The sequence below is a fragment of the Spinacia oleracea genome, chromosome 6 (genome assembly GCF_020520425.1).
Source record: "Spinacia oleracea cultivar Varoflay chromosome 6, BTI_SOV_V1, whole genome shotgun sequence".
Classification (NCBI taxonomy): Eukaryota; Viridiplantae; Streptophyta; class Magnoliopsida; order Caryophyllales; family Amaranthaceae; genus Spinacia; species Spinacia oleracea.
This window is the reverse complement of record NC_079492.1, coordinates 39759979-39832067: the sequence shown is the minus strand read 5'-3', so window position 1 is coordinate 39832067 and position 72089 is coordinate 39759979. Positions and strand designations below refer to the sequence as shown.

The following is a 72089-nucleotide window of genomic DNA, read 5'->3' as shown; positions in this document are numbered from 1 at the left end:
ACTACTAGCGAAAGTGCCGAGTGGACAACATTCGAAGCGTATGCACCCCCCGGTTGGCGATGGGTATCCTTAGTCTCAACTCCCGAGATGAAACACCAAGGGAGCCAAGATTCGTTATGCGGTTCTGTCCGTTCACATTAATATGCTGATTTTCAGGTCGTCCCAACTTGATGGGGAAATAAACGCGGGATAGGATCGTTTCACCCATCGGCTATTTTGATTACCTACAAGCACAAGTATTTCCTTCACTATCCCCAGTGGAGTCGCCACTGTGAGGGGGTCGAAAAAGCACGAGGCTAATGCGTGACCTTGTCCCTCATGGGTGTGACGTTTCTTTTTGTCAAATCAAGTGTAATTGGATTTCCTGTGAGTTTACACCCAATTGACTAGTAATATAGGAGTCGCCATTCAGTTTTTAACGACAATGAGAAAAACTGACAAAACCCGGTTATCGTGACATAAAGGGAGTGCAATTATGTTTGACCACGACGGTCGTAGGTTCCCTTGTGATCCAAGGTGTGGGGATCTCTCAACATACACCCGCAAGGTAGAGATTGAGGGTTCGGGGGACTGTAACTACCGAGAGGAGTACTCGCTCTTCGATAACTCCAAAGGCAGGATATTCTTACTAGCTCAGCATAAATAATTGAAGGGACATGTGTTAACTATTAAACTAATCTGAGTTGATTTTAACAATATGCAACATATAGTACTAGATCGAGCGCGATTATCTGATTTGGATTGTTTTAAGGGACCTAGCATGATAATCCAATTTCCCAAAAATATCATATTTATTAGGCGTGATCGAACAATCAGATTTAGTTAGTTTAACAGTTCATAAAAGGGCGAGGAAAGCAATTAAATCATAGAAAAGGGACACATTACGACGCACCCTTGAGAGGTGCGTCACGGTTCTCAGAAAACTAACCACTTTGACTTTGCTATTTCTCCTTTTATTTAACGAATCTCAAATTATGGGACAGGATACGTTCTGTTCGATTTATGGATCGATTGCGACAGAACGCGTGATCAGTTTTGCAGCGTGAGGCTTAGGCTTAGGGGTTTAGAGGCAATACTCAGAATAATAATTGTGTGTTGTGTGTCCTTTTTTCACGTCGAACTTGGGCTATATTTATAGAAAAGAGTTCGTGGAAAGATAGAATTGAAAAATTTTATTTTCAAAATTAATGACAAATTAATAAATCATATTAATTTCATAATTTTAGGGCGAAAAATCGAAAATTTATTAATTTATTGATTTCCGATTAACATGGATTCAAGTCTAGGTCATAAAAATTTAAAATTTAACATAAATTTACAATTTTTATGGTGGTTTTTAATCATAGGTATCTAATTAAATTATAACTAATTATGAAAATCAAATTAATTCTAAATTATTCCAATTTTCAACAAATTAATCATAATTACGAATTAGATTGCATAATTAACAAGGCTAGGCATTCAAACTTGTTAAACATATACAGTAGGTCAATCAAAAATTCAAGATTTATCAACAAGAATCGCAAATATTTAATTTAACATCTTAAATTTACGAAATTTTGCGTTCGAAAAACTAAAACCTCCGAAAAGTCATAGTTAGGCTTCGAATTTGAGAATTCTGGGTTCGGCCGAAAATGAATTTTTTTGTCAAAATTTTAGAATGCCTTTTACATGCGGAATTAACACAAAAATCACTCGATTTGGATGAGTAACGAAGAAACTGCCGAAAAACTACGTACGTATAATTAAATAAACGCAATTTGCAATTAATTAACAATTACGAAAATTAATCACCCCTTTTAATTCTTGCAAATTTGTAATATTTAACCATGTTTATGCAATTTAGATGATGAAAATAATAAGAGGCTCGTGATACCACGGTTAGGTTATGATACATATGACAATTCATAAATCATGCGGAAAAACCATAAAGCCAGGAAAGCATATTATTTACACATAACCATTTAGCATAGAATAGATGCATACATGTTGTAGCGTGCCTTCCCTAGCTGCGCCCGAACCGAACAAGAACAAGTCTTTAGGACTCCAAATGTCGTCCCTCCGTAGATAGTCCACAGTACGTCCGGATCCGCCTCAAGTTAGACCAACTAGAATCGCCCTTAAGGTGCTTAGGAATTTCGGCTAGTGTTTGCAAGTGTATGGCTGATTTTTATTTTAAAAACTTACCCTTTGAATACTTGAATCGTACCCATAAATTGTGACCCTAGGCACCTATTTATAGGAGTATGGAAAAGGAATTGTAATCCTACTAGGATGTGGATTTGCTAGTTAGAACTTATTAGGACTCTAAATAACAAAACAAATCTAATAGGATTAGGATTTTAATCTTTCCACAAATCCTAATAGGATTAGGATTTCCCGCACAAGCATTGCACAAGCCGTGCACCCGCGCAAGCCTTGCGGCCCACGACAGGCGCACAGCCCACGCTGCTGTGATGCGCGCGCGCGCCCTTTGCTAGGCCTGGCCTTGCGCTGGGCCTGGTCGAGGCGTGCGTTGGTGCGTGCGGCTCGATGGGCGATGGCCTGGCTTCGTGCTGGGCCTTCGTCTAGCGGGCCTCGTCCGATGCTAATTCGTACGATACGCTTCCGATTAAATTCCCGATTCCGGAATTCATTTCCGATACGAACAATATTTAATATTTCCGATTCCGGAATTAATTTCCGTTTCAAACAAATATTTAATATTTCCGTTTCCGGAATTATTTTCCGATTCCGATAATATTTCCGATTCTGACAATATTTCCGTTTCCGGCAATATTTCCGATTCCGGCAATATTTCCATTTCCGATAATATTTTCCGATACGTACCATGTTTCCGTTTCCGGCAACATCTACGACTTGGATAATATTTATATTTCCGATACGATCCATATTTCCGTTTCCGGCAATATCATCGTTTCCTGAGTATTCATTTCTTGCTTGTGACGATCTCAGCTCCCACTGAAACCAAGATCCGTCGATCCCGAATATCCATAGATAGAGTATTTAATGCCATTAATTACTTGATCCGTTTACGTACTATTTGTGTGACCCTACGGGTTCAGTCAAGAGTAAGCTGTGGATTAATATCATTAATTCCACTTGAAATGAAGCGGCCTCTAGCTAGGCATTCAGCTCACTTGATCTCACTGAACTATTTACTTGTTAATTAATTAATACTGAACCGCATTTATTAGACTTAACATAGAATGCATACTTGGACCAAGGGCATTATTTCCTTCAGTCTCCCACTTGTCCTTAGGGACAAGTGTGCATTTCCTAATTCCTTTGTCGCTCGATGCTTGCTCTTGAACATAAGGTAAGAGTTGTCATCCTTATTATGTCCAGAGGTGTTTCTCGGTTTTAGAGTTCAACTGATCAAATAAACAGATAATCATAACCTATGATTCATCCGAGCACGGCCATGCATTTCACAGTTTCTAGCTCTCCAAGTGGCCTTGTACAACTTTTAAGCATCTCATCCCGATTTATGGGAGGACAATCCCAATCTTGCGATCTTGAGATTAGACTTCGTTTGATAGGTGATTACCTGAGCGTTGCCTTTATAGCCTCCTTTTACGGTGCGACGGTTGGTCAACGTCAAAGCAACCAGTTCTCAAACAAGTAATCTCAAATCACTCAGGTATTGAGGATTTAGTGTCTAATAATTTTAATGAAATTTACTTATGACAGATTTTCATCTCTTATAGTAAAGTTTCATAGGTCTGTCTGATACTAGTCTTCCCAAAGTAAGTATCTATGCAAATGATTATGACATTGCCATGTCCACATAGTTCAAGAAACAGAACTACTAGTCATCTTGCATTCTAGTCGTCTAACGTTTTCTATGCGTCCAATTTTATAGAGAACTCCGACTAGGGACCATTTTCAACTTTTGACATTCAAGTTCACTTGATAGACATTTCTTAGTCACATGACTGGTCCTGACAGTCTATCTTGAATATATTGTCAAACCACAAATTAAATTGAAAAATGAATTCTATTCATTTATTGTGAATGATTAACTGTTTTGGACAAATTCGACTTAGGGACGAACTTGTCTTGATGATGGTGCTAACAATCGATCGAGCTAGATAATTGAGTATGGTGAGAACAAGTTGTAAAAGCATAAGGTAATTGTAAGTTTATTGCCTGGGAATTGTGTATATAAAACAGACATGACTAAGCCATTTTATAGGCATTTACAACATGAGTGTAACGTTTATGGAATAATTGCCCATAGTTAGATAATAAATCCGTAATGAAATCCGGCTCCATCAACGGTTGTAACGTCCGTTTTGAGCCCAGCAATTGGGAAGACCGTTCGAATAGTACCACCTCACGCCTTGTTGACATCCACGCATACAATTCTTGCCACATATGCCCACGTCACCAAGAGCGTATTTTTCCCCCCTAACAATTGTCCCCAAACCCATTTTGAATTTATTCCGGGAAGTTCAAAAAGGACAAATGGGTTTCATGAAACAGGAAAAGGAAAAACTGCCTCTTAACCTCCCCAATGTTGACGGCGTTAGAGTCATGATGATCTTTGCTTTGGGGAAACCAACCGCCCAACTGCGCCAATAAATAAGGCTGCACTTCCAACCATCCGAAATCACTTCTGCAATCTCTCTCCTCTCTTTCCCAGAAAAACGATCGGCGCCCTTTCTCTCTCCTTTCCTCAGGTAACTGCTCAATTCTTCTTCTTCTTTACTTTTCCTCTTCTTCTCCGATTTTCCTCATGTCGCAGCGAATGGGAATGAAATCCACACGCGCGAAGAACAAGAAGGTGGTGGTGGAGTGCGATCTGGTTGAGGGCCCAATTTTCGCCCCTACCCATATGCTGGACAAGAAGAATGCTCTGCCGGCCACTTGGGGAAAACAGAATGTGGAGGCACTTAGGGAGGAGTGTGGCTTTCCTCCGTCGGCGGTAATTCGGTTGTCGCAGCCCGATGAACGGGCCGACTGGGTATCGGACGGTTGGGTGTGCTTCTACAAGTACCCCTTCAAAATTGGATACACTTATCCTTTCTCGCCTCTGTTGAGAGGAGTTCTGAAGGCGCTGGCGGTGCCGCCGGCGCAACTGATGCCACAGGTCTGGAGGGTAATGCGCCTGGTTGACCATTTGGCGGGCCAACTGGACATGGAGTTCCGGGTCGAGGACCTTGTGTATACCTACAAGGTCCAAAATTATGGGGCTGGTAGGTACTTGCTGCATGTCAAGGATGACAGGGAGGCCCTTCTTGGTGCGGATAAGTCGAACGACCGCGGGTGGATGGGTCGGTTCTTTTTTGTGGAGTTGGCTAGTTTAGGGCCTGACTCCGACTTTTTGACGAGAGAGTGAGTGGCTAGAGGTATTTGTTTATTTTTTTGGTGTTTTCGGGCTTGTTGATTTGACTTTGTCTCACTTTTTTGTTTTTGTAGGTGCATCCTTCGACACAGTCGGTGTCGGTGCTGAAGCTATAGAGAAGGCTGCTGTGCTGTTGGGAATTCCTCTAAAGGACAGAGCCTTTGTCGGCACCAAGTTCGAGCGCGATGAGCCTCAAGAAGAAGAGATCTCTGAACCTGTGAGCATGTCGACATCAACAGGTAAACATGGGTTAGGAATAGTTTACAACTTCGGGTTCGTTGCCCTTTTGTTTTTTTTAAAAAAATACAATCGTTGAGACGAGACTAAGTCATCAATAAATATTGTTTAACAGGAACTGGCCCCTCAACTCGTTCTGGTAAGGCTCCCTCTGCAGATGCACTGCTGAAGAAGCGGCTCGAGTCGCTAGGGAATGTGTCCCGAGCCAAACCCATCACCATGTTGTCACCTCCGAAGCCGCCAAAGACTTCAACGGACATCACGGTGACAGGGGAGACCAGCTTGCTCATGCCTGCTGAGAAGAAGCTGCCACCTCCGCCTCGGAAGAGGAAGTTTGCAGTGGAGTTCCCCGACGACTATGGGTCGACAGACGCGCCAAGGGTTCAGCTCTGGCCCGAGGTTGATCGTCTGTGGATGCCGTCAAGCCGGGAGCGTCAAGAGACCTTGTCCCCAGTTGCTGCGACTGTTGAGAGCGTCTCGGATGCTTGGAGGGTATGTCTCAACTCCCTTTGTTATTTTATTGTAGCTTCGTCCCCTGCATGCCATCTTCGTCTCGTCAGTGTAGTGACTCCTGAATTTTATTTTATTAATTTTATTTTTTGTTCGAACAGTCCCTGCAATCTGCTTTAGCCACACGTCATCATGTCATAATGTTAGAAGATCAAATAGTAAAATTGAAAAACGACATGAAGAAGGCAAAGCAGGAGGCTGGTCGTCTTGGTGACGTGGCCAAGGAGGCGACGGCAAGGGCTGAGGCACTGCAGGTGAGTCAGGAGAAGGGGGCTGCTGAGGTCGCGCAGCTGAATGCTGAAAAGGAGACGCTGGTTGTCCAAGTTGACGAACTGAAGACGTCTCTCTCCAAAGTCAAGGCGAGGATTTACGAGTGTGCTGGTTACTACACTTAGAAAATGAAGGCCGAGATGATGGAGGAGTTCAAGGCGGGGGAACATGCGAACTGGACTCCTGACGAGGTCATTGCTCAGTTCAACACTGCATTCCCCGAGGACTATATCCCCCCTGGTGCCGTTAGCGATGAAGAGGACGTCGAGGAGGGTGCAACTGCAACCAGCCCCGATGTCGAGACGATAGCGGCACCAGGCGATGGCGAACAAGGGGAGAATGCAGGCCCAGCAGACCATCAGGAGTAGTTTTGTCCCCCTTCCTTAAAAAATTAAGTATTTGAACGTTGTGTTTGTCAAACAATGGTTTCTTTTGTTTTTTTTAAACAATGTGTTTGTGTGTTCGGCCTTTGGGAAGGTCGAAAAAATATTTGTCGCTGTGTTTCGCCTTGAAGGCGGCAGTCTTTTGGATGTTTTTGGACTTGTCCAAGGGGACAAGTCATGTAAATATTTGTGTGGATTTCCAATCTTGTGTTTGCTTGTTTGTGTTTGGAGAAAATGTGTTTTGTCGTGTTATTTTTGCAGGTTGGGCACATACCTCAAGATTGACTTTGGCGACGCCTCCAGCCTGTCAGAGAAGAATCTGCAAGATGTAAACTGTAGAAAGTGTATAACTGTATTCCATTGTATGTGTATTGTACATTGTAGTGTACCAGGCGTTTTTGTAATGGCCTAAATTGTGTTTTGTAATTTGTACAGTTGTTTTCCAGGCATTTTGTATGGCCCAACTCGTAAGATGTAAATTGTAAATGTAAGCCTCGTAACATGTAATGTATACAATCAAGTTTGAATAAAACAGACGTTTATTTCTCATCACTTTGCGTCTCTGAATACACGTACGCAATTTCAATGAAGTTCTCCTGTATGTTGTACTGCATATTTTTGTTTCGTCTGTTTTCTCCTTGTTGTACCTTCACCATGTGGGCATCATACTGTCAACATAGCAGAGCGTGAGGATTGGCCGTTGGTGGAGCCAACGGCCCTCCGATGCTTAAGTCAGTATGGAGCGACATGAAGATGAAAGGAAATTACGACAAGGAGAAAAGAGAAAGAGGGAGTACGAGGAAGAATACTGGACGAGGTCGAGTCGAATCCTTATGTTTGCTGCTTCTCCCAAGTATACACTTATGATGTCGTCATGATGTTGTCTGCAAAACGAGATGGTGGCGTGAGGATTGGCCGTTAGCGGTGCCAACGGCCCTCCGATGCCTAAGTCAGTAATGGTGATATCATGTAAAAAGGAAAGGAAAAAGATAGAGGGGAAGAACTTAACTTCTGGTTGCCTATAAGTGCATACAACCCGAGATATTCTCGATTCCATAATATGCTATAGGTGACGACTGCTAGAGTACCTGTTGCGTTTAAAAAGAAACTAGAAAGAAAAAAAAAACATGTGAGTGTTCAAAAGTGGTACAGTTTTAGGTGTGTTGCGTTCCAACTTCTTGGGATGGGTGTGTCATCTTTGTCAACCAACTCATATGCTCCATGACCCGTTCGTCTTACGATCCGGTAGGGACCTTCCCATGTCGGGGCCAGTTTACCGTGTCGAGGATCCTTTTTGTTTGGGAAGACCTTGCGTAGGACCCAATCTCCCTGCTGAAATACTCGAACCCTTACATTCTTATTGTAGCTGTTTGCTACTGTTTGCTGGTAGGATGCCATCCTAACCAATGTCGCTTCTCTGAGTTCGTCAGCGGTATCGATGTCGTAAGCCAGGACTGAGTCGTTCATCCCTGGAGTCATGAGGTTACTTCTTGCTGTGGGGAGCTCGACTTCGGGAGGAATGACTGCTTCGCAACCGAAGACCAAGGAGAAAGGAGTGTGATTGGTCGCCGTCTTGGGTGTCGTCCTGTCGGCCCAGAGGATCATAGGTAACTCGTCTGCCCATCTCCCTTTGGCGTCGTCGAGACGTTTCTTGAGGTTGTTGATGATGATTTTGTTACTGGATTCGGCTTGGCCGTTTGCTTGAGGATATCTCGGTGTTGAAGTGTGCAGGGTGATGTTATACCTGCTGCAGAATTCCTTGGTTTTGTTACTGATAAACTGAGAACCATTGTCGCACACGATCTCGGAAGGGATACCGAACCGACTGAGGACGTTGCGTTTGATGAACGAGATTACTTCAGTATCTCGAACTCGCTTGAAAGCATCTGCTTCGATCCATTTGGAGAAGTAGTCGGTCATTGCCAGCATGAAGACACGCTGCCCTGACGCTTGTTGTAATGGCCCCACTATGTCCATCCCCCATTTCATGAAGGGCCAAGGTGACAGGATGGGGTGGAGTACTTCACAAGGTTGGTGAGAGATGGATGCGAACCACTGGCAGGAGTCGCACTTCTTAGCAAAGGTGATCGCGTCCTTCTTCATGGTGGGCCAGAAATATCCCATGGTAAGGGTTTTGTGGGCTAAGCTTCTTCCTCCGGCGTGGTTTCCACACTCGCCATCATGTATGTTGCGCAGTGTCGACTCGATCTCGTCATGATCTAGGTACCTCAGGTATGGTCCTGCAACTGATTTTCTGAACAACACTCCGTGGATGAGGATGAATCTGGAGGCTTTCATGCGGAAGGACTTTTCGTGGGTAACTCCAGGTGGGATGGTGTTGTGTTTGAGCCAGTGTATGTATGGGTCGCGCCATGAGGGCGTTTGAGTGGGTTGGGGCTGTTCGGTGATGGGCAGGTTATCTTTGGTGATGGCTGGGTACATTAAGTGGACTACGGGGATGGAGGTGAGTTTAGGTTTGATGTTGGAGCCGAGATTGGCTAAGGCGTCGGCCTGGGTGTTTTGATCTCTGGGTACTTGTTGTAAAATGCATGAGTCAAACTTGTTCACGAGCCTTTTTGCTATTTCCAAGTAAGCCTGCATCTTTGAATCCTTTGCTGTATACGAACCATTAATCTGACTGATAATTAACAAAGAGTCACAACGTCGTTAAGTCGGCGGATGTTCATGTCGAGCGCTAGTGATAATCCTAGGATCAGAGCTTCATATTCTGCCTCGTTGTTGGTAGCTTTGAACTCGCAACAGACAGACTGCACTATGGTGTCCCCTTGTGGTGATTTCAGCACGATGCCGAGGCCTGTTCCCCGTATATTTGAGGAGCCTTCGGTGTGTAGGGTCCATGTGGAGGTGGATCCAGCGTCGGTTAGTGTGTTTACTTCAAGATCGGCTTCGAGTTGGAGGTTCGGGCTGAAGTCGGCCACAAAATCTGCTAGAGCTTGTGACTTGATGGCTGTGCGAGGTTCATACCTGATGTCGTAACAACCTAATTGAATTGCCCATTTGGACATCCTGCCAGATAACTCAGGTTTCCTCATGATTGACTTCATGGGATAGTTAGTTCTAACAATAATAGGATGACATTCAAAGTAAGGACGTAATTTAACGGAAGCAATAACAAGTGCGAGGACAAGTTTTTCGAGATGAGAGTACCTTGTTTCGGCGCTAAGTAGAGACTTACTGATGTAATAAACAGGTAGTTGTTTCCCGTCTTCCTCTCATACTAATACTGCACTGATGGTCGACTCTGTCACCGCAAGGTACACCTGTAATTCCTCATTGTCTTTTGGTTTGGATAGCAGGGGAGGGTTCGTCAGGTACCGCTTGAGTTGTTGTAAAGCGGCTTCGTGGCGGTCGGTCCAACTGAATTTCTCATTCTTCCTAAGAATATCGTAGAACAATTTGCATTTGTCGGACGACCTGGAGATGAAGCGGTTGAGGGCGACCACTCTGCCTGCTAATTTTTGCACGTCTTTTTGGTTCCGAGGTGATTGTAGGTTGATGATTGCACGGATCTGATCAGGACTTGCTTCGATCCCTCTTTGCGTAACCATGTAGCCTAAGAACTTTTCAAAAGAGACCCCAAATGAGCACTTGGTGGGGTTGAGCTTCATGCTGTATTCTCGCAAAACGTCGAAAGCTTGTCGGAGATGTGTGATATGATCCGAGGCTTTTTTGGATTTTACGAGCATGTCGTCGATGTAGATTTCCATTGTGTCGCCTAGCTGCTTTCTGAACATTTTGTTGACTAAGCGTTGGTAGGTGGCGCCGGCATTCCTTAAGCCGAATGGCATGACCTTGTAACAATAAGTACCACGCTCCGTGATGAAGGCGGTTTTTTCTTGATCCTCTGGGTGCATCAAAATTTGGTTGTACCCACTGAACGCGTCCATGAATGAGAGCATCTCATGTCCTGCAGTAGCATCAACCATGGCGTCGATGTGGGGTAGAGGAAAAGAATCTTTGAGGCATGCTTTGTTGATGTCGGTGAAATCTATGCAGACTCGCCACTTCCCGTTCTTCTTTCTTACTACGACAACATTGGCTAGCCAGTCTGGATACTTCACTTCCCTGATCTTCCCTGTGTCTAGTAGTTGCTGAACTTCGTCATTGATAATTTGGTTGCGCTCAGGAGCGAACTTTCGTCGCTTCTGCTTGACGGGCTTATGATTGGGGTCGACACTGAGCTTGTGAGTGATGACGTCTGGGCTGATGCCGGGCATATCTTCATGGGACCATGAGAAACAATCTGCGTTGGCCTTGAGAAAAGCGACAAGTTCCGACCTGATGTTGTCAGGAACATCGCATCCAATAAGAACAACCTGGTCTGGCTTTGCGGGATCCAGGATGACCTCGTCGAGCTGTTCGGACTTGGGCTCGTTGTAGCCTACCGGTTCAGAACTGGACTGTAATTGCTATAAGAAGGATTTGTTAGTGGCCGAAGGCTTCAGGGCCGCTTTGTAGCACTCTTTGGACTCTTGTTGATCTCCCTTGATTTCCTGAACTCCCCATCGAGTTGGGAATTTAATGGTTTGGTGATACGTCAAAGGGATGGCCTTCATGTCGTGGATCCATGGCCTGCCCAAGATAGTATTGTAAGATGAAGGGTAGTCCATAACACAAAATTTTACCTGTTGGTTGATCCCTTGAGCGTAAACAGGTAAGGTGACTTCTCCGAAGGTAGTCTTTGCTTCGCCACTGAACCCTATCAACACGGTGGATTTTTTAATGACGTCTGTATCTGGGTTAAGCCCCATCTCTTTGAGTTGCCATTGTCGACAAGGACGCGCTTGATCATGCAATTCCCAACTGGAATGGAGATCACTAGGCCATCGTGATGTTTATCCGAGATGTCCCCTGCATCAGATTCGTCAAAGGATATAGGGGTTAGATGCTTGGCGGCTATGGCTCGGGCCGGTCTATCTATCTCGTTCTCTCGAGTGTGTCTCTTCGCTGCGGAATAAGTTAAACCACAAATGTCAGAACCTCCAGCAATAAAATTCACAGTTTTAGTATGAGGAGGGGGTGGAGGAGGTCTAGATGGAGAGTTAGAATTATTTTTGTTGATGACTCCACGAGCTTTGTCTGACATGACGTCCTTTAGCTGTTCGTTCTTTAACAGATAAGCCACTTCTCTCCTTAATGCGACGCAATCGTTGGTTGTATGGCCGATGTCAGCATGGAAGTCGCACCATTTTGAGGGATCCTTCTTCGACTCAGGTTTGCTAGACTTCGGCGGCCATTGCACTGCTTTGCCCATCTTTGAAAGGTGGTTCATTAGACCTACAGTGTCAACACAAAAAGAGTATTCGTTAATTTTTGGAGGTAGATCCGGGCTGTTCTTCAAGTCGGAGTCGTCATCATCTTCCACCACCGCTACGTGCTGAGGTCGGGAATAAGGAGCAGGACGATCATTGCTTCTCTTGGGGTAGGGCAATCGTCTTTCCGTCTTCGAGTAGTCGTTTCTCCCTTTCCGAGAATAAAGAGTCTCTTCCAGCCTCACTTGGGCCATTGCTTTAGCTTGAACATCTTCGAACGTCTTGCAAGGGTATTTGATTAGATCCCTCCAGAGATCGGTTTCGCCATATAACCCTTGTCTGAACGCTTCGATAGCTGTTGGGACATCACATTCAGGGACGGTCACTTTCTCCCTAATGAAACGGGCTATGTAGTCCTTCAGAGGTTCGTCGGGGCGTTGAATTATTCGGTACAAGTCGCTTGTTTGCTTCTCTAGGCACCTGCTGCTGGCGAATTGTTGATTGAACATATTGTCGAGATGAGCAAAAGAGGTGATGCATCCATTTGGTAGGCTAGTTAACCATTTCAAGGCGGGTCCAACTAGCGTCGAACCGAACCCTTTGCAGAGGCTGGCTTCTCTCATTTGTTTGGGAACTGGAATGGTCATCATCCGTTGTTTGTAGGTTAGGATATGCTCTCTTCGATCGGACGTCCCGTCATACATAGGCATATTGGGTGGACTAAACCGTTTAGGGATGTCTATTGCATCAATGGGATTGGCGTACGGCGAATCGGCATAACTGTCTAGGCTGGCTTCTTTGATTGGTGTTGGTACTCCTGGAATTTTGTTTTTCATGGTCATGATTTGTTGGAGTTGGTAATTGGTGTTCTCGCAGATGCTGTTGAGCACTGGGACAAGTGGGCTGAAGGTTTCGGGAATACTGGCGTGGAGATGCTGATAATAGGTATTTTGGGGGTATATGCCATGAGGCTGGTGGGGAGTAAACTGCGGTACCACTTGCTGCATATATTGGGATGTTCCTTGAGTCGCGTGAGTACCTGCAACATAAGGGAAAGGCGTTACAAAGCCGTGACTAACCAGAGCGACTGACCTGTTAAGAGGAGTGTATGGAGAATAGTTTCGAGAGGAGTCAGGTCGCATTAGTGCTCTTGGCAACACTGCTTGTGGCGCCTGGCTGGCTGGGGGAGCTGTCATCAACTGGGGGAGTGCTCCTGGTGCCGAAGCAACTACGTTGACAACGGGTTGGACGACTTGCTGGGAGAGGATCTGGTCCCGCTGCATCTGAGTTACCGGTGCCAATCCTGGTGTTGGGAGTGAAACGGGTAGAGGCATCGACATGGTCACCATTGGGGGAGGTAACGGTCGGGATGCTGGAGCGGAGGTAGGGATCGACATCATGGCGGATGTCGTCATGCCGGCCTGAGATGGGATGACCCGAGCAGCCGTCGTGGTGACGGTTGTCGTCGATGTTCCTGCGGAAAATGGTTGAGTTGGAGGTGGGGGAAGCCAACTCGGGTTAGAGAGAGAATGATTCGGTAGTGGATCGAACTCGCGGATCTGCTGGAGAACAGGACCTCCTGGTTCGCCAAAGGGTACGTGGAGGGGGTGATCCGGGGCAGCATCGAGATCCAAGCGGCGGTTCAGCCCGGAGGTGTCACGTTGGTATTGGAACCTGGATCCGGTGGCGATGGAGGCGGTAGACCTGACTTGGGATTGCAGCGCTTCGTTTTCCCTTTGAAGGATGCTGATGCGCTGCTCCATGGCTTCAAAGCGACGAGTGATGTCGTCGGATGAACTAGCGTTTCCGGCCATGGTAATTGGGATGGTATTATCGAGCTGCTTTTGATTGTCAGCCCCACGGTTTGCGCCAAATTGTTTTGGACAAATTCGACTTAGGGACGAACTTGTCTTGATGATGGTGCTAACAATCGATCGAGCTAGATAATTGAGTATGGTGAGAACAAGTTGTAAAAGCATAAGGTAATTATAAGTTTATTGCCTGGGAATTGTGTATATAAAACAGACATGACTAAGCCATTTTATAGGCATTTACAACATGAGTGTAATGTTTATGGAATAATTGCCCATAATTAGATAATAAATCCGTAATGAAATCCGGCTCCATCAACGGTTGTAACGTCCGTTTTGAGCCCAGCAGTTGGGAAGACCGTTCGAATAGTACCACCTCACGCCTTGTTGACATCCACGCATACAATTCTTGCCACATATGCCCACGTCACCAAGAGGGTATTTTTCCCCCCTAACATTAACCAATAATGTTTTACAAAGATTTAAACTCTAAAACTTTAAAACATTAAACAAGGATATCAAAGCCATTCTCCAATATGCTTGATTCCCATAGCTGCAGTGTGCGAGTTGTGCTTCGCCTGCGGCAGAGGTTTAGTCAATGGATCTGATATGTTGTCATCAATTCCAATCTTGCTTATCTCGACTTCTTTTCTTTCAACGAACTCTCGTAGAAGGTGAAATCTACGAAGTACATGCTTGACTCTCTGGTGGTGTCTAGGCTGCTTTGCCTGTGCAATAGCTCCGTTATTATCACAATACAGGGCTATTGGTCCTTTAATGGAGGGGACTACACCAAGTTCGCCTATGAACTTCCTTAGCCATATAGCTTCCTTTGCTGCTTCATGTGCAGCAATGTACTCCGCTTCAGTTGTAGAATCCGCAATGGTGCTTTGCTTAGCATTTTTCCAGCTTACTGCACCTCCGTTGAGGCAGAAGACAAACCCAGACTGTGATCTTAAATCATCTTTGTCGGTTTGGAAATTTGCGTTCGTATAGCCTTTAACAATTAATTCATCATCTCCACCATAGACCAGGAAGTCATCTTTGTGCCTTTTCAGGTACTTCAGAATATTCTTGGCAGCAGTCCAATGCGCCTCTCCTGGGTCTGACTGGTATCTGCTCGTAGCACTGAGTGCGTACGCAACATTCGGGCGTGTACATATCATAGCATACATTATTGAACCAATCAATGATGCATATGGAATCCCATTCATTCGTCTACGCTCATCAAGTGTTTTTGGGCACTGAGTCTTGCTTAGAGTTATTTCATGAGACATGGGTAGGTAGCCTCGCTTGGAGTCTGCCATCTTGAACCTATCAAACACCTTATTGATATAAGTGCTTTGACTAAGTCCAATCATCTTTTTAGATCTATCTCTGTAAATCTTGATGCCCAATATGTACTGTGCTTCTCCTAGATCCTTCATCGAAAAACATTCCCCAAGCCAAATCTTGACAGAGTTTAACATAAGAATGTCATTTCCGATAAGTAATATGTCGTCGACATATAATACTAGGAAAGCAATTTTGCTCCCACTGACCTTCTTGTATACACAAAATTCGTCTGCGTTTTTGATAAAACCAAAGTCACTGACTGCTTCATCAAAACGTATATTCCAGCTGTTGGATGCCTGCTTCAATCCGTAGATTGATTTCTTTCGCTTGCATACCTTTTTAGCATTCTTTGGATCCTCTAAACCTTCAGGTTGTGTCATAAACACAGTTTCTGTTAAAACGCCGTTTAAGAAAGCGGTTTTGACATCCATCTGCCATATTTCGTAATCGTAATATGCAGCGATTGCTAACATTATCCGAATAGACTTTAGCATTGCAACTGGTGAAAAGGTTTCATCGTAATCCACACCGTGGACTTGCCTGTAACCTTTTGCAACCAATCTAGCTTTGAAAACTTCAAGTTTCCCATCCTTGTCCTTTTTCAGTTTGAAAACCCATTTGCTTCCAATGGCTTGGTAGCCATCTGGCAAATCGACCAAATCCCATACTTGGTTTTCAGACATGGAGTCTAATTCATGGCTTCTTGCCATTGCTTGGAGCTAGGGCTCGTCATAGCTTGTTTGTAAGTCACAGGTTCATCACTTTCAAGTAATAGAACGTCATAGCTCTCGTTCGTCAAAAATACCTAAGTACCTTTCCGGTTGAGATCTATATCTTTGCGATCTACGCGGGGTAACATTTCTAGATTGACCATGATTCTCACCAGATACTTCTAAAGATCTCTGAGTTTCATCCTGAATGTCATCTTGAGCATTCTCTAGAGTTTGTTGTTCGACTCGAATTTCTTCGAGGTTACTTTTCTCCCACTTGTCATTTTGGAAATGTGATCTTTCTCCAAAAAGACACCATCTCGAGCAACAAACACCTTGTTCTCAGATGTATTGTAGAAGTAATACCCCTTTGTTTCCTTTGGATAGCCCACAAGGATACATTTGTCAGATTCGGATGAAGTTTGTCTGAAATTAATCGTTTGACGTATACTTCACATCCCCAAATCTTAAGAAAAGACACATTTGGAGGCTTTCCAAACCATAACTCATATGGAGTCTTTTCGACAGCTTTAGACGGAGCTCTATTTATAGTGAGTGCAGCTGTATTTAGTGCATGTCCCCAAAATTCTAATGGAAGTTCGGCCTGACCCATCATTGACCTGACCATGTCTAGCAAGCTTCTGTTCCTCCGTTCCGATACACCGTTCCATTGTGGTGTTCCAGGAGGAGTCAATTCTGATAGAATTCCACATTCTTTCAGATGGTCATCAAATTCATAGCTCAGATATTCCCCGCCTCTATCAGACCGCAGTGCCTTAATCTTCTTGCCTAATTGATTCTTTACTTCACTCTGAAATTCCTTGAATTTGTCAAAGGATTCAGACTTATGCTTCATTAGGTAGACATAACCATATCTACTGAAGTCATCAGTGAAAGTGATAAAATAGCTGAAACCACCTCTAGCATTTGTACTCATTGTTCCACATACATCTGTATGGATTAAACCCAATAGTTCAGTTGCTCTTTCTCCAAATTTAGAGAAAGGTTGCTTTGTCATTTTGCCAAGTAAACATGATTCGCATTTACCATAATCCTCTAAGTCAAATGGTTCTAGAATTCCTTCCTTTTGAAGTCTTTCTAAGCGTTTCAAGTTTATATGGCCTAATCGACAATGCCACACATAGGTGAGATCTGAATCATCCTGTTTGACTTTTTGGTATTTATGTTATAAACTTGTTTGTCGTGATCTAATAAATAAAGTCCATTGACTAATCTAGCAGATCCATAAAACATCTCTTTAAAATAAAACGAACAACTATTGTCTTTTATTAAAAAGGAAAATCCCTTAGCATCTAAGCAAGAAACTGAAATGATGTTTTTAGTAAGACTTGGAACATGGAAACATTCTTCCAGTTCCAAAACTAGCCCGGAGGGCAACGACAAATAATAAGTTCCTACAGCTAATGCAGCAATCCGTGCTCCATTTCCCACTCGTAGGTCGACTTCACCCTTGCTTAACTTTCTACTTCTTCTTAGTCCCTGTGGATTGGGACATAAGTGTGAGCCACAACCTGTATCTAATACCCAAGAAGTTGAATTAGCAAGTATACAGTCTATAACGAAAATACCTGAAGATGGAACGATTGTTCCGTTCTTCTGATCTTCCTTTAGCTTCAAGCAATCTCTCTTCCAATGCCCCTTCTTCTTGCAGTAGAAGCATTCGGATTCAGAAGTGGGTTGACTGACCTTCCTCTTTTCAGACTTGGCGCCAGTTTGCTTAGTTGGGCTGGCCTTGTTGCCACCTTTCTTAGCATTCCTCTTCTTTCCAGATTTCTTGAACTTGCTCCCACGCACCATAAGCACATCTTGCTTATCACTTTTGAGCGTCTTTTCAGCGGTTTTCAGCATACCGTGAAGCTCAGTGAGCGTTTTGTCCAGACTATTCATACTGTAGTTCAGTTTAAACTGATCATACCCGTTATGAAGAGAATGGAGGATGGTGTCTACAGCCATTTCCTGAGAGAATTGCTGATCCAGCCGACTCATATTCTCAATGAGTCCAATCATTTTGAGAACATGTGGACTTACGGGCTCGCCTTTCTTAAGCTTGGTCTCAAGAATTTTCCTATGAGTCTCGAATCTTTCGACTCGAGCCAGATCTTGGAACATGTTCTTCAACTCACTGATGATTGTGAAAGCATCTGAGTTGATGAACGTTTTCTGCAGATCTGCACTCATGGTGGCGAGCATTAGACATTTCACATCCTTGTTGGCATCAATCCAACGATTGAGGGCTGCCTGAGTGACCCCGTCGCCTGCGGCTTCGGCCATCGCCTCTTCTAGGACATACTCCTTTTCCTCTTGCATAAGAACTATTTGCAAGTTCCTTTGCCAGTCAAGGAAGTTTTTCCCGTTCAACTTCTCCTTTTCGAGAATTGACCGAATGTTGAATGAATTGTTGTTTGCCATAGTTAAAACTACAATTGAAAATAATAAACAAATAAATAACCATTCACAGTTTCTCTTAATAAACTTAAATTCTACCATGCATGCATAATTCAATGTTCATTAAGCATTTTATTCAAGTTATGTGTTCCGGCAGGTGTGAATAAAATGATTCCAAGATCCTAAAATCATTGAAGAATTAAGCACAGTTTGTCGACTTAATCCTAAAACATCTTAGGTAAGCAAAAGCCTTTTGCTAATAGTCTAGAAACTATTCCTGGTTGATAGGTACGTCTAAGAACTTATTAGGTAAACATATCGATTTTGCCACGACATAAAAGGACTCCTTACTTATATCGTTGAGTTTCACCAAAACTAACATGTACTCACAATTATTTGTGTACCTTGCCCCTTTAGGACCAATAAGTAACACCTCGCTGAGCGAAAACTATTACTAGATTGATGTAAAGGATATCCAAGCAAGTGTATATTTTGGCATGGCACCTTTTAACTCAATTTTTAAGTTTGGAACTTAAGGCTCTTACTATGTTGGTTACATTTTAAGTGAACTAAAATCCTTAATCATGCAACATAATCAAGCTTTGATCTCATGCATATTTAAGACCTATTTAAAAGAAATAAATAACTTAAAACATGCATAAGATAAATGTGATCTAGTATGGCCCGACTTCATCTTGAAGCTTCAACTTCAAAGTCCGTTTTGAAAATCTCCGTGGGAGGCACCATTTTCTTCAAATAGGATAAGCTATAATTAAAACTTATTACAACTATTTGATGGTACGCAGACCATATTTGAATTGAAAAACAATTTTGGTACTTTAGACCAATTACATTCAAATTAATGGTACGCAGACCATATTTTCTATCCTATTTGGGCCATACTAGTCACTTCATAACCTGCAAAACAGTACATATACAATATATACCATTCACCCATTCATTATCATGAATGGCCCACATAGCTGGTTAGTAAAACACATCATGCATCACATAAACATTTGCAGCAATTAATCAAGGGCACCAATAATCTATCAATTATTCAGTCCTTATTAATTCTAATCAAGTTGTTTTAACCTTAAGGATTTGTAGACCTAATCAAGAGTTTATGACTAAAAGGGCTCCCACTTAAACCAATAAATTCATATGCTTTACTAATTTTTAACATAAAAATGTATTTCTAGTCTAACCGGAAACATACAAATTTAATTAAAATTTAAAGCTCATATAAATTTATAACTGAATCCGCTTATTTAATTTATTTTTCATTCGTATTTAAATTAATTCATGATTTTAATTTTAGTAAAATAATTAGAATAAATAAAATTTATTATAATTATAATATTCAAAATTAAAATCCAAGAAAACAATTTAAATTATTAATTTTAAAATTAATTAAAATTACAAAACTGAAAATTTCAAATTAAAATTTTAAAACGATCTAATCGTAACGCAACAATCCCACGCAACGCATAGCCATGGGCCACACGCACACAGCCATTGCTGGCCATGTGCGCGCAGCCCATGCGCTGCGTCGCATCGCGGCTGCTCACCATCGCAAGGCGCGCGCCAGCGCTCGTCACAACAAGCACGCTGCTCACCATCGCTGGGCGCAGCGCTCGTCGCACGCTTGCGCGAGGCAGTGCGCGCTGTGGCGCAGCTCGCTTGCTGCCCACACGCGACTGCTCGTGCCTTGCTCTCGCCCTTGCCCATGCGCCCATCGCACACAGCCCACGACACAAGGCAGGGCTGCTGCCTTGTGCTCATGCACCATGCCCTTGCTCGCTGCATTCGTACCGCATGGGCGACGAGCTCCCTTGCTCGTCGTCGCATGCCCGCACTATACTACACCCCTTAAGGGTAACACGTAGCGTCCATTGCTTTGTGCGTGCAAGTTATATGAGCGAATCGCATAAAAATTAAAAAATTTATTTTCAAAATTAATGACAAATTAATAAATCATATTAATTTCATAATTTTAGGGCGAAAAATCAAAAATTTATTAATTTATTGATTTTCGATTAACATGGATTCAAGTCTAGGTCATAAAAATTTAAAATTTAACATAAATTTACAATTTTTATGGTGGTTTTTAATCATAGGTATCTAATTAAATTATAATTAATTATGAAAATCAAATTAATTCTAAATTATTCCAATTTTCAACAAATTAATCATAATTACGAATTAGATTGCATAATTAACAAGGCTAGGCATTCAAACTTGTTAAACATATACAGTAGGTCAATCAAAAATTCAAGATTTATCAACAAGAATCGCAAATATTTAATTTAACATCTTAAATTTACGAAATTTTGCGTTCGAAAAACTAAAACCTCTGAAAAGTCATAGTTAGGCTTCGAATTTGAGAATTCTGGGTTCGGCCGGAAGAAAAAATATTTTTGTCAAAATTTTAGAATGCCTTTTACATGCGGAATTGACACAAAAATCACTCGATTTGGATGAGTAACGAAGAAACTGCCGAAAAACTGCGTACGTATAACTAAATAAACGCAATTTGCAATTAATTAACAATTACGAAAATTAATCACCCCTTTTAATTCTTGCAAATTTGTAATATTTAACCATGTTTATGCAATTTAGATTATGAAAATAATAAGAGGCTCGTGATACCACTGTTAGGTTATGATACATATGACAATTCATAAATCATGCGGAAAAACCATAAAGCCAGGAAAGCATATTATTTACACATAATCATTTAGCATAGAATAGATGCATACATGTTGTAGCGTGCCTTCCCTAGCTGCGCCCGAACCGAACAAGAACAAGTCTTTAGGACTCCAAATGTCGTCCCTCCGTAGATAGTCCACAGTACGTCCGGATCCGCCTCAAGTTAGACCAACTAGAATCGCCCTTAAGGTGCTTAGGAATTTCGGCTAGTGTTTGCAAGTGTATGGCTGATTTTTATTTCAAAAACTTACCCTTTGAATACTTCAATCGTACCCATAAATTGTGACCCTAGGCACCTATTTATAGGAGTATGGAAAAGGAATTGTAATCCTACTAGGATGTGGATTTGCTAGTTAGAACTTTATTAGGACTCTAAATAACAAAACAAATCTAATAGGATTAGGATTTTAATCTTTGCACAAATCCTAATAGGATTTCCCGCACAAGCATTGCACAAGCCGTGCACCCGCGCAAGCCTTGCGGCCCACGACAGGCGCACAGCCCACGCTGCTGTGCTGCGCGCGCGCGCCCTTGGCTGGGCCTGGCCTTGCGCTGGGCCTGGTCGAGGCGTGCGTTGGTGCGTGCGGCTCGCTGGGCGATGGCCTGGCTTCGTGCTGGGCCTTCGTCTAGCGGGCCTCGTCCGATGCTAATTCGTACGATACGCTTCCGATTAAATTCCCGATTCCGGAATTCATTTCCGATACGAACAATATTTAATATTTCCGATTCCGGAATTAATTTCCGTTTCAAACAAATATTTAATATTTCCGTTTCCGGAATTATTTTCCGATTCCGATAATATTTCCGATTCTGACAATATTTCCGTTTCCGGCAATATTTCCGATTCCGGCAATATTTCCATTTCCAATAATATTTTCCGATACGTACCATGTTTCCGTTTCCCGCAACATCTACGACTTGGATAATATTTATATTTCCGATACGATCCATATTTCCGTTTCCGGCAATATCATCGTTTCCGGAGTATTCATTTCTTGCTTGTGACGATCTCAGCTCCCACTGAAACCAAGATCCGTCGATTCCGAATATCCATAGATAGAGTATTTAATGCCATTAAATACTTGATCCGTTTACGTACTATTTGTGTGACCCTACGGGTTCAGTCAAGAGTAAGCTGTGGATTAATGTCATTAATTCCACTTGAACTGAAGCGGCCTCTAGCTAGGCATTCAGCTCACTTGATCTCACTGAATTATTAACTTGTTAATTAATACTGAACCGCATTTATTAGACTTAACATAGAATGCATACTTGGACCAAGGGCATTATTTCCTTCAGACCTTGCTAGACATGGTTAGATCAATGATGAGTCAGGCCGAACTTCTAATAGAATTTTAGGGACATGCACTAAACACAGCTGCACTCACACTAAATAGAGCTCCGTCTAAAGCTGTCGAAAAGACTCCATATGAGTTATGGTTTGGAAAGCCTCCAAATGTGTCTTTTCTTAAGATTTGGGGTTGTGAAGTATACGTCAAACGATTAATTTCAGACACACTTCAACCAAAATCTGACAAATGTATCCTTGTGGGCTATCCAAAGGAAACAAAGGGGTATTACTTCTACAACACATCGGAGAACAAGGTGTTTGTTGCTCGAGATGGTATCTTTTTGGAAAGAGATCACATTTCCAAAATGACAAGTGGGAGAAAAGTAGACCTCGAAGAAATTCGAGTCGAACAACAAACTCTAGAGAATGCTCAAGATGACATTCAGGATGAAACTCAGAGATCTTTAGAAGAATCTGGTGAGAACCATGGTCAATCTAGAAATGTTACCCCGCGTAGATCGCAAAGATATAGATCTCAACCGGAAAGGTATTTAGGTATTTTGACGAACAAGAGCCTTGAAGTTCTATTGCTAGAAAGCGATGAACCCGCGACTTACAAACAAGCTATGACGAGCCCTAGCTCCAAGCAATGGCAAGAAGCCATGCAATTTGAATTAGACTCCATGTCTGAAAACCAAGTTTGGGATTTGGTCGATATGCCAGATGGCTACCAAGCCATAGGAAGCAAATGGGTTTTCAAACTGAAAAATGACAAGGATGGGAAACTAGAAGTTTTCAAAGCTAGATTGGTTGCAAAAGGTTACAGGCAAGTCCACGTTGTGGATTACGATGAAACCTTTTCACTAGTTGCAATGCTAAAGTCTATTCGGATAATGTTAGCAATCGCTGCATATTACGATTACGAAATATGGCAGATGGATGTCAAAACCGCTTTCTTAAACGGCATTTTAACATAAATTGTGTTTATGACACAGCCTGAGGGTTTTGAGGATCCAAAGAATGGTAAAAAGGTATGCAAGCTCAAGAAACCCATTTATGGATTCAAGCAAGCATCAAGGAGCTGGAATATACGTTTTGATGAAGCAGTCAGTGACTTTGGCTTCGTCAAGAACACCGACGAATCTTGTGTATACAAGAAGGTCAGTGGGAGCAAAACTGCTTTTCTAGTATTATATGTCGACGGCATATTACTTATCGGAAATGACATTCCTATGTTGAACTCTTTCAAGATTTGGCTTGGGAAATGTTTTTCGATGAAGGATCTAGGAGAAGCACAGTACATATTGGGCATCAAGATTTACAGAGATAGATCTAAAAGGATGATTGGACTTAGTCAAAGCACTTATATAACTAAGGTGCTTGAAAGGTTCAAAATGGCAGACTCCAAGCGAGGCTACCTACCCATGTCTCATGGAATGACTCTAAGCAAGACTCAATGCCCAAAAACACTGGATCAGCGTAGACGAATGAGTGGGATTCCATATGCATCATTGATTGGTTCAATAATGTATTCTATGATATGTACACGCCCGGATGTTGCGTACGCACTCAGTGCTACAAGCAGATACCAGTCAGACCCATGAGAGGGCTGTCGCCAAGAATATTCTGAAGTACCTGAAAAGGACAAAGATGATTTCCTGGTCTATGGTGGAGATGATGAATTAATTGTTAAAGGCTATACGGACGCAAGTTTCCAAACCGACAAGGATGATTTTAGATCACAGTCTGGGTTTGTCTTCTGCCTCAACGGAGGTGCAGTAAGCGGGAAAAGTGCTAAACAGAGCACCATTGCGGATTCTACAACTGAAGCGGAGTACATTGCTGCACATGAAGCATCAAAGGAAGCTATTTGGCTAAGGAAGTTCATAGGTGAACTTGGTGTAGTCCCCTCCATTAAAGGACCAATAGCTCTATATTGTGACAATAACGGAGCTATTGCACAGGCAAAGGAGCCTAGACACCACCAGAGAGTCAAGCATGTACTTCGAGATTTCACCTTCTACGAGAGTTCGTTGAAAGAAAAGAAGTAGAGATAAGCAAGATTGGAACTGACGGCAATATCTCAGATCCATTAACTAAACCTCTGCCGCAAGCGAAACACAACTCACACACTACAGCTATGAGAATCAAGCATGTTGGATATGGCTTTGATGTCCTTAATTAATATTTTAAAGTTTTAGAGTTTAATACTTTGTAAAACATTTTGGTTAACCATTCATGTAAATGAATAGAAATTCATTTTCCATTTAATTTGTGGTTTATTAAATGATGAGTCCCTTCAATTTGACGATATATTCAAGATCGATAGACTGTCAGGACCAGTCTTGTGACTAAGAAATGTCTATCAAGTGAACTTGAATGTCAAAAGTTGAAAATGGTCCCTGGTCGAAAGTTTTCTATAAAGGTGGACGCATAGAAAACGCTAGACGACTAGAATGCAAGATGACTAGTAGTTCTGTTTCTTGAACTATGTGGACATGGCAATGTCGCAATCATTTTCATAGTTACTTACTTTGAGAAGACTAGTATCTGACATACCTATGAAACTTTACTGTAAGAGATAAAAATCTGTCATAAGTAAATTTCATTACATTATTAGACATTATTCCTCAATACATGAGTGATTTGAGATTACTTGTTTGAGAACCGTTTACTTTGACGTTGTCAACCGTCGCACCGTAAAAGGAGACCATAACGGCAACGCTCAGGTAATCACCTATCAAACGAAGTCTAACCTCAAGATCACAAGATTGGTATTGTCCTCACATAAATCGGGATGAGATGCTGAAAGTTGTACAAGGGCACTCGGAGAGCTAGAAACTATAAAATTCATGGTCGTGCTCAGATGAATCATAGGCTATGATTATCTGTTTATTTGATCAGTTGAACTCTGAAACCGAGAAATACCTCTGGACATAATAAGGATGACTATTCTTACCTTATGTTCATAAACAAGCATCAAGCGACAAAGGAATTAGGCAATGCACACTTGTCCCTAAGGACAAGTGGGAGATTGAAGGAAATAATGCCCTTGGTCCAAGTATGAATTTAATGCTAAGTCTAATAAATGCGGTTCAGTATTAATTAATTAAACAAGTTAATAATTCAATGAGATCAAGTGAGCTGAATGCCTAGCTAGAGGCCGCTTCAGTTCAAGTGGAATTAATAATTCTAATCCACAACTTACTCTTGACTGATCCCGCATGGTCACACAAATAGTACGTGAACCGATCAAGTATTTAAGTGAATCAAATACTCTATTTATGAATATTCGGGATCGACGGATCTCGGTTCCAGTGGGAGCTGAAATCTTCAAAAGGCAAAATATGAATACTCCGGAAATGATGATATTGCCGGAAACGGAAATATGGATCGTAACAGAAATATTAATATTATCCAAGGCGTAGATGTTGTCGAAAACGGAAACATGGTACGTATTGGAAAATATTATTGGAAATAGAAATATTGCCGGAATCGGAAATATTATCGGAATCGAAAATATTAAATATTTTTTCGAATCAGAAAAAAATTCCGAAATCGGAAATATTAAATATTGTTCGAATCGGAAACGAATTTCGGAATCGGAAAACGAATCGGAAGCGCGACGTACCAACTGATCGTCGGACGAGCTTGCTATATGAAAGGCCCAGCACGAAGCCAGGCCCGCGCCTATCGAAGCCCGCGCGCACAGCGAGCAGCAAGGCAGGCCCAGCGTGCGAGCAGCAAGCAAGGCAGGCCCAGCCACGTAGCAAGCGAGCAAGGCAAAGCCCAGCAGCAGTGCCCACGATGGGCCGCGTGCTGCCAGCGCTCTGCCTTGGGCCGAGCCGCGCACCAACGCCCCTTGTGGGCTGCGTGCTTGCAATGCTACGTACGACCAACTCCTTGGTCGTTTAGGATTGCTTAATTAAATCGTTTTCCTAATTCTACACGAATTGAATGGTTTTGTGTTTGATTAAACCTTAAATTCTAATGAATTAATCTAACTAGAATCTTAATGGATTTAGTTATTTGAATCCTAGTAGAAATCTAAGTCTGTTATTTCCACCCTATAAATACGTGGTTCATAATCACAATTTATATACAACAATTCAATAAGTATTCATATAGTTTAAGTTCAAGTACGAATTTAATAAATTGTCTGAATATATAACTAAGCTTTCGAATAAACATAATACCTTAGAGAATATCCTAGTTGGTTGAATCTAAGGCGGATCACAACGTGCTGTGGACTATCTACGGAGGGGCGATATTTGGAGTCCTAAACTTGGTCTTCTTCGGTTCGGGAGCAGCTAGGGAAGGCACGCATCACATGTATGTATCCTAAATTATGGTAACTGACTATGTGGCAATTGATTTGGATTCCTGGCTTTATGTATGAAATATATGTTCTATATTTGTCATAACCTAACACCCGCTTCATTTTAAAAACTCTCGATGGGTTACACATGGATCAATACGTCCGTGAACAACTTGTGAGTAGGTTTCATTTTTCGCCGGGTGTAATTTAAACTTATTGTATCTAATTATATTTGATTGACATGATAAGAACTTATTGGAGTTTATCACACCTGATTACAAAAATAAAAACTTGAGAAAGTAAACTTATACGACCTGATTGGATGTTGTTTTTTTTATTATTATTTACTATTTACTACTTACTATTTACTATTTAAAGAGGGTGGACAAGGGAAAGGGAATGGAAAACCTTGGGGAAGGGGGGGTATCATTGTAGAGGAATTTGAGGGTAAATGAAAAAGAAAATAAGGTAAGGGAATGACAAAAACCACCAAACAAACAACAACAAATGGAATGAAAACCCATCATTCCTTTTCCCTTTCCTGAAGACCCACAACCAAACGCGCCCTTAGTGTTTTCATTTCCATCATTTAAAAATAATATGTCAAACATGCTTTAATTTTGTTTGAAAAGAGACAACATATAGGGGGTAATGGAAAGAATACTCTCCATGTGAAAAACAAAATCAGAGACGGTCCTCAAAGATGTGTACCTAATAGGCTAATAATAAATGGACCGGATCCTTAAGATTATGAATATAATTGAATTATTAATAGGTTATTATCAATATTAATGGTTTTTCTTCGTGGTTTCCTTAATCATTTCAAAAACAAATTTTCTGAAACCATAAAAACTTTGTAGTCACCAAATTAAAGTTGATTAGTTCATTATATATACAATGTGTAACAATAGGTATATACTTCGTTTCTTTTGAAACCTTATAAGAAAAATATCAAAATTACAAATTAAACTAATGTAATCCTATATGTACTAATAATTTATGTTATTGCTTTTAGTTTTCATATGACTGTAATAATTAATCTGTATATGCGTAGTTTTCTTTCATTTATAAAATCTAATTTTTTTTTTGACAGGAGAAAGTCTAATATTACGTAGTCCATAATAGATTTATTTTTAATAGACATCTATAGTTAGAAAAAAAAAATTATTTTATTTATTTTTAAATTAAAAGAGAGGCGAATCAATGAGTGACATTTGTCATCACCATATTGATTTCCTCTCTTTTCGTATAATATATAGATATAGATTGATCTTTTCAATCTGATTTTTGGGTTCTTGAGATATACCGACAAGGCGACAACCCAATTGTGATTATTCCATTCTAAAACGAGAAATTTCGAATTTATCTCAGAGATTAACGGAACAAGTAAATCAAAGGGTATAATAGTAAATGACAGTTAAAAAAAAAGGTGACTTATATTTTAAAAAGATTACAGTTGTATACTTTTGTAACATGACTATTATTAAGACTTACTTGACTGTATTTTTGTAAGGTGACTGTCAATTAAAAGATGTGGATACTATTTTAATTCAAAAGAGTAGCCCTTAATCTCAAAAATACTCCCCCAACCAGGACTTAGTGGGTCCCGCAAACCCTTCATCACTGTCCCTATCCAGCCCCTGAGTGTACTCCCCCTCAGTGTACGTTAGCACCGCCGCCCTCACCGCACCTCCTCTCGACATCCCCTCACCTCACCTCTCCTAACCACCACCACACGCCCACTAACATTCACACCCATAACACGATAGTCCTACTTCCTCCCATAATTCGCAAAAACTGCGGCACCCACTGCCTACCCCGACGGCGCATAAGTGTACATGTGGTATGGACGAACTACATCAAAATCCACCTCAGAAAACCCGATAACTCGACTATCCAAATTGCTAAAATGCGCTATTAGAAGGTCAGAGGTAGGAGGAGAGACTAATGCCCTTACTACTTTTATTTTTTTATTCATCTACTTTTATTAGAGTTTATCACACCTGATTACAAAAATATGAACTTGAGAAAGTAAACTTATACGGCCTGGTTGGTTGTTGTTTTATTATTTTTAAAAAAATGCATTGTTATGTAGAATGGTATTATAATCTTTAGCTTATAAAAGAGATGATGAGTCGGTAAAAAAAGAAAAACTCCCTTTGTATTTTGTGTTTTCTCTTGCGGCCGTATTTTATTAGGAGTTATTTCGCACATGTTCATTTTTTGTAACTTCTCACCCACTCTCCATTTCTATATTATTTCTTACTTCCACTATAATATAAGGTTTTTACAGTTATTATTTTCACGCGAATTAAGGTAAAGGAGAGGGTGACCAAGTGTGATACTCTGTAGTTATTTGCAAGTAGGTAAAAGTGACATCTTGTTTAAGTGTGAAAGTAGATGAATAAAAAAATTAGAGATAGAGTTTATCTCTTAAATCGTTGTGCTTTTACCGTTTTGCGATAAACTTTTCGGGTGGATGGAATGAAAATTGAAAAACATAACTAGGCATGAGGTTTATTAAATCTCGGAATTAACTTCATGGGCGATTTGTTATGACAATACATATGCCATGCATGCTCCCATTATTTCTACAACTATAATTAACAAAATAGGAAAAGGTTGCCCACAATTTCGAAGGGAAAAACATGTTCCAAATCTCAAAGTACCTTGTAATTGCTTTACCAATTGAGAGGATTAGAAACTTAATTGGCCAGATATTTCAATCGGTGCGTCACAAGGATGGTCATGATCAGGGTTGTTTCTGACTTTTTGATAGCTTATGGGCGAAATAATAATTTGGGGCCGATACTTAGGTATCAACAGAAAAATTTGGTGGTAGATACGGTGTATTTTTTTTTATTGAAAAAAATGTTATGTAAATTTTCGTATTTTCCCATATACGACTAAAAACTAGCAAAGAAAATTTGAATTAAGCCGATCATCCAAAAATTTTAGCAAGAATGTAATAATTTTTCAAGTATAATATATAATCTAAAATTCAATTCTTTTTCAAAATCCCAAATTGAAAAAGAAGCATAATTAGATTAACAAATAGGAAGAAAACATTAAGATTTTAAGCATTGTATATTAACTTGAAAAAAAGAAACTACTGCATAGAAACAAAAAAAAGGAGGAAAATGTGTTGTTCAGCGGAATTGAATCCACCACCTTTGTTGCGTGCTGATGAACAAAACCACAGAGCTACCTCGCTGGTTATGTACCTTATTTATATATATATCCATGGGCTCAGGGCGACCGTCCCTTATGTCCTGTCCCAGAGCCGGGCTTAGTCGTGATCAAGTACAATAGATGCATGACTATGCCATACTTGGCTTTGGGCCTATTATTACATTCGCTAGGGAGCCGAATTGTTAACTTTTTATATTTTACTTGCCAAACATCCTATCCCTTAGTTGATAAGAGCGCAAAGCGTCGAGGAACACATCTTCCCCAAAGTCAGGTGCAAGACTGTCGCTGAAGTATAGCTCAATATGACCAACTTGCCACCCCAACAACATGCCAATGCGTTTTTGGCCGCCGCCAGTTCGTATAAATAGGTCAGGAAGAGGTCGAGAACCACAAAGAGAAAGATGTTGCTCAATCAAATCTTCATTCACATCTTCTTCTGCAATGCTTCCTTCCCTGAGCTTTTTGCAAATTTTCCTTGTTGCATGAACAATGTCTCTTTGTGAAGAGTAGCATACTGCTAATATGAAATCAAGCTTTGTGTTGTGTTTTGTTGCTTCCTCCACTTTCTTTACGGTGGCTTGACATGATTCAGACAACATCCTCTTTTCTCCTACTACCCACACTCTTACTCCGTTCCTGTATTAATTTGAACTAGTGTTAATGCAGGCGATGCTTGCGTGACATTTCAAATTAAACAATGATTATTACTCCTTATTTGACATTCCTTTTTAGGAAATATATTGCATTTTTCTAAAACAATTTACGTATCAAGTGAATAGCTAGGGTAATGTAGACATTTTACATGGACACCAAAAATCACAAGAGTTCCTTTATGTAATAGAGATGACGTACATGATTCAAACAACAACATTATACTCAGCTTCCTCTGTATTTTATTAAATATATAGCCGGTGCACTTTGACGGCCACAAAATTTAAGAAAAACGAGTTGTTGTACTAAAATAATACACAAGTGAAGTAGGTGGAGAATAAACAATTGTAAGTAAAATATAGTGTGGTATTAAATTATTCAAAAAATGTAAAATTTAAGTAACAAATAATAAAACAAGTGAAACTAGAGCCCATGAGGTAAGGAGAGAAATGATAAAATAAAAGGAAAATATTCCAAAAGAAAGAAATGTACCATTTAATAAAATATATCCGCTTTACAAAAGTGTATCACTTAATAAAATGTGGAGGGAGTATTTGTATAATTCTTTTTAAGACCAAACATTTTAAGGCCACAAATGCAGACAATTTAAGGCCCTATTCACTTCATTTTGGTAAAATACTAGTACTTGGTGCACGCAATGTTTGCTTATAGAGATAGAGATATAATAGAGATAATGCTATCTACGGAGTAATTAAGCATCAATTATAGATGGCTCTTAGCCCCTTCTTAATGAGAGAGAAATTTTAAGAGCTACCTCTTAGCAAAAATAAGGTAACTCTTACCTCCCACTTATTTAGAGGTCGATGGAGACATCATCTAATAAGAGGTAGCTCATAGAAATAAGAGAGGGGTTGAGGTGGAGGTTTGTGTGTTGTTTTGTGATTTTTATTTTCTTTTTAAAAAGGAAAAAACATGTGAAAAGGTAGTTAAGAGGTACAGTAGTAAATAAGAGATAGTGTATTTCTTGGGTTTTTTGATAGGTAACTCTTATTAAGATATGGTGGTGAGGTGGATGAGATAAGAAAAGGGGCAAATAATAGTTAGCTTAACATTGATGCTCTTAGTAATTTAGTGAGGATGTTTTTAGTATTTTTATTGAGGATATCAAGTCCTCTCCTCTTCCCTTGTAGAATAGGGATTCTTACCTCCTTTTCGCAATGATATTTCCAGTTAATATTTATACAAATATTTAGACAAAAGAGGAAGAGTGTGTAAAAGGTGGGTGAATAAAATATAATACGGATAAAGTAAAAGAAATGAATAAAAACGTGGGTGTGTTTAAGAAAAATATGGACAAATTAAGAGAAAATGAATGGAAAGCTGCAAATGGGGTGGATAAGAAGGGTAAGATAGTAAATTTTCATTTTCATATATAGAATAAAGAACAATGTAAATAATATTATGAAATAGACTAGAACAAAAGTATAAAGATCATTTTGAAGGATGATGATAAAGGTCGCAAGTTGCGATAACATTTAGTTATCGCAATCTTACGTGTCGGGCTATAATCGGTACATATAAGCGCCACATAGGCTATGAGTCATCTTAATATTTTTACTATCAATGCAAAATTTTACTATGAAAATATGTAAATAAGGTAATCGATATAAAGAAAGAAACAAATTAGAATATTAAGATTTTCCGACCTTTATTTTAAACATGTATAATAGGATATATAAGTTAAATATTTTAGATTCCAATTTAAATCATGACACATAAGCATGTCATGTCATCATTGTGACACGGCTTAAAGGTTGCATGTTGCGACCTTTATCATTTTCGCATTTTGAAAAGGAGGTAGTATAAGTCAGTTGAGTTCCACAAAATTAATTTCAGCAAAAGTAAGTTTACCATAGTATAAAATTAATTAATTTTGAATAAACTAAATACTATAGTAATCAGTTAAAATAATTTAAATTCATCGAGTACTACTAAAGTTCGTGATAAATATTTTAAATTCAATATATATATAAGGTCAAGAGAACCAGACCTAAGTTGTACAAATGACAATAATTTGTGTTCAGATTTCCAACAATAAGTATGTTACCTTGTAAAATTTTCCAACTCTTCCTCCAAATTTGTTTCAAATTGCCCTAGTAAAACATCAGTCTCTTCCTGTACAAGGAAAAAATTTCAAGGAAATATTAGAATACAAAACTTTGTATGTTATAGTTCCTTCTTTTCAAAATAATCACAATCTCTTAAGAATAGCTGGTAAAAAAAGCAAAAAAGTCCCTGCACTAGGGTTTTTGCGTCTCGCTGCTTGGAGTAGTCCCGCCTAGGGTTTGTTTGTTTCCTTGTCGTTTTCCATTGGTTTTGCTCGATTGTGACTGATTTTCTCTTAGCATTACACTTGTTAAGGCCCGCATGGCAGAGGATTTGTTGAAGGAGTGGGAGAAATTATCCCTGACGGAGGAAGAGGATGCGGTGGGGAGGGGGACTTTGAAGTAGTATTGACGAGGAGGCAAAGACCCAAATTTCCCTTATCTTGATGGAGAAATTGATGACTAACAAGCCTTTTATGAGGCCATGAAAAGAACCCTAGTCTAGATATGGAGGTCGAAGGAAAATATCGCTATACGGATGATCGAGGCTAATCTGTTTATTTTTCAATTTTTTTAATGAAGGGGACAAAGAACTTGTGATTTAGGGTTCCCCATGGTTCTTTGACAATAAATTGTTGGTACTTAAGGAAATTAATGGTGATGAGAAACCGTCCGAAGTGGTGTTCACGCATACCTCGTTCTGGATACAGCTAGCGGACGTTCCTTTCAACCACCGGAACGCGGAGGTAGCTTATGATGTTGGGGAGTGCATGGGGGGTTTCTTGGAGTTTGATGACTCTGACCCGCTGGGCTAGACGAAGTCATGAGTATCAAGGTACTGTTACCAATCGACAAACCTCTCCGTAGGGGTGTCAAAATTTCAACTGGCAAAACCACCTTCAAGTGGGCAAGCGTACAATATGACCGTCTTGTAGATTTCTGCTTCTACTGTGGGAGGCTTGGGCATGTAGATAGAGAATGTTAGTTCTTCAAACCTATCGAGAATCAAGCGCAGGTAGTATATCACTACGGACCATGGCTTCATGGCTCCCCTATCAAGCTCTCTCGCCTATCCTATGCGGAAAGAGAGAAAGAGAAGTTGTGGTTGGAGAAATTAAAGAACTCGAGGCCTAACCGTCCTCCTGGCTACAATGACCCTTGTGTTGTGAAGGTAGGCCCTCCCTCTGTGGCCCGAAAGTTATTTTTTGGGACACCCCAACCCTCCTTCAAGATGATGTTCCAAGGGGAGAGAGGAATTGAGATAGTGGAAGTGGTGACTGATGATGGAGATGTTGGAAACCGGGCGGAGACTAAGGAGAAAGCCGTGCTGGAAGCGGCATCGAGCCAACCTGGGCTACCGATGCCATCAACCTTAACACTTGCATCTGCTCCCACAACAGTGTCATTAGAGTCTTCCTCACCCAAGGCTAGCGAAACCCCTGTGCCAAATGAGGGACCTTCCACAAATAGCACGTTTCAAGCTCCTAAATGGAAGAAAATAGCTCGCACTGGGGGCAGAAGGTATCATCGCAACAGGCTCTTGTGTGGGGAGGTCAGTGAGATGGTGGTAGACAAAAACAGGAGGTTCCATTCGGTTGCAGGTGTAGATGATGGGCAGGGTGTGTCTTAAATGGACTTTGACAAGAAAGCAAGGTTAGAATTATCTTCCTCGCCAATTGTAGAGCCAAATTTGGTAATGGGTTCCTGTGTTGATCGAGCCCGTGAACACTAATGAGTACCCTATGCTGGAACTGCCGAGGGGCTGGCAATCCTCGGGCGGTTAATGCACTACGCAGGTGGTGCACGTCCCTTGCCCCCCGATTTGTTGTTCTTAAGTGAGACTACAATTAATAAAGCTGCTTCTGAAGAACCTGAAACACAAATTGGGCTAAAATTGTGCTTTTGGTGTTGGTAGTGTTGGTTTAGCTGGTGGATTGTGTGTGTATTGGAAGATTGAAAAAAATTCGTTCAATTTAGTTAATTACTCGCATAACCACTATTAAGACCCTTTTTTGAGAGCGCCTGGACCGCTTTGTGGGCAATTCTGCTTAGTTTTCCTTGTTCCCGGATGGGAATGTGGAACACCTAGTTCGATTCAAGTCAGACCACATGCCTATCTTTGTTCGAATGAAGAGACACAAACGCAAAAGGCGTCGTGGTAAGAAATCTTGTAAGTTTGAGACTTGTTGGTTGCTAGATGATGAATGTGCAGGTGTTGTAAAGGAGGCTTGGGGTCTTTCGAGTGGACTGATATGCAGGCCCGAATGGGAATGATGGCTAGTTCTCTTCAAGGGTGGAGTGGGGGAAAATTCAACAAGCTGGGAAAAAAGATAGAGATGGCAGAAAAGGCTCTACAAGTGGCGCAGGGTAGGGAGGTTTTAGGAAGATCAATTGCAGAATGTGCGGCCCTCGAAAAAGAGCTAGATGAACTCTTTGAATAGCAGGAAGCCTATTGGTACTTGCGCTCCCGAGTGGCTGAAATTCAGGAGGGGGATAGGAACACCAAATATTTTCATCAAAAGCCTCCCAACGGAAAAGCAGGAATTTGATCAAGGGGTTTTTTGACGAGGATAGTGTGTGGTGTACGGAGGATTCTCGGGTCGAAGAGATTGTGCAGCAATTCTATGAGGGTCTTTTCACTTCTTCGAGTCCCTCCTCCAAAGCGTGTTCGAGGGTTCTAGGGTCCATGTCGTTAGTCATTACAGACGAGATCAATGCTGCTCTTTTGATGCCTTTTTCGAAGGATGAAATCTTCGCCGCTCTTAGCCAAATGCACCCTTGTAAGACCCCGGGGCCGGACGGTATGCATGCTATTCTTTATCAAAAATTATGGCAAATTATTGGTGATGATGTTTCTGGTTATATGTGTGAAATTTTACATGGCTTTATCTCCCCAAAGTCGGTGAATAACACAAATATTGTTCTAATTCCTAAAGTTAAATCCCCCACTTTAATGTCTGAATTCCGGCCAATTGCTCTGTGTAATGTCCTATATAAGATAGCTTCGAAAGCTTTGGTAATGCGGTTAAAATCTATCCTCCCGGGAATTATCTCAGAAAACCATAGTGCTTTTGTTCCGGGCCGTCTTATTACTGATAATGCTCTTATTGCTCTTGAATTGTTTCACTCTATGAAGAAAAGAAGTACGGGCCGGAAAGGGTCCATTGCGATGAAGCTTGATATGAGTAAAGCTTACGATAGGGTAGAATGGAGTTTTTTCAGAAAATCTTTTACTCAAATTAGGCTTTGCGGATGCGTGGGCGAAGGTAGTTATGAGTTTGGTAACCACTGTTTCTTATTCATTTATTATTAATGGTGATGTTTGTGGCTCAGTATCTCCTACTAGGGGACTACGTCAAGGAGATCCCCTATCTCTCTACCTGTTTATTATGGTTGCCGATGCCTTCTCATGATTGATCAGGAAAGCAGTTTGTGATAAAATGGTGCATGGGGAGAAGGCGAGTAGGAATGGTCCAGTGGTTTCTCATCTCTTTTTTGCAGACGACAATTTACTTTTTTCAAGAGCCAACCAAAGAGAATGCTCTGTTATTGTTGATTTACTCAACGTGTATGAAGCAGCTTCTTGTCAGAAAATTAATTATGAAAAATCGGAGGTCTCTTTTAGCAAAGGTGTGTGTGTGTGTGTGTGTGTGTGTGTCTATGCAGAACAAGTTGATTGATCTTCTGAATATGAGGCTTGTGAGTGAGAACGGGAAGTATCTTGGCATCCCAACCATCATTGGGAGGTCAAAACGGTCGACTTTTGTGGCTCTTAAAGATCGTATATGGAATAAACTTCAAGGGTGGAAGGAATTATTTTTATCTAGAGCCTGGAAGGAGGTCCTTGTCAAAGTAGTGATCCAAGACATACCAACTTACTTAATGGGGGTTTACAAAATCCCATTAAGTGTCATCAATGAAATCCACGCAATGACAAGATTCTGGAGGGGAAAGTCTTCGTCTCGCAAAACTGTTCACTGGAGAAGTTGGGAGTCTCTTTGTACCCCAAAGTGCCTTGGAGGTCTGGGCTTTCGAGACATGGTCGTGTTTAATGAGGCCCTCTTGGGCAGACAGGCCTGGCTCTTGATCTCCTCTCCCTCGTCTCTCTTCAGCTCGGTTTTCCAAAGGGAATACTACCCCAAGACTGACTTTCTAGGATCTTATTTAGGCCTAGCTTGCAGCTTCCGATGGAGAAGAATTTGGGGCTCTAAATCTCTTATGATGGAAGGCCTGATCTGGAGAGTGGGCAATGGTGCAAACATAGATATATGGACTGACCCGTGGGTCACGGATGAAGGAGTTCGGTTCATTGTCACCCCGAGGAGCGATGTTGTAACCCATGTTAGTGACTTGATGATGAGAGACACAAGTGAATGGGATTTTGAGCTGCTGACCTCGGTCTTCGAAGAGAGGGACGTGCGGTGCATTATGGCCATTCCCATCAGCGATAGAGCCCCGAGGGATTGTATTACATGGGAATACTCGATGGATGGTTTGTACTCGGTAAAAACAGCTTATATGCTAGGCAAATCGTGCAATTTCGACGCTTATCATCAAGCGTGGATGGTTTGTACCCCGAAAGTCAAGCATATGATCTGGTATACCTGTACGGGCACACTCCCTATGAGATCTTACCTCAAGCACCGCCACATGCTTGAAATTGATGACTGCCCGTGGTGCGTTTCAGTCCCAGAAACCATCAACCATGCTTTGTTCGACTGTCCATCTATTCGTAACTTGTGGACTGAGAGTGGATGCGAGAATTTAATCATAACACATGTGTAGGTTGACTTCATGACAATGTTTGAATCCTGGAAGAAGGAGGACAGAAAGAAACGGCCCATAGCAGCGGCATTGTTGTGAAACATTTGGAGTCGTCGCAACGAGATGGCCTTAATAAGAAGGAAGTACCTCACTTTGTTTTGCTGGAACGTGTCTGCATGCTCGCGGATGAATGTGACAATTACAACTCCAAAATCTATGGAGTAAGGCAAGGCCATCAAGCTGTAATCCGAAGAGGACCAAATGCTAGCAACCCCCACCTGTTGGCTTTGCTAAGGTCAACTGTGATGCTTCCTTGCGGGAAGATGGGTGGATAGGCCTCCGGGTGATAGCTCGAGACGAGACATGGGCTTTCATGTTTGCTACCACTAGAAGAGTTTGTGGGCGATGGCCCCCAGAGATAGCAGAATGCAAAGCAGTCCACTTAGGAGTGAAGCTCGCGAAGAGATACGGTCTCAAGAAGGTCATATTGGAGTCGTATAGCATGCATGGTTGTTACTTCAAGGCTGTCAAAAGCATCTATTTTCTTTTCAGATTTTGACTCTATTTTGGGTGATATTCTTTCTATTTCTTCTTAATTTGACCCTATTAGTTGGTCTCATGTTAGATTAGTGCCTTTCGGTGTAGAACAAGTTTGGGAAAACCATAATCCTTGTGAGGTTGCCCCGTATGTTCTCATGGACAATTTATCCCATCATTAATTTATGCACTAATTTTCCCCAAAAAATATATATGTGTATCTATCTATATAGTATATTAAAAGAGAGGAAATCAATGTGGCGATGACAAATATTACTCATTGATTGACCTCTCTTTTAATTTTTTTAAAAAAATTATTAGGCATTTATGTTGTCTTATTTAAGGATAAATATGCACTCTAGAATATATTATTTTTAGCCAATGTAAATCTTAAGGATTATGTTGATAATAAACATCCTAAAAATACTAAATAAAAATAAAAAATGTAAAAAAAGTAACCATAAATAAATATTCTATTCACGTTCCTATGTAAACGTTATGTAAATATGGTGCATTAAGTAAATTAACATTTACAATTGATATTCTGCGAAATATAGCATAAATATATATTATTTAAGTTGCGTTGTTAGACACTACTTAAGCTGACACAAGTCATGCCTTTTTTTTTGGAAGTTTTGTGAAACACTATCTTTCAGTTTGGTGATTTTATAAATTGCTACCTTTTAAAAACTTTTTTCAATTGAACTACCTTATAAGTTTGGTTTGTTTGACTAACACTACCATTTGACATTTTTCGTTAATGTTTTTTGTCGTGTATTTCTTAAATTCTTTTAAATAGCTTTGCTCATTTGTAGTTTTGTTCATTTTCCATATTAAATACCCGTTATAGTGGGGTTCAAAGACGAAAAACGTCAAATGGTAGTCTTAGTCAAACAAACAAAACATATATGGTAGTAAAATATAATTTTCTCTTTAAAAATGTAGCAATTCACAAAACAACCAAACTTAAAGGTAGTGTTTCACCAAATTTCCTTTTTTTTTTAGTAATGTAACTATTGATATCATTAACTGTGGAAATCTATCTATCTACTACGTATATATGGAGTCTATATATCTATATGATATACTAAAAGAGAGGAAATCAATGTGGCGATGACAAATGTCACTCATTGATTGGCCTCTCTTTTAATTTTAAAAAATAATTATTAGTCTAAATTTATTTTGTCTTATTGAGGAAGAATCAGAGAGGATATTATTGATTGCCATTATAAAACTTAAATATTTTTTGAATATTCCATTCTTAAAGATTCATATATTATGCTAAATATTATTTCCTAAACTTAAAAAAACTGATTATATTGTTATTTAATTAAAAACTATTCATGTCATTATATTATTTTGACTTAGCTGTGTAAAATATATGGACATATATTTATGCACGTAATCAGAAGCTAAAGTAATTATTGCACGAATGTTTCGATTATCTACGCTATTATATACCACGTAATAAATTATGGAAATTAACTTGCAAAGAATAAAATGCTAATATGTTACTTGGTTACTTAAGCTGTGAAATTGGAAATTACAATATTGGCGAACAATTTTTTTATTAATGTCTTTTATCATATATAATAAGAAAAACAATGGTCTCCAATATAATTAATATAAGTGATACGAGTGCAGTAATCGAATTATGTCATAGTCATATATACATAGTAGATTTTTGGCGTAGTATTCATGTACGGTGAATTATGATCAATGTTAATCATCTACTATTAACCATCTAAACATGCATATTTAGGGCATTTATATGCGTAAATATGCAATCATGACATACATTGCAAATAGTATGTGTAATTAAGATCTTTTTTTTACATAAGCTAAGTTTGTAATTAATATCAAACTATATAAAAAGTAAAATATTTCCTAAAATGATAATTCATATTGCCGTGAATAATCATGATCATCTTAAAGTATTCGCACGACTATTTTCTAAAATTTTCTTAGCCTGCCCATATGACTATCTAAAGATATTTGAATTACCAAATACTACTTAGCTTTGTATGACTATCTACACCATTTACCAATATCACCAAGTATTGACCTCTATTCTATAAGGGAAGATGATCGAGATGATTTGGTGTCCATGTAAAAAGATTAAAATGCACCATTAAGTTACTAATTAAACTAAATTACCTCTATTATTAATAAGAAAATGACTTAAATCAAGAAAACAAATAATCATGTCGACAATATAAAGAGGAAAATAATCAATAAAACATACAAAAACCCCCTTAAAAAAATTAGAGTAATATCAAATGTTGAAATTAAATTCTTTGATTTATTTTGTCATTTTGTATAAAGCATAGAAGATGCCATTAAAATCTTAGCTAAAAAAGCAATGTACAGTCAAAAATCAACACAAATTCATTAAAATAAGGGCATAAAAATAATTTTCATTTTCTTATTCCTTTCAAATTCTAGTAAATTTTTTATGTATTTAATTTAATTCAAACTTATTTTATTTCATCTCAATTTGCACTTATTAATTTGTTGACAGAAGTTGATAAAACTAATACGTGTATTTTTTTATTATTCAAAAACATGGTAAAACTAATTATTTAAAAGTCAAAATTACAGTGTAAATAATTAAGGGAATAAAGTACTTAGTTTATCCCTCAAACTCTGCAATTTATAACCAACAATAAATTTCAAATGACATGGAATCTGTCACAAAACAAAAAATGCAAGAACCTAACATGTATGGACTCAAGTAAATTTTGAATTGACTATTAATTGTAATTGAATGTGAATGAAGCTAATTAAGAAAATAGTTAACCATAAATAAAATTTTATTCAATAAAATTTTAATTTCAAACAAAATCATATTGTTAAGAAGTAATTATTTATTTAAGGAATAGACTTAAATTAAGAAAAGTAAATAAGTTTAATTGAAAATTTAGAAAAATAAGAAATTAAGGAAATGATCAATAAAAACAACTTATGATAAAATTTTCTAAAAAAAAAAGATTAAAATTAATGTTGAGATTCCTCTCAACCCAAAACAATTAGTCAAAATTGTGAGGCTGGCAAAAAACGGTGGTAGTATTATAATAAAATTATTATATTATTAATAATTTTGCACAACATAAATATTTTGAATATGTTATGTAAAAGATTGCAATATGTTATGCATGCATCACACTTTATGATCGGGAGAGTTTGGTTTTAGGTTGGGCTGACGACGAAGATAGACATAGATGATTGACTAATATTGACTAATAAATAGAGATTTTGTGTTGATGAGCGGGTTTGAGGATATCATCTACTTACCTTGGAAATGGAGCGAGTTTAAATCTAGTGGAGTTGAATACACTCACTAAATCCTAACCATGTATGTAACTTTTTAAATAATTTTATCAACACAATCAATTTTAATACCCCGTAATAACCTTATGTCAATATATTCAAAAGTTAGCTGAAAAATAAAGTAAATTATCTACCGAATATAGGGATGTTAGATTTTTTGTGGGGCGGGTTCTTTTTGAGACCCTCCCGCGGATTCATCTCATTGCTGAGCATGGATGGAGGAAAGTTTGGTGGATGATGTGGTTAAAAATTGTATGATCCAACGCGGGTGATGAAGCGGTGATGGATTTTAGATTGGACCTGCCTTCCTTGATTATCCTTCATCTAATTCATTATAAACATATCAATATTTTTTTACACTCCTTTTATTCCAATTTAATCGCCACACTTTCTTTTTCCAACCGTCAATTTAATTTTCATACTTCTTTTATGGCATGAACTCACTAATATATTACATATCTCTTCTCACTATCAAAATTTAAGGTCTCACTTATTCTCTCATTCACTTCAACTACTTTTGTGTTTAAATATAATAGATAAGCCAAAATCTACTTATCATATAAAACTCCGTGAAAACTTAATGTGACGATTAAATTGGGAGGGATAGAATACTATCCTACACATTATGTAGTATAACGTTTTGTTTATTTACTTAATTAATCTAATTAATCAAATAACTGAATTGTCAAATTCTATAGAAAAAAGATTTAAAATTCAAAACACTCTTACCGAAAAAAGTAGGTGAGTCTAGGGGAGGGTTTGAGGTGCATTTGGATACACGGGTGGGTGGTGGAGCAGAGAGGATTTTGTTTTTTACCCCTCGAGACGAGGATGGGGAGGGGTGGCTATCGCTCCTATCACTGGTGGTGGCGGGGATGGGGATGAAATTTTTTAGACGGGTACGATGTACAGGTCGCTCCCCGTCTCAACGTCATCTCTAGATAAATAAAGTAAATGGTGGGGTTATGTGTTAAGGTCGGATAATGAGGCAGATAGGACGAGTATTAAGGTAGATATAACTATCGAAGGGAATGGTGGATTAAAATAAATTTAATTTTGACAAAGGTGATGAATGATGATGGATATAATTTTGTCCATGTACCCTTTTTTGTTTTATTTTTTTAATAAATAAGACGACAGATAGGTTAACAACAAAATCATCCATAATTAATTTTCATTAGAAGAATATCTATGACCTATATTATGAAGATTATTATCTACCACTATAGTTTAAATTTCATATAAATTAATATTTAGATTACAAACCGTGCATCGCACGGGTACTATACTAGTAATATACTAAAAGAGAGGAAATCAATGTGGTGATGACAAATGTCACTCATTGATTGGCCTCTCTTTTAATCTTAAAAAAAATATTATGCATTTATGTTATCTTATTTAAGGATAAATATGCACTCTAGAATATATTATTGTTAGCCAATGTAAATCTTAAGAATTATGTTGATAATAAACAACCTAAAAACACTAAATAAAAATAGAAAATGTAAAAAAGTATGCATAAATAAATATTCTATTCACATGCCTATGTAAACGTTATGTAAATATGGTGCGCTAAGTAAATTAACATTTACAATGGATATTCTGCGAAATATAGCATAATATATACTACTTGCGATGTCAGACACTACTTAAGCTGACACATGTCATGTCCTTTTTTTTAGTAATGTAAATATAGATATCATTAACTGTGGAAATCTATTTATCTATCTACTACGGAGCACGTATATACGGAGTCTATATATAATATAATAAAAGAGAGGAAATCAATGTGGTGATGACAGATGTCACTCATTTATTGACCTCTCTTTTAATATAAATAATTAAGTTTAAAAAAAATTAAAGCGACCAATATTTCAAGTCCAATAATATCACGTAATTTGTGATCAACTTCCAAAAAAATAGGGCTGAGATGTTAGAATTTTTAACAAAATCTGCAACACATAGGGTAATTAAAGTAACCAATATTTCAAAGTCCAATAATATCACGTAATTTATGTTCAATTTCAAAAAAATAGGGTTGAGAATATATCCTTGCGATACCAAATAATCACAATTTGCTTGCTAGTGTTATAGTTATCTCGAATTATTTACTGTATACTTCAAGATCTATCCCGTCAAAAAAAATACTTCATGGTCTATTATTTATTTATTTTTTAAAAAAAGGGTTGAGATGTTAGATTTCTTGTAATATATCTCGAATTATTTATTTTATACTTCATGGTCTATACTTCATGTGCAATTAAAGTCCATGATTGATTTTTTCCAAGGTTAAAAAGAGGCAAAAAAGAAATAAAGTTTTGCGTTTGAAAGATAGTCAAGGGATTTTTAAGGAAGGTCAGGATAATGTTCAACAACTAGTTGTTGATAATCTTAAAATGGTTTTCAAATCAGATTATTCGGAAAGTGATTATGAAGGACTAGATTATGTTCTTCGCGAAATGGATTTGCCTAAGATTTTTCCTAATGATATTTTAAGGCTTACAACTCCATTTTCAATTGTGGAGATTTCTAAAGCTATGTTTGATATGAAGGGTTCTAAATCTCCTGGCCCAGATGGAATGTCTGTTGAATTCTGTAAGAAAAATTGGGAAATAGTGGGCAACTCTGTTATTGAAGGAATTCAAAGTTTTTTCATGACTGGTTTTTTATTAAAAGAATGGAATCATTCATTGCTAGTTATGATTCCTAAGCTAGCTACTCCGGAAGAGGTAAACCATCTTCGCCCTATTAGCTTGTGTAACACGTACTGTTTACAAGTGTGCGTCGAAATGTTTGGTGAATCGTCTAAAGATTAGTCTCAATTCTCTCATTCATGAATCCCAACATGCTTTTATACCGGGACGTTACATGATGACAACATTTTACTAAGCCATGACATTCTTAATTTTTTGAATGGAAAGAGGGATAAGAGTCCAAATTTGGCAGCAATCAAGATTGACATGAGCAAAGCCTATGATCGAATTCACTGGGGTTTCCAATTGCGGGTACTTAAAGCCTATGGTTTTCCTCCTTCTTGGATTCATCTGATATACCAGTGCATTTCAACTGTTTCTTTCAAGGTTCTCATTAATGGGAGAATTTCGCAGCCTTTTAGACCTAAGTGTGGTCTAAGGCAAGGGGATCCTTTATCTCCGTATTTATTCCAATTCTGCATGGATATTCTAGGACGAATGCTATCTTTAGGTCAGGATATTAAGTTATTTCAAGGGATTAAACTTGCGAGAAGAGCACCAAAGATTTCGCATTTATTCTTCGCTGATGATGCTATGATTTTTTTTCAAGCAACGGAAATATGTTGCAGAAATATAGGTGATATTTTGGATCTCTATCGAATTTCAGGTCAGAAGCTAAATCTTGCAAAGTCATTTATCAAGTTTAGCCCAAATACATCTCTCCCGCAACAACAACTTTTCAAATTGATTTTACAAATGCCACAAGTAGCACAGTTTGGACAACATCTAGGTGTTCCTATTGATTGTGTGGGTTCAAAATTAAACGTTCTCATTTTAATTACTTGATCGATAAGGTGTCTGATTTGATAACCTCATGGAATGGGGCTTTGATTTCCCAAGTGCAAAAGATGATTTTAATTAACACTGTTATCGTTGCCACGGTTTCTCATGTGATGATGGTTTTGGATATTCCTATAAAAATTGTGAACAAAATAGATTCATTGATCGCTACTTTCTTCTGGGCAAAACAAGGTCATAAGGGGATGCATTGGATTCGCAAAAGTATTTTACATCTTCCCCGAGGAATGGGAGGCCTGGGTATTCGTCATTTATCAACGCTTAATAAAGATTTTTTGATGAAACAAGTTTGGAGAATGCATCAAAATCCACAACTGCTAATTTCACGAGTTTATACAGCAAAGCGCAATTTTTCTTTATCTACTGGAAAGCCTAATGGATGCATAGGTCGTTTTTCATGGGGTATGCGAGGTCTTCGCAGAGAAGAAAATTTGTTACTTCAAGGGTGTCATTGGAAGGTTGGTGATGGAAGGAATATAATAGCAGGAAGGGATAATTGGGTTCATGGTAAGATACCTGTTTTTGCTTCCCATATTCGTTTGAGGGATGCAAAGTTGTGGACAGTCGGTCATTTTATTCAGACTTCAGAAGTTCGATGGAATGCAGCCCTAATCAGAACCTCTTTTGATAATGTTGATGCAAATGATATCCTGTTTGTTGAACTTCCTACCGATTCAGTTCCAGATCGGTTGTATTGGTCAAAAAATAATGCTGGAAAGTTCAATGTCAAAACTGGTTATGCTTTTTTACAAGAGCAGCAAATTGTCCAGGATCCTAATTTAGGTTATACACAGAATAGATTTGTACCTTTCTTTAAAATACTTTGGGCTCTTAAAATTCTTCCAAAGTGGAAGCTTTTTATTTGGAAGATTGTGGTTGACGAGATCCCAGTTAAAGCTAATCTAGAACGAAGAGGAATTTCGTTAGATGTCAATTGTGACTTGTGCAGTGACTTTCGCGAGGATGCGCAACACACGTTTCACCTTTGTAATTTGGCTCAAGATGTGTGGAGGAGTAATATGCTAGGCATACACTCAAATTTCAATGAGAATCATTCCCTTCAACAATGGATTCTCAATTATATCCAGCTTTTTATTAGCGAGGATGGCAAGCTTAGTGATCGAGTGGTTACTTTAATAGGGATTTTGTGGGCATTATGGGTTACACGAAATTCAAGAGTTTTTTGTTCTGAGACTGGGAACATCTATACAGTCCAGAACCAGTTTAATTTAGCTTTGGAACAGAATATAATCTACAGGCAGAAAGAAGGTGAAAATTTGGGTTTCTTACACCCCCCAAGGAACATGCCAATTTACCCACCAGGGTTTTACTTCGCAAATATAGGTAGGGAAATCGCTTATATGCCAGGGTTGGTTATATACATTGATGGAGCATGGAAAAAAGTCACATTAAGAGCTAGAATGGCATGGGTACTTCAACAAGCTCATTCAGCGGAATCAGGAATCATTGGAGGTTGTGATTATGGTCTTGGGCATTCAGCTTTACATGCGGAATCTATGGCTTGTCTGCAGGCTTTACAATGGGTGACAACCTGGACAATGGCTGACATATCACTTCATACTGACTCGGCGATATTGGTCTCCTACTTACAGGGGAATATTATGTCTGATATTCGTATTCGTTGGACAGTGAATGCCATTTTAAAGATAGGTAAAAGTTTTAGGAGTTGCATGATTAACAAGGTTGATCGAGGTTATATACAGTCGGCTCATGATCTGGCAAGCAGAGCATCAAAGGATTGAAATTCTCTTCATCTACTGTAGTTAGGCCTAATGGCTAATTAGCTTTTTGTACTTTAGTTCTTTTTCTGCAACTTTTTCCAATGTCAAAAAAAAAGAAATATTTAAAGTCCATGAAGGTTTTTATTTTTGATAATTATTTCAAACTTGTCTCTAATCTTTTAATTAATAGGAACATATTAAGATAATAGTATACAAACCATATTAATCTGAAGTTACAGAATATATAGCACCCATACGATGCACGGTATAGTACCCGTGCGATGCACGATTTATAATATCGATTTTAAATTTTCTTTTCTTAACTATAGCTATAGATAATTCGTACTGGCTTCTAATTTTAAAACTATACTAAAAGAAAGGAAATCAATGTGGAACTGACAAGTGCCACTCTCTGATTTGTCTCTCTCGTAATATAATAACTAGATTAGATCCCGTGCACGCACGGATTATGATAATTTATTTTACAAAATATTTAACTGAATATCCTCAACCTAATGCATAATTATAAATTTGTTTAAACATACTCATTTAAATTTATTCACCGAATATGCATATTATATATGTGTAATATGCTAATTTAACCAACATGGCATATCGATTTAATATATTTTTCATTATTAATATACCGATTTAAATAAAATATTACCAAAAAGTATTTAGCAAAATTATTATTACGTGGTATCTATTATTACTATAATTTCTAAACTAATATTTTTTTTCCATGTATAAATAGTTTATAGAAAAGGGTAAAGAATAAAAATAAAATACAACAGATATATTTTTTAGGAAAGTGGTTTTTGGCGGGAAAATTTTACACCAGAAAATGACACGTGTCATTCCTAGTGTCTGTTTTAGTATAAAGTAATAGATTAATCAAAACAAAAACCTTAACTATAGTATGTCAAATATTCTGCTAATATGCATTAGTAAACATTAAATATTCAGTTGAAGGCGCTTCACAAAGAAGAGTTTGCAGGTATATCTGCGAGGATTCAAAAAGCTCAGCAAGACTTGGAAGAAGTTCAGAGTCAGCTAAGTACTGACCCTACAGATCTGCTTTTACAAGTTGATGAGAAGGTGTACACTGAAAAGCTCAGGAAGTGGTTATCTGTGGAAGAATCTGCTTTGAAATAGAAATCTAGAATCCAGTGGTTAGCTGATGGGGATTCTAACCCTAAGTTTTTCTATGCTTCTGTTAAGCAAAGGAGATATGTTAACAGGATTTCTATGCTGTATACTGATCAAGGGAATAAGATTGTGGATCCAAGAGAATTTACTTTGGAGATTCAAAAGTTCTATGTGAACCTTCTAGGAACTTCTGCCACTCATATTCCTAAACCTGATCTTCCCACTCTTAGATCATGTGCTTGTCTAGAGATGCAACTCTTTCTCTTTGTGTTCCAGTTATTAATGTTGAAACAGATATGGCACTTAAAGATATTGATGACAGTAAGGCTCCTGGTTTGGATGGTTATAATGCTGTGTTTTTCAAGAAAGCATGGCCCTAGATCAAAACAGATGTGTATGAAGCAGTTCATTTCTTCTTCAGAAAGGGGAGATGTATTCTGGCATAAATTGTACATCTGTCACATTCGACCTATTGCATGTTGCTCTACTTTATACAAAATTATCTCTGAGATACTTACTGCTAGGCTGCAAAAAGTGATTACTGAGGTGGTTAGTGAGTGTCAATCAGGTTTCATACCTGGGAGATACATTGCTGATAACATTTTGTTGGCAACTGAGTTGATTAAGGGTTATGGAAGGTCTCACTTATCCCCTAGATGCGTTCTAAAGGTTGACCTGAAGAAAATTTATGATTCTATTGAATGGAGCTTTCGTCAAACTGTTTTACAGGAATTGGGGTTTCCTCAAATGTTTGTACAGTGGATCATGGCTTGTATCACTATTGTTTCCTATTCTATCCTCATCAATGGCTTTCCTAGCAAACCATTTCAAGTAAAGAAAGGTTTGAGACAGGGGGATCCCCTATCCCCATTTCTATTTTCTATAGGAATGGAGTATTTGTCAAGGTGTATGAATCAGCTGAAGACTAATCCTGACTTCAACTTTCATCCTAGATGTGAGAAGCTCAATATAACCCATCTAATGTTTGCAAATGACTTATCACTTTTTGCCAGAGCTGATAGGATCTCTGTAAAGCTACTGCTTGATGCTTTTCCTAAGTTCTCTTCAGCATCAGGTCTTGAAGCTAATATGGATAAACGTAATATCTACTTTGGTGGTGTTTTAGTGCTTGATAAGGCATGTCCTATATGGTGAGAAAATTTCAGAGGCCTGTCTACCTTTCAGATATTTGGGGGTGCCTTTATCTTCCAAGAAGTTGTCCTATCAACGATACAAACCTTTAGTTGACAAGATTCTTGCTAGAGCTAAGGTGTGGTCAGCAAATTTCAATCTTATGCTGGAAGGCTGTTGCTTATTAAAACAATCCTTTTTGGTATGCAGACCTTTTGGTGCTAAATCTTTATTCTGCCTAAGAGAATCATCAAGGAAGTGGAAGCTTACTGCAAATGTTTTCTCTGGACGGGTGATACTGCAGCATGGGATAAGTTGTATTTGCCTAGAAATTCTGGTGGTTGAAGTGTGAAGAACATAACTATTTGGAATAAAGTAGCTATTGGGAAACTGTTGTGGGCTTTGGCTTTTAAAAAAGATAAACTGTGGATGCAATGGGTTGATAGCTTTTATATGAAATGGAAAAATCCTCTTCAGGTTACTATTCCTGGTTCTTGTTTTTTGGGCTCTTAAAAAGATTTTCAATAGTAGAGAGATTATTCTACAGATTGGTGGATGGGATAAAGCTACTGCTAATGGAAAATATTGCATTAGTAAGGTTTACAAATGCTTGGAAGGTGTAGTTCATAAGGTGCCTTGGTGGAGGGTAATGTAGTATAACAAAGCTAGTCCAAAGATCTTGTTTATTACTTGGCTGGCTATCCTTAATAGGCTCTATACTACAGATAGAATTCAAGCTTGGGGGATTCAATGTACTGATAAGTGTGTGCTATTCTCAGTTGGGAAAGAAACAGTTGAACATTTGTTCTTTGAATGTAGTTTCTCTTCTGCAGTCTGGAATAAGGTGCTGTTGCAGATTGGTATTCATGGGAGCAGTGCAGGTTTTGCATCTGAATTGCATAAAGTAGTGAAGAGGTGCAGGAAAACAGGTGTAGCTAATCAATTGTATGTAATGTGCTTCACTGAAGCAGTTTATAGTATTTGACTTGCTAGAAATGTTGTAATCTTTAAAAAGTCTGTCAAGAGCATAGAAAATATAGATGGGGAAATCCTGTTTAGAGTTTGTTGTAGAGGTTCTAAGGAACATAGAAGTAGATTGCTACACAGTTGAGTCTGTGTAGGTTGTGTTTTGGTGGTCTGGTCTCCCTGTATCCTTGAGTGTTTTTGCTCAAGCCTTTGGTTATTAATATAATAATTAATTGCCAAAAACTAAAAACCATTAAGTATTCTGCAAATATGCATTATTGATTATAATTTATTGTGCCACGTACAAGAATAAAGGTATAGGCTAGACCTGGAAAACGGGTCGTTTGGATCGGATTCGGGTCGGGTCTATTCTGGTCGGGTCATTTCGGGTTACTTTTTTTTGGGTCGGTTTCGGGTATGGGTCGGGTTAATTCGGTTTTTCATAATCGGGTCGGGTCTGGTTCGGGTCAAAATTTTGGGTCGTTATCGGATCGGGTCAACATCGGATCGGGTCGTATCAGATCGGTTCATATCGGATCAGGTATTTTGGGTAATATCGGGTTTTTCGGGTTAGATCGAGTTTTTCGGGTTGGATCAGATTTTTCGGGTTTCGAGTTCTGATGAGGTTATTTCTCTTTAGTTTTGGTGGTCAAACATTATTTTTATTATTTATGATGTTATTATTATTACAAAAAAAATTAAGGGTTTAGACTTAAGCGTATACGGTTTGAAGGTTGGTGGTTTATGGTATGAGAGTTATAGTAAACTATACTCCGTAATTTAAAGGTAACATTTTCAAATTTTTACAAGTGATAAAGTAGGCGATTCTAATCCTAGTTCTACTATTAATTTACGGTTGAGAAAACGAGACTTGAGACATGTACAAATATAATACTCCCTTATTACTCTAGTATAACTTTTGGACGTAATATTTTGATATAAGCTAGTTAGAATAGAACATTGCCTATGACTTTGGTCATTTGCTTAGTTACTTATCAATTTTTATCTAGTTATATTCCATGTCAAAATGGAAGTCTCGAATTTTTGAAGATATGATTTTTAAATCTATTTTACCATGTGCTATTATTGGTTTTACTTCCATATTTTTTTATCATTTGTTGAATGATCTTATTTATATGAGCCAAAAAGAATATAAGAATTACTAAACTAACATATCATTATTCTATGTTTTTTACATTGACACTATCATAATGTTGAAACCTTTTTCCTATAACACAAAAGAGTACTCCCTCCGTATTTATTTAAGAGATACACTTGGGGGGCACGGGTATTAAGAAAAAGAATTAAATGAAATAAAGTAATAAGACAAGTGAGGTTGGGTTGATATTTTAATAAGTAAAATAAGTGGGGACCATGTCATTTTAGGGGGTGAAAGGTGGGGGTGGGGTGTAGATAGATTATTTAATTAGATGGTGTGGTTGATAAGTTACTAAAAACGGGAAGTGTATCTCTTAAATAAATACGACTGGAAAAGGCAAGTGTATCTCTTAAATAAATACAGAGGGAGCTTAGTATAAATTAATAAAAGGAAAATAATAATAATAATAATAATAATAATAATAATAATAAATTAAATAATATATTATAATATGAAAAGCTAAAAAAACTTATATTTAAAATAATTGGTAAATTTTAGTTGTTTTTCGGTTCGGATCGGTTTGGGTTGATTTAAAATTTACAGTTACTTTCGGTTCGGGTTAATTCAGTTTCGGGTGAAGATCGGTTCGGGTACTTCGGTTAGGGTCGTTCGGGTATCGGGTCATTTCAGGTCAAATCTCTTCCGGGTGGGTTTCGGTTTCGGGTCGGGTCTATTCGATTTTCGGGTCGTTGCTTCGGGTTAATTTCGGGTTACAGATTGGGTCAATCGGGTCGGTTTTTCGGATTCGGGTCAATTTTGCCAGGTCTAGGTATAGCTTCCCGTCAAAAAAGAATAAGGTATAATTATATAGCCGCATATCCTACTTATTAAGTTTACTAACCATCAATATTTGAATAACCGAAGGCACAAATATTAGCAAACTACATTACTTCTAGTCCATAATAGGAAAACAATTAAAATTATCCATTGTATAGGAATGTTTAGGAAAACAATTAAAATTATCCATTGTATAGGAATGTTTATTATGTACATACTCCGTACCTAATCTTTATTGAGACTATAAACAACCCATATGTATAGGAACATATGAGCTTAATATTTCAATAAGTCATACCTTATTCAACATATATACGTATTACTATTGTACCATAAACTAAAGATACTTAATTGTTCAACTTAATATCTCTGGCATATATAGTGGATAAATTATCACTGTCACATATCATCTAAGACATACACTAAGGACAATAATATGTCAATGACACCTTCATTTAGTATGTAACTAGTTTAGGCCCGTGCAACGCACGGCTACTACTAAAACAACTTATTATTTTAATAGTAACTAAAAGACTTGTGATATTAGGAAAACATAAAAGTAAAAAGGATTTATGAAAAAGTATAAATTCAAATTAAGTTGTGTAAAAAAAATCTTCAAATGAACTAAATTTGCATATTATTATACAAAATCAAAAATTATAGTGGTTTACTTGTATGTAGAACAATCTAACAACGTTAACCAAACCCGAATGACTCAAGACTAATTTTCGAAAAGACCCAAGCATAACTGAGTTAGTCAAATACAACATATTTTGAATTGAGAAAAAATCTTGATAAGTAAACTTATATGTTAGTCTACTTATCATGTATTATTATTTTAATTAACATTCTTACTAACCAGTTACCATGTTTTATATTATTAATAGTAGACTAACATTAGAAGTTCATATATTTATCAATATTTTTTATATTTCTTATCAGGTTAAAAAGTTATAATAATACATAAATAAAATTATATCATAAAGGAAAAAATAATATTGATTTAGCTTTCCTCCAATAATATATTATGCAGTACACATCTATGGTAATTAAAATATATATTTATCTTAGTTTCCTAAAAAAACGTAATGTAATTTATTTCTTTTAAAGTAAAAAAATAAAAAAACATTTTGGCGGGAAAAGATCGCACCAGGAATTGACACGTGTCATTCCTGGTGTCTCTTTTAGTATATAGTAATAGATACCATGACATAGAAAATTCAAAAAAAAAAATTCCACTATGTATCATTTTCAATACCACTAGATCGCCGTGTAGAATTTCACTTGATATTTTTATATTAGTTTATGATTTTCTTGTATGTTAATTAAATTAATATTTTAGTTTATTACTCTATATTTATCAGGGGAGGCAACATACAAGCTTATGTAAATAATCTTTTCTCTTAATATTTCAAACCTTTTAGACGAGGAAAAGTATACAATATTTCTATTATTTAGCGTCCAGAAAAATGGTGGAAACTATTAAGCTAGATCATACCTTATTCAACATATATACATATTACTATTGGACTACAAACTAAAGATACTTAATTGTTCAACTTCGTATATTTGGCATATATAGAGGAGATATTATCACTTTCATACATCACTTAAGATATACACTAAGGAAAATAATATGTCAATGACACCTTGATTTAGTATGTAATACCATAAAATAGAAAATCAAAATAAAGGATTTCCACTATGTAGCATTTTCAATACATGCAATAGGTCGCCAAGTAGAATATCAATCTTTAGTTGTAGCTCAATACCACTATTTACAATGTTTGTTGTAGCTCAATAGCTTAATGTTACTGCAATTCTTGCATTTACGTAAAAGTATAAATTATCAAGATCAATTTCCCTTTTTAAAGATTCGTATAATTATGAATAAATAAATTAATATGTTATGTTTCCCTCGAATTAAAATTTTGACTACAGGGTGGTGACCAATGTCTCTCTATTATTGTTTATCTTATTATACATAAAAAAAAGCATTTATTACACATAAATTAATTAATAAATACATTAGTTGCAGACCTAATCAAATGGCGGGTCGGGGGCAAGGCATAAAAATTAGCCCCCTATGTCGGGCTGGGCAGGGCCGGGCTAAAATTCAGGCCAAAAATTTGTGTCCAAACCCGCTATTTTTGGGCCTAAATAACCGGGCTTTTTGGGCCATTTTCGAGTTGAGCCAAATTTATAACTAAAAAGTGTAGTTTTGTGTTTCCGAAACTGGCGCAAACAATTTCAAATTTCGGGTCGTTTTGGCCCCAGGCCCGAAAACTGAGCCGGAAAGTTCTGCCCAAACCCGCAAAATTTTCGGGCGGGGCGGGTCGGGCCGGGCTCTTCTTGATCATGTCTACAACAATTAGGTGTTAGACAAAAAAATATATGTTAAGTGCGACGTTAAATTTTTTTATGGAAAAATATATAACCGACTTGACAACTAAAACAATTAGGTGTCAGTTATAAGTTTTTATTGGATATTTCAATTTTAACTAATTAACGTTTTTATGAGTTGTCCCTCTATTTGTGAAACTAAATGAAAACATATCAATAAAATATGAAACTAACACCAAATAAATTAAGTAATATCTAAAAGCTTAATTATGAATTTACGAGTACGGATATCGAAAATGGGTCGGGTTGAACTTTACAAGTACATAACAAAAAAATAAGATAGTATTTGAACTTAATATCGATCTGAAATGGGTCGGGTTGAATTGGTATAGCTTTGTTACATCGGGTTCAAGTTTATACATCGGGTTCAAGAGTATATCGGTTCAGGTTTTTATCGGTTTAGATTCATGCAATGTGGATAAATTAATAGCGGGAAGAAATGGGTAGTGGGTTGTACTTTGGGTCAGGTAAATTGGTTCCAAATTATAAAATCACAATGTTTAATACCTTTTAAATTCTAATACGTTTACCAAGACAATAACTAACTTTTAAAAGTGTTAGGAATTTAAGATCACTACAATACGTTTATAAATTCTAATACGTTTACAAAGGCAATATTAACTTTTAAAAGTGTTAGGAATTTAAGATCAATAACGAGATTAAATGGTTTATGGGTTGTAAACGTTTCGATTTAAATGGGTTACGGGTTGTAAACGGTTCAAATTAATAGGGTTATGGGTTAAAACAATTCGAGTTGTACACGTGTTTTTCCTGGGTTCAAACAGTTCACATTGAAACGAATTGGGTCATTAGCGGGCAGGGTTTCAGATCCATTCGGTTCAGGTTGAAATGGATCGGGTTGCTGGGAAATAGTATTTTATCGGTTTTCAAATCTTAATCGGATTAATACTTCCAGGCCGGTTCAAGTTGAATATAATCGGATTGGGTTTAGGGTTCCAGCTCGCGGGTTATTAACGGTTCAGATTCTAAATGATCCATCTAACCCAGCGGGTTCAACTATTCAAGTTGAGAATTGACATCTCTCATAGTATAGGATGAGAACTGATTTTTATATCTAACATGAAATTATGGATGATGTGTGAAAAAGAATAAAAAAAAATCTATGTATTTTTCTAAGTTTCTTTTCTAAATTAATTTAACTTTGCACTTAAAGTTAAAATATAGGATAGGATGAGAACTGATTTTTATATCTATCATGAAATTATGGGTGATGTGTGAAAAAGAATAAAAAAAATCTACGTATTTTTTTATGTTTCTTTTCTAAATTAATTTAACTTTGCACTTAAACTTAAAATATATATGTAAATTGTGCATCGCAAGGGTTCTATACTAGTTAAATAATACAAAAAGACACCAGGTACGACACGTGTCACTTCCTGGTGCGGTTTTTCCCGCCAAAACATTTTTTATTTATTTTACTTTAAAAAAAATTTCATTACCTTTTTTTAGGAAATTAAGATAAAACTAAAATAAAAATACTCCTTCCGTCCCTTAATACTCGCACCGGTTTGACCGGTGCGGAGTTTAAGACATTTGAATTGACTTATTAATTTAATGGTGTTAGTTGATAGTGGGGTATTTTTTTTTAAAATATTGTTACTGGGAAATGTGTAAGAGGTGGGGAGTGGTGAGTGGAGGATGTGAATTTTTAAATAATTTTTTGTAAAGAATAGGAGGTGAGGTAGTAGGTAAGTGTGAGAAATAATATAATATTGATAAAATTTTCCATTTATAGAAGCGGTGCAAGTATTAAGGGACGGCCCGAAAAGGAAAGCGGTGTGAGTATTAAGGGACGGAGGGAGTATATTTCAGTTACCATAAATGTTAGTACATAATATATTATTGGAGGAAATCTAAATCAATATTATTTTTTCCTTTATGCATGATATGTTTTTAATTCTGTATTATTATAACTTTTTAATCTGTTAACAAATTTAAATAATATTGATGAATGAAATTCTAACGTTAGTGTACCGTTAATAATATAATACATGGTAAGTAAGAATGTTAATTAAAATAATAAAACATGGTAAATAGACTAACATTAGAAGTCCATTTATCCAAAGGAAATTTTGGTAATATTAATCCAACCTTTGGGCGATTTTCTTTTATTAATACCACCTACGACATAATTTTTAATAATCCCACCTTTACTATCCAACGACTTTTATTGGGCTTAAGTGACCGATAATCGGTGAAAAAGTCAACGAGATGGTGATGAATTGATGATGATGACTGGATATATCGAGATAGAGTACTACCACGTAGGGATATATTACCGCCTACAACAGGTTTATGACCTTTTAGGCCCAATAAAAATCGTCGGGTAGCAAAGGTGGGATTATTAAAAAATATGTAATAGGTGGGCTTAATAAAAGAAAATCGGCCAAAGGTTGGATTAATATTACCAAATTTTCCTTATCCAAATTGTTCTTAATTCAAACTATGTTGCATTTGGCTGACTTAGTTATGCTCGGGTCTTTTCTAAAATTAGTCTTGGGTGAGTCATTCGGGTTCGGTTAACTTTGTTAGATCGATCTACATACAAGTATAAAACTATAATCATTAACTTTGTATTGTAATATGCAAAATTATTTCATTTGAATAGTTTTCTACACAATAACTTTGGATTTATACTTTTTCATATATCATTTTTATTTTCACGTGTTCTTAATATCACAAGTCTTTTTAATAGAAACTGTGCGTTGCACGACGCCTAAACTAGTTATTATTCTTATTTCTTAATTTCTTCTTTATCCATCTCATAGTTAATTCTAGATTAGAGCTAACTATCAAAAAAATTTAAGAAATGATAAACCATTTCTTACTCACCCGTTTCGATATAATGGTTACACTTTACCTTTTTACGTTTGTCAATATAAATGTACGAACATTGATATCTCTGATTTTGTAATTGTAAATAATTAAAAAAGGTTAATATTCCGAAAACACATATCGAGATGAATCTAAGAAAATCATAACAACTATAGTTTACTAACGTTGTTGGATTTTAGTACAATACATATTTTTTCAAATGATAAATAACAAATTAAAGATAATTAATGATGTATTTGCAAATGTGGCGGTACAACTAGTGCATTTAAAAGAAACAGAGATAGTACAACAATTATTAATGATCAACGATTTGCAGCAAAAGTGAAATTTAAAACAATTCAAATATTAAGAATATAGTACTTCCTCCGTTCCGAAATTATCGCACCATTTGTTTTTTACACTATTCATACTACGACTTTGACCATTTTTTGTGATTCGTACGTAATGAAATTTTTGTCATGTGGGGTCATGTTAGATTCTTATCGATATATATTTTCTAAATATTAATTTTTTATAATTTTTAGTTGCACACGATTTGAGATATTAAGAGTCAAAGTAATGGTTAGATGAGTAAAAATCAACCATGGTGCGATATTTCCGAAACAGAGAAAGTATTAGATATCTAAAAATTAGAGATTTGTACTCGTATAAATTATGCATGTACAAGAAAAATAAAAAATGAAAAATCAATGGAAGAAAGATCTCTATGCGTTACCAGCCACATACAAATATATACAAACAACTACTCCATAATTAAATTTGCAGTTAAATTTGCTAGACAAAAAGATAATCAGCTAACTAACTGCTAATGCAAATAATAAACAAATAAACATTTACCTTTAATTGTCAAACAGGACCTTGATCTAACTAAAAGACACATCTAGCTATTCATTCGCTTTTAAATATAGTTAATTCTTAATAAAGTAAATAAAAATATTTGAGACAATCTTTTAGTAAGGAAATGAAGTAGAGTTAGATCCCCTTGGTATGATATTGGATCAAAGGGTAACATGAATGGAATAGATTTTAATTCTATTCAACTAGGCCAATACATATCCCAAGCTGCAAAACCAAACATCCCTTAAGATTCGTAACTAATATTAACTTTGTTCCAAAATACTTTACATTTGTCCATTGTATATATGCCCAAATTCTTATATGAGACTGATGGTGAGACCAGTTCACAATTGCGAATTTAGGTATGTTACTTCTATAGTTTAGACATGTTACTTTTTTTTTATAATTTTAGAGGAGGTACTTTTTTTAGTTTAGGTATGTTATTTCTATAGTTTATACATGTTACATTTTTTATACGGAGTAGTTTTAGGAGAGATACCTTCTTAGTTTAGGTATGTTACTTTTATAGTTTAGACATGTTACTTTTTTTTTATAATTTTAGAGGAAGTACTTTTTTTAGTTTAGGTATGTTACTTCTATAGTTTATACATGTTACTTTTTTGTACAGAGTAGTTTTAGGAGAGATACCTTCTTAGTTTAGGTATGTTATTTCTATAGTTTAGACATGTTACGTTTTTTTATACAGAGTAGTTTTAGGGGAGGTACCTTTTTAGTTTAGGTATGTTACTTCTATAGTTTAGACATGTTACTTTTTTTATACGGATTAGTTTTAAGGTAGGTACCTTTTTAGTTTATGTATTACTTCTATAGTTTAGACATGTTACTTTTTTTTATAATTTTAGATGAGGTACTTTTTTAGTTTAGGTATGTTACTTCTATAGTTTAGACATGTTACTTTTTTTTTATACGGAATAGTTTTAGGGGAGGTACATTTTTAGTTTAAGTATGTTACTTCTATAGTTTAGAAATGTTACTTTTTTTTAATATAGTTTTAGAGGAGGTACTTTTTTAGTTTAGGTATGTTACTTCTATAATTTATATCTGTTACTTTTTTTTTTATAGTTTTAGGGGAGGTACGCTATTGGTTTCGCGTTCGTCACACCATCAAGTTGATGGTGTGACTGGTCTCACAGGAGACGTGCAATTTAATCACTAATATATTTAATTCCACATGTGCAACTCAAACAATTACAACGTATAATAAATTGATATTTTGAATGTATATATCGAGAACAATCTAATAAGTTACGTGATAACATTTTAGTGTATATATAATGAGAATTTATAGTTAAAATTTTCATATTGGGGACATGCACCAAGGCATAGAGACCTTTTAGAAACGAAAGTAGCAGAAAAAAGACGATACAGATGCGTGTACCTTAGTTCGCTTCTCGACGTTTCCAAGTCCATAGACGTAGCTTGTAGCGGTGCCGATTCCCCATTTGAGACAATAATCGACAAACTTCATTTCAGCTATCAAATATGGCTTATAATCAAGCTTTAGGCCACGGGCTTTAAGCCATCTCCTGTTTCCATCCAAGATTATTACCACATGTTTAGGGATCACTCCATCTTTGAGACTCTGAGAATACTTTGAATCATCAAACTTTTTGTCATTTGAAGCTTCAATGGAACTACAATTGTTTCTCAAACTTCTTATCAAGTAATTTGGGTTGTGTTTGAGGAAATCGGAGTTGCAGTTTGTTCGTAATATTTTGGAAAATGCACCGACAGAGGAACCATTCAGACGGCCCAAACTTACCATAATTTTTTTGTTTGGTTGTTGTTTATCAGGATATTATTATTCAGTCTTTGAACCACCAAATGCCCTATTTATATTCTTAGCTCCATTTTTTCAAATTTTTTTATTAAGGAAAATAAAGAAGATTAACTATTTTGTGGGGGTAAATCTAACTCTTCATTTCGGACGCGAATGATCAAAAGACGAAAATATACTACATATGGGATAAGGGTTTCCTTTTGCCGCTAAGAAATCCGCCGCTTGATTGGCTTCCCGATAGGAATGGCAATGGGTCGGATCTGGACCGGGTCCGGCAAGATTCAGACCCGCTTTTTAAGAGGTGGATCTAGATCCGACCCAGATCCGCTGGGTCAAAAAAAATTAGATCCAAACCCAGATCCACTGAGCCTAATGGGTCTAGGATCGGATCTGGGTCCTAAATGGGTCTAAGCATATTTCTTTTCCAAAAAAATTGTCCCTCATTTTTCTTATCTTACGTAATTTTTTTGCCATTTTTTGTATTTAAACGTATCTTGTTTTAATAAAACCACTAGAAACAGAATATTCATTACTTTTGTTTAGGAAAAAAAATCATATTATCCTTGTAATACAATAAATATTTAAAGTTTGTAATATTATTATTTATATGTCACGTCAAATAATTTTTAAATAGTTTAGTATCATAATAACTTAATAGAGTTTTGCACGTAAAGATTGAATTACGTTTACATTTTAATGAAAAATAAATTAAAAATTATATATATGGGTCCGTGGGTCGGATCTGGACCGAATCTAGGTCTTTAATTCTTGGATCCAGACCCAGACCCACCCCATTGAACAAAGACCCATATCCGCCCTAGATCCACAGGGTCTAATGTTTTTGGACCTAGACCCTTAAAAATGAATCGGGTCCAACCGGATCTGGGTCGGGTCTTGGACTCATTGCCATCCCTACTTCCCGATAAGAATGAATGACCGAAATTAAACGTGCTTAATAATTGCGTCATTTAAAACGTGCCTAAATAAGAACAGAGGAAGTATATTATATTATGGAGTATATTCAACAAGCTTTTCTATTTTATCTTAATATTTGTGCAAATAGTAAATATCATTATGAAACGGAGATAGTATTAGTTACTGGATTTCAAGTCTTTTTTTTATTATTATGTTTAATAAAGAATAAATTCAATTTTTCTTTATCCAAAAATACAATATATGTCAGATTTTGAAAAAAAAATTGAAAACATTACTCCATCCGTCCCAAATTAGTCGTTACACTTACCTTTGCAAAAAGTGTTAGGTGATAAGTGGCTGTTTGGTTATTAATAGTTATTTTATTGAAAAAGAAATTTGGTGAAACACTACCTTTAAGTTTGATGGTTTTGTGAATTGCTACGTTTTAAAAAGAGAATTATATTTTACTACCTTACAAGTTTGGTTTGTTTGACTAACACTACCATTTGCCGTTTTTTGTTGATGTTTTCCGTCTTTGAACTTCACTTCAACGGTTATTTAGTATGGCAAATGAACAAAACGACAAATCAAAAGAGATAATTAATAGAATAGAACAAATACACGGCGGAAAATATTAACGGAAAACGTCAAATGGTAGTGTTAATCAAACAAACCAAACTTATAAGGTAGTTAAACTTAAAAAAGTTTTTATATGGTAGCAATTCACAAAACCACCAAACTTAAAAGTAGTGTTTCACAAAATTTCCTATTGAAAAAGTAGATGTGATATGAGTTAGTGGGGTATTTTTTTTAATTGAATGAGAGAGGGTGTAGGGACAAAAAAATTAGTGGGAAGAGAGAGACAATATAATAATTTTGGGGGGTTATTCCTAATTTATAAATGTAACAACTAATCTGGGACGGACAAAAAAAAGAAAGTGTAACAACTAATCTGAGACGGAGGGAGTATTACAGAACCGTGTCCCTATTCATGAATTCTATGGTTTGCCGTTTTTCTCAATCCCAACACGTTCATATGATATACAATTGTACATCTATTCGAGATTCAAACTCGGCTTAATCGATGGTCGGTAGGTGAATATTCATTGTGTCACAAACGCGAATATAATATTTGGTATTAGAGCTACCAAAATAGGTCATCTTGTCCGGTCACTTTATCACTCGGGTACAGATCGGGTTGGTTTTCGATCGCGTCATGTCGGATTTTTTCAATTTCGGGTATAAGTCGGGTTCGGGTCAGGTCATGTTCCGGTCGGGTTCAATTTCGGGTTTGGGTCTTATACAATCAGGTTTGTAGCAGTTAATCTCGGATTTGGGTCAAGTTCGAATCGAATAATTTTTGGGTTGGTTAAAATTTAGGTCGGGTTACTCTTAGACAAGGGTTAAGATCGAGTCAATAACTTATTTGGTCATCTCACAATATTCAAGCATAAATTATTTACTCGATCCACAGGTCGAGTCACTACAAGTTATGTGGTAAAAATCGGGTTAAGGTCATTATCGAGTCGAGTATCAAATAGGGTTCGGATCATTGTACGGTCGGATCAATTCGGTTATCGGTCATCTTCCGATCGGGTTCGGGTCATACAACATCTGTTTAAAATCAGTTATCATTTTTTCGGGTCGGGTACACATCGAGTTTCGGGTTACCTGGTTTACCAAAATTTCGGATCATGATCGATTACAGATTCGATCGCTTTAAGTCGGATTTTCGGAGCGGGCCAGTTTTTTACAACTCTATTTGGTGCAGGTGATTATTAATCATGTGCAGTTTTGCATAAAATAAACGAAACCGGATTTATGCTAGATAATGGTCGAACTTAATGTCGGAAAGCATATCCTGTACGTAGTGGAGTTGGAATAATGGTAGATGTGTCATACCTCTACGCTTTCATAAGCTTTTGGAGTTAAAAACATAATGCTCCCATGAGGGGAATTGGGCACACTTTTAGGAGGGAGGATACATCGCAGTTCACCAGCGATGTATCTGTCCCATACCCACAAAAAAAAAGTGAAAAGAAAATAAATTGCAATGATGGCCCACCCCTTAAATAAATGGTAAAAATATTGCGAACTTGCTATATACTGTCAAATGTTAGATAAATACTGTCATTATTGTGTATATACTGTCATTGTTGTATTAAAATTTGTCATAATCATCCAAAAAGAAGAAAACGAAATGAAACAAAAATAGTAAAGGGACCACTTAAATGACTGGATAAACGTGTTACATATACTCTCGATCCAAAAAGAAGAAAACGAAATGAAACAAAAATAGTACAAGGACCACTTAAATGACTGGATAAACGTGTTACATATACTCTGTCATTGTTTGTATAAATGTTGTCATTGTTGTATTGAATACTGTCATTTATTTTCGATACTTAGTATTTTGTTTGACTTTTCAACTAATTAAGTGAAAAGACGATTTTGCCCCTGGGTATGGGCAAAAAAGCCGCTGGTGAACTGCGATGTAGCCAACCTCCACTTTTAGTACAAAGCTTGGCATTTGTAGCCAATTAACCCCGAGACTTAATACTCATGTGCAAATTAGTTCCCGTATTCCTAATTAAAGCAAATTAGTCCCATATTTTTTGTAATATGAATAATTAACACCCAGATGAAATATTTCGGCCGCTTATAACCTAATTTTTTTGTTTAATCGGAATACCACCATATTTTTTCAACATCACCAGAAAAAAGCTACTTTATACATAATTAGATAAAATAAAATTTAAAAGTTATGGACTTAGGACTTTTTGTCCATACCCATTTGTTAAACGGATCGGGCTTGTTCGCGGGTTAACGGGTCTAAAAATATTTTTCATTTTTTAACTACATATAATTATTTAATCTTTATGTTTATGGTTTAACATTTTGATTTGCTTAAATTATCTCTAAATTTTCGAGTTTCATCCTATAACAAAGTGAAAATTAAAATCGTGCGATATTCTTGTAAGAACGTGAGAAAGAAGCAAGTTATTTGCTTACGTAAATGATGTATAAAGTCATAATGAAAGTGAAAATTTATACAAAATAAAAATATAAAAATACAATGTTTTTCTATTACTTACAAGAACAAGAAAATATACGGAGTATAAATATAACCGACTTGAAGAAAATATGCCCTTGGTCCAAATTTGCATTTAATGCGTTTAATGCGAAGTCTAATAAACGCGGTTCATAATTAATTAAACAAGTTAATTATTCAGTAAGATCAAGTGGTCTGAATGGCTAGCTAGAGGCCGCTTCAGTTCAAGTGAAATTAATAATATTAACGCCACGACTTATTCTTGACAGAACTTGTAGGGTCACACAAATAGTGCGTGAACGGATCAAGTAATTAGGTGAATATAATGTTCAGTAAATACTCAAACAATGGATAATCGGAAATGATGGATGTTGGTTTCAGTAGGAGTAAACAAACCATCAAAAGGCAAAAACGAGAATATTTGTCTGAAACGAAAATCTTGACGGAAACAAAAATATGGTTTGTATCGGAAATATTATCGAAAATGGAAATATTACCATAATCGGAAATATTACCGGAAACGGGGATATTGTTCGAAATGGAAATATTAACGGAAAGGGAAATATTGTCGGAATTGGAAATATTGCCCGAAATGGAAATATATTGTCGGAATTAGAAATATTGCTGGAAACGGAAATATTTTCCGGATCGGAAATATTACCAGAATCGGAAATCGAACGGAAACACGAAACCGATCCATGAGCCGGAAGCACGGGACGAAGGGCCGCGTGCAACACGACCCTAGCTTGGAGAGGCACAAATGTCGACCAAGCGCCAGCGCATAGGCCAGCGCATGCCAAACCAATGCCATTGGGCGAACAACATGACAACAACACCAACCCGCAAGCAAGCAGGCTAGTGTTCTGAGCATGGGATGCGCCTAATGGGCGTTGCGCCTTGGCAGCCACGGCTCCTTAGGGGCCCAAGTAACTTTTTGTTGGGATTTAGACTCTTAAGTATTAAATTACTAATCTAACTAAAGTTACTTGTTTTCTAAGTATACCCTAATTTTAGTTTCCTAAACCTAATACATTTGGGTGAAGGAAATATGTCCTTCACCCAAGTTGCTAATGGTCTAATACCAAGGTTCGGATTAATTACGAATAATTAATTCAGTAAGATTAAGTGATCAGAACAGCTAGCTGGAGCAATGTTTTCGATCAGGGAGTTCTAATCCTTATTAAGCTCACAACTTACTCTTGTCTGAACCTACAAAGTCACATCAATGACATAAAACAAATCGCCGGATTAAATGAATCGAAAATTCATTTGTAACACACACACACACACACACACACACACACACACAGATATATATATATATATATATATATATATATATATATAAATCCAACCTTTGACCGATTTTCGTTTATTAATCCCACCTACGACATATTTTTTAATAATCCCACATTTACTACCCAACGATTTTTATTGGGCTTAAATGACCGGTAACCGGTGAAAATAAATAAATATATATATATATATATATGTATATATATATATATATATATATATATATATATGTCGTAGGTGGGATATATATAAATAAATAAATATATATATATATATATATATATATATATATATATATATATATATATATATATATATATATATATATATATATATATATATATATATATATTTATTTTCACCGGTTACCGGTCATTTAAGCCCAATAAAAATCGTTGGGTAGTAAATGTGGGATTATTAAAAAATATGTCGTAGGTGGGATTAATAAACGAAAATCGGTCAAAGGTTGGATTTATATATATATATATATATATATATATATATATATATATATATATATATATATATATATATATATATATATATATATATATATATATATAAATCCAACCTTTGACCGATTTTCGTTTATTAATCCCACCTACGACATATTTTTTAATAATCCCACATTTACTACCCAACGATTTTTATTGGGCTTAAATGACCGGTAACCGGTGAAAATAAATAAATATATATATATATATATATATATATATATATATATATATATATATATATATATATATATATATATATATATATATATATATTTAAGGCGTTGGATCGTAATCGTATATCGTATTGCACATATCGTCGGTCGGAGCCGGAGGATTAATCGTATCGTACGAAGTTGGATCGTCAAGTACTACACAATAAAGCATTGGCCGATAGGCCATCAGACGCATACGAGGAGCCCGCGAGCCGAGTGCGCGTAGCACTCAAGGCCCATGGGCGCGAGGCATAGCAACAAGGGCGGCAACGCATCAACACAACGCACGGGCCCATGGCCACGTGGCTGTGTGTGCGCGCATGGGATAAGCCACGAAGAAACATCACCAGCATCAGCGACACATCATAGCGCGACCCACGACTCAGCGTCTGTGCGCGTGTGTGTTGGGCTGGTCGTGCAAGCTGGCCGACCAAGCCTTTGGTCGGTTGGCTTGCACACTTGTCTAAGTTTATTAACTTAAACCTATTGTTTTATAATCTCTAATTAAGTCATACACTCAACCCTAGACACATCAAGAGAACCCTAATTCTCTCTGTGCCTCCTAGAGTGAGAATTCATAAAAAGCCTACAACCTTGATTGAAGATCTAAGCTATCAGATTCAAGGCTGATCTCCACGTTTCCGTGGACGATTGTAGAGGAACTACAAGTGGAGTACTCGTTGGTGTTCGTAGACTAATCATGAGTATACGCATCAAGAGTAAGTAATGCTTAATCTATATTTTTACATGGATCCTGGCTTCGGTATTGTTTCCGCTTTCGTTAATTGGATTAACCATAAATCCCAACACTGGTATTACGAGGTTTATGTATTTAAAGTATATTTTAGTATTAAATTCATATTCTTATATTGGTCGAATTTTCTGTCAAATTTTTTATCTTTTCGATTTTTTTTCCCGGATTATTGGATGAATCGTGAAAAAACTGTTGTTTTCAAAATGTGTCGGATTTTCAATTTTTCTGAGCCTAGATCGATTGGAATCGACGTTCTAAGATGAACTCATGATCTCAGATTTGCGAAATTCAGCCCTGAATTAGGACTTTTTGGACGTTTTTTGTGTTTAATCAATTAAAACGTGAATAATAACTATGTATAGAAACAGTCCTATTGCGTCAGAGAAAGTTGAAATTTTAGCTGGCTTAATAGCCTTTGACTTGTCTGAAATTGAGGAAGTTATGGGTTTGATCGGCATGTGATGAATTGAAAAGTGATACTGCAAGTGCACGGCGTCTGTTGTTAGCAGATACTTAGCAAATACGGGTCGATCCCACAGGGAGACAAGTTCTATTAGTTTTTGCCCAATTATATGAACTATTTCAATAACGAAAGTTGATTTTGAGTATTATCTAGTAAAACTAAAGCAATAATATAAATGTAGGAATTATCAATGAATTAAAGGTCTAGGGCATACGTTCGGTCCACCATGCTTATACCAATCCAAGAACACAAATCAATTCGGAAATGAATAAACTAAGCCGAGTAATTAAAGTACATGTTAATCCTACGGTCGATCGGGTCTTAACATCTTCAATTCAACATATGCAGTACGATCGCTAACATAATCAGAATTGCCAATTGCACTAGGCCTCTAAAAATATGATCTTTCGATTCTAATTCCTTTAGCTATATAATCAATCCATGAAATTGGCCAATAACATGAATCAACAATTAGGAACAAATCAATTGGAATTACTCAAGCATAATCTTGAAATTTGCAAACTTTAATGCATAACAATCATGGTATAAACATGACTTCCCTTACTTAGCCCGAGAATAAACTACTCGCTCATAATTGAATTAACAAGCATGAAATAAATAATAAAAACGAGATTCATAATCAAATGAAAAATTAATCTAAGAAACGAAAATAATAAGAAAGAATTAAAGCAAAAGAAATTATGAAAAATACCTTAGATTGATGAATTGAATCGTTGAAAAGCTAGGGTTCAACAATGGAAAAGGGAAAAATAGTAACTAACGTGAAAAGGGAGTTCTAGGAATTCTAAGGGAATTAAAACATTAGGAAAATAAAAGCATAAGGGAAAATAAATTAATTCCGTTGAAGTATTTATATGCTTCCTAAATTCTAAACAAATTAGGAAATAATAATAATTACATAAGTTATCATTTAACTGAACGATCACGAGAAGCGACGCAATGAACCCGCGCGGAAGTCAGTTGGGCGGAGAAATAAGAGGGCCCGCTGGTGGGTCGCTGGTTTTCGCGCCCAAGGGGAGGAGTCGGGCCTGCGTTGTGGGCCGTGGGCGAATCAGATAGTCGAGGCATCTTGTTTATGTCATAACTCTTGTTCTACAATGCATATAAGGACGTGTGACCTGTCGTTGAAAAGATCTTGAAGACTACTTTCTAGCCCAATAAAGATCGTCTCATTCCGACATGTAAAACTTGAGATATCATCAAAAGAGTGAACGCTTGTCCGTTTTGATGCTTAGAAAAATAGCGTTTAGCTTCGTTGTTGACTCAAAATTATCCCTAGAGACATGTAATGATCCTCGAGTAAACATTCCATCCGTTCATCATCCAAATCAACTCATAACACTCCGAAAGCATCCAAATGACCGTAAAATCACCTGAAACATTAAGAAAACACAAACGGGGAGTAACAGAGTACGACAACGACAACTTATGCAAATGTGATCCTAAATACAACTAAAATGATATAAATGCCTAATAATGCAACTTAAATGCGCCTAAAATACCCTATACAAATATGACTCATCAGTATGAAGCTAACACTAATTGTTTCAGGAATAGTGTGACCAAACGCCTAATGGGGTTAGGATTTCATTCCAGAAGTTAGTGAGAAAAACCAATGATTCAAATTGTTTCTGCTTTGAAAGTTCCTAAAATTATAGATAATGAATTTTTCTGGTTATCCTTGTAGTATTGTCAACCTAAATACTTCTAAATCATCAATCACTGACATACCTATCGTTTGTGAATGACCAAATATTTTCGAGAAAAGATACCTAGCATGTATCCCGAGAATTAAAATTTATCCTTGAAGTAATTTCACAATCCACCCCTATTCCTAGAACACCATATAGAATGACAGTAGATGAGTTACAAGAATTGAAGAAATAATTAGATGATACTCGACCAAGTGTTTCACCATGGGAAGACCCTGTCTTATTCGTGAAGAAAAAGGATGGAACTTTGAGGTTATACATAGACTATAGGAAATTAAACAAGATTCTATTAGGAATAAATATCCTTCACCCCGCATTAATTACTTGCTTGACCAACTTCGAGGTACAAAAGTATTTTCAAAGATATATTTGAGGTCAGGATACCATCAATTTCATACTAAACCCGAGTTTATGCCAAGGACAACATTTAGAACCAGATATGGTCACCATGGGTTTGTTGTGATGCCTTTTGAGTTAACCAATGCAACAACTGTATTTATGGATTTAATGAACCGCATTTTCAAACCATACCTTGAAAGTTTTAGTTGTTTTTTTGATAATATTTTGGGTATTATGAGAGTAGTGAAGAACATGAGGATCATTTGAGAAAAATATTAGAAACATTATATGCCAAGTTATCAAAATGTGATTTCTGGCTTCAGAAATATCAATTTTAGGTCATATTATTTATGAGAAAGGTGTATTTGTTGATCATGAGTAAAAAAATAAAAGAAATTGTAGAATGACCAACCCCAACTATTGAAGGAAATATGTCCTTCACCCAAGGTGCATTAGGTCTAATACCAAGGTTCAGATTAATTGCGAACAATTAATTCAGTGAGATCAAGTGATCGGAACAGCTAGCTGGAGCAATGCGTCCGATAAGTGAGTTCTAATGAATATTAAGCTCACAACTTACTCTTGACTGAACCTACAAGGTCACACCAATGGCATGTAATAGATCACCGGATTAAATGAATCGGAAATTCATTTAATAGCTTTTCGGGAATTAGTTTCGGAAAACGTATTATACGATACGACCTTGCATCGGAATCGTATATCGTATCGCGAATATTCGTAAGCTGGGCGAAACGAATAATCGTATCGTACGAAGGTGATTCGTCAGATACGATACGATAAATAATAGCCGTAAGGCATTAGTTGCAAATACGAAGAGCATCGGAGCTGCCGGCTCGTCGAGCCAAGCGCGCAAGCGCGCAAGGCCCAACGAGCCAGCGAGCTTGCAAGAAAGCCAGCCCGCGGGGCGTGGCAGAGCGCGCACTAACACGCAGCAGCACAACAGCAAGGAAACCAGGCCCATGGCCCATGCTGCACGGCTGCACGCTGTGGGCTTCGGCCTGCAGTGTGGGCTGTGCGCGGGTGGGTGTCCGTGTGTGGTGTGACCAGTCAAGGCCTCTTGGTCTTGGCCGGTTACATCATTAATATAATTAGGTTATATTATATTTTTACACACAACACTGTACACACATCACTTTTCCAGAAAACCCTAAACCTAATTCTAAACATTACGTTCTTCAGTTTTCTCTGAAAACTGTTCATCCCGAAAAGTAAAAACTCTTGATTGATTTTCTAAGCTACGGTTGTCAAGACGGATCTGAACGTGTCGGTGAACCAAGTAGAGGAACGACAAGTGGAGTTCTAAGTTCGTGTTCGTTGACAGATTACTCGGGAAAACACGCTTCAAATGTAAGTTTGCTTAATCTGTGCTTTATACATGTTTCCTAGCTTTGGGGATTGTTCCGCACATGTTATGTATGTTTAACTGCATTCCCCTACAACTATAATCTCAGAAGTACGAAATTTAATGGGTTTACCAGAATATTATCGAATATTTGTTCAAGACTTTTCTAAGGTTTCCATATTTATAAGCCGACTGGTTAGGAAGAATATCAAATTTATGTGGAATGATGATTGTGAATCTGCATTTCAGGAACTTAAAAGACGTATCACCATTGCCTATATTTATACCCTTCCATCAGAAACTGATAGATTTTTTTATTTATAGTGATGCTTCTAAACATGGGATAGGATGTGTCTTAATGGAAAAAAAGTCATAGACTATGCTTCTCGCCAACTCAAAGTCCATGAACATAACTACCCTACTTATGATCTTGATATACAATACCATCCTAGAAAGACTAATGTTAATGAAGATACATCGAGCCAAAAATCTCACCTAAATTCAATCCTAACTTTCTTTTCGAGCCAACCAAGGCGATCTGCAAAAGATGGAAATTGAGTTCATTAAGAAAGGAAATTCTTGTTTGAATGCGTAGTAATATGACAAACTTTGATTGATGAGATTTAGGAAGCCCAAAGTAAGGATTTGCAATTAGAACAAAATAATCGTTGTAGAAGTCATGACCATTACTAGCCTCCACCTTCAACTGCAAGTAATAAAAGATCGTCTATTAGCAACGACCATAGAACCAATGACATTGTTAGAAACCCATGACAAGAGAAGATTTTACTTCGAAACCACACGAAAAAGAAAAAAATGATACCAATGGTTTGTAATTTTTCTAATAATTCTGTAATTCCCATGTTACTCGTTGATACTCCTTCATTATTTATCATATATGTTTAGAGAACATGCCAAATAGGTTGATATGTGTAGGTTGTTGAGTACTAGGTAACCTGACAAAGTCCAGGCATATTGAGATAATGTAAGAATGGTAAGCTTGAAATTATGAGGTTGACATTAATTCGTATAACAAAATGAGAGTAAGTTACTCCAATGACTAAGAGACAAAAGATCGGGATTGGAAGTTCATCAAACAAATATGGAAAGGAAAATTTTAGTTGCCATTATAAGTGCTCAAATATATTTCGGGAAGGATATATGATAGACCCCTACTAGAACAAGATTTAAGGTTTAACTCTACCAGTATGTCATGAGATGAGTTAATTTGATGTAATAATTTGAAGGACGATAACATGAAGATGTCACCTTGGGAACCTCAATTTGATGATCAAGGAAACGATAGCGTATGAGTATAAGTTATAGTGAATCAAAACAAGTTATATTCCCCATATCAATGAAACCAAGTAACCAAGTACTATAAAGTTAGCTGATGTTATTTTGGGATATGATTTCCAATTGTATGTAAGATCTTGGTGAGTCAAAATTAAAACATGTGTTTGATACATTATTTTTAGTAAACATATGTATAGCTTAAGAATTATGAAGAACTCAAAGAACAGATTTTTAGGAAAATACAGGAGTTCATAATGTTTTTAAATGTGTCAAGTTGGCAAGGTACGAGATTTGTATACACTCAAATGTAGTTTCAAAGTCTATATATATGAATTGAAAATCTAGGCTAACCTAGGTCCCTAAAGTATGCACCCTATGTTTTGAGTAAATTTAGCAATCTCACACATACCTATGTTCGAGAATCGAGTCACGTAATTTAATTTGAGCCCTTACACATGTGAAAGAATTCAACTGTTGGGAGAGACAATGCCAACGTTATTGTTTTGAAGCGAAATCAAAGAAGCGCGTGCTGAAGGATTGAAAATGATTGAAGAAGCCACGGACAAAATTTGTTAATTCAACCGAGAACAAAGGCAACTCAGCGTAAGCTAAAGAATTATGCAAACCTACAAAGAAGACAGTATGAAGTTG

General features: G+C 37.2%; 1 protein-coding gene across 1 annotated transcript; it reads right to left on the bottom strand.

The window, feature by feature from the left end:
• Positions 1 to 29846: 29846 nt before the first annotated feature.
• On the bottom strand, positions 29847 to 59635 carry LOC110804874 (cis-prenyltransferase 4, chloroplastic-like). Its single transcript, XM_022010472.2, has 3 exons — positions 59117 to 59635; positions 32518 to 32585; positions 29847 to 30434 (listed from the first exon to the last, which is right to left on the bottom strand). Exons 1-3 carry the CDS (start codon positions 59501 to 59503, stop codon positions 29996 to 29998), a joined length of 894 nt encoding a protein of 297 aa, XP_021866164.2. The 5' UTR covers positions 59504 to 59635; the 3' UTR covers positions 29847 to 29995.
• Positions 59636 to 72089: the final 12454 nt, after the last annotated feature.

Coding starts and splice junctions, on each gene's coding strand:
- LOC110804874 (XM_022010472.2), bottom strand. CDS start 59,503: ATGGTAAGTTTGGGCCGTCTGAATGGTTCCTCTGTCGGTGCATTTTCC. Junction 32,586..59,116: donor ACGTCGAGAAGCGAACTAAG/GTACACGCATCT, acceptor TTCCTTGTACAG/GAAGAGACTGATGTTTTACT. Junction 30,435..32,517: donor GAGTTGGAAAATTTTACAAG/GTAACATACTTA, acceptor AAATTAATACAG/GAACGGAGTAAGAGTGTGGG.